The sequence below is a fragment of the Cryptomeria japonica genome, chromosome 5 (assembly GCF_030272615.1).
Source record: "Cryptomeria japonica chromosome 5, Sugi_1.0, whole genome shotgun sequence".
Lineage (NCBI taxonomy): Eukaryota > Viridiplantae > Streptophyta > Pinopsida > Cupressales > Cupressaceae > Cryptomeria > Cryptomeria japonica.
In genome coordinates, this window is record NC_081409.1 from 708,819,451 (window position 1) to 708,891,539 (window position 72,089).

Sequence of the window (72,089 nt, forward strand, 5' to 3'; positions counted from 1 at the left end):
TTCTCTATTTTTTGGTGATCTCTGGAGCAAAGGTTGCTTTGCATCGACCTGGGATACATTTAACTTGTGTTGTATCTGCAGAAATATGTATCCTAGGACGATGCAATGCAACCTCTGCTCCACCAATACCAGATAGAAGAGAAAGTACTTTAATTTAAAGCCATCACAATAAAATGCTTTCAAGACATATATTAGGTATAAAAGGAAGCCTACCCTGTCATTTGAAGGGGTTTACCTACAATTCAAGTGATCTCTTAATTATAAAATCAATTCAATTCCAAGTGAACATGCAATCAAGCATTCATCAAGAATTGAAGGAGAAATCAAGTTAATAAAGATATTTAATAAAGATATCATCTTTTAAATTAAGAAATGGGCAGGAGATTAAGAATACAAACCTTCCATATTGCACACTTCAAGGTATATTAAAATCAGTTTAAAGTGTATTCATTTAGGGACCTTTCATAAAATATTCTCAACTTACATATCATAAAAGGATCTGCTCCACCAATACCAGATAGAAGAGAAAGTACTTTAATTTAAAGCCATCAAGATAAAATGCTTTCAAGACATATATAAGGTATAAAAGGAAGCCTACTCTGTCATTTGAAGGGGTCTACCTACAATTCAAGTGATCTCTTGGTTATAAAATCAATTCAATTCCAAGTGAACAGGCAATCAAGTATTGAAGGAGAATTCAAGTTGGTGCAAGTGAATTTGGAAGACAAAAGGACTCAATGAAGCCATTAAAGACTTTTGAAGGTCTTAGGAGTGAAGAGCCAATCAATTATGATGTCTTAAGGGGGCAGCCTTAAACAACACACACTAAGCTATGATTGCTTAGGTGTGTTGTGGGCCCATTCCTTCCCTTGACGTCCCTTCCCGTCTGTTTCCATTAAAAAGACAATCACCATTAGCATTTGAATTCAAACAGTGTTCTCGTGTTTGACTACATAGAACAAAGCAAATGGCATAAGAAACTCTCATCTACCTTGCAGCTGTCATAGAATACCTCCCCAAGGAGATATTCTCATGTCCTTTCCTGCTTTATGCTGTCGATGAAATACATAAGCGTCCTCACAATGCAGTCAATGCAAAAAATAGATTTCCATTTCGATCAGTTTTATTTGCCAACGTACTCTCTACCTGTGCCAAAATGGGAGCTTTGGAACAGAGTATGGGCTTCCATCAAAGCAGAAGGTAAGGGCAATTAATATCAGATGCTTACGGTTGGAAATTCTCTGTTTGACATGTTTGGAAAATGTGGAAGTATAGACATGAAAGCGCATGAACTGTTTAGTGAGATGCATCAAAGAAACATGATCTAATGGAATGCTATGATTGTAGGATATGCACAAGATGTGTTTGAAATGGATTTAGAAACTTCCAACCAAATGTGATTAGTGAGTATAGATGTTGTAGTGCAACTGCCCAGGTACACATGCATGCAAAATATGTAAGCTTAGATAAGGCACATGAACTATTTGACATAATGCCTCAAAGATCACCCAATATCCAATGACGGTTGGGAGAAAGAAAACATCAATTTTTTGATAATCTTAAATATTTCTTTATTCATCACTATAAATCTATTATGAATATAGTCTCAATATTGCAGAAATTTATTTTATTATGAATGCAATATTTAGGGATGTAATCTTTATATATATTTTTAATTAGGAAAAGGTCCTAATAGAATCCCCAACTAATTAATCTACAGAAAGATACCACTAAAGAAAGAAATTCAATCCTCACCACTATGGTCTTGAAGGCTTTTAAGACACTTGGATTCCTATTTTGGTCCGCTTTTCCTTGACCCTATGTTAAGATAGTAAACTAGTTTGAGAGAATCTATTGGGTGGGAAATTGTGTATGGTTGCAATTATTTTCATGTATGGAAAGTGATTTAAAGTTTGGACCAATAGAGGATAAGTATTTCTTGAACCTTCAAGGACATGTGTAGAGCACCGCATGGATGTTTCTCCATTATTGAACTCTTTGAATATGTAAGTAAATTATTTTTGGTTGATGACACAGTAAGTGTGGTATTTGTCTTTTCGATATGTCGTGGATAATATTAATCAAATATGGAATTTTTTTGATGCTATATACACTATGTTTTGGATTGAATTTAGGTAAGCGAAGAGGTAATAGAAGAATAAAAGAGGTACACAAAGGAAGAAGAGTGAAATAGGTGGTTTGGGATGGAGGTTACAAGTATATATGATAATTCGTATGGATAATTTGTTGTCTATAAAGAGGCAAATAAGCTATCACAACTTCAACATGAATGAATGCCTCATCTACAGAAGTAAAAGGTACCTCTAATGGTTTCAAAAATTTTCAAAATAGTTATGATATACCAAATAATCAAGTGGAATATCCTTTAGGTAACTAATATTATCTTCAAACTATTTATTTTGATTTTCATCATATCCTTTCCATGTGCATTTCCCTTGGTTTTAGTCCCATTTTTTCTTTATTTTATTCAAAACAAAATTTATAGATGCCTCTACTTGTCTCACCACTCATTAATTGTTTGGGATTTTCATTCCATTCACCAAGGTTGGCATCTATTCTAAGACTTTGTGTCATGGCCAAGCTAAATGATTTGCCTCTAGTTTCTCTCCAATCTAGTCACCTAGTAGCATGTGAAATCTATCTCTTCCTAATTATTATTCTCTCCATCTTGTTAATGACCATTTCATTAATGAATCCTTCCTCATAATTTTGGATAAGTGAGACAATGTTAGCTCAAGGAATCTTTTCAATCCTCTTTCAAGATTCTTTCCCAAGTAATAATCTTGCATATTGGAAAATAAATTACGCTTCTATTTTTCCAAGCTACTCTTCCTTATAATGTTTAGATTTATTCTAAAGTGCTCATTGTGACTCATGTTTACTACTCTTCCTATTAGTCTCATTCCAATATCTCCTACAAAAATATGGAATGATTACATTTATATTTTATTTGTGTCTCCTAAATATCCACAAAATTTGGAACAATAATACAATTTTTTAATAATATTTAATTGTAAAAGAAAGGATTAAAATGGAACTAAACACTCTAAATAAATTAATCAGGGTTAAAGGGATAAACTAGGATCAATTCATGAAGGCAAGACCTGTTATCTCAAAATTAATAGATTCATGCAAGAAAAGAAATATTAAATCTAGAGATAAAATTCTTGAAAAATTTAGCTAGCTAAAAGCGAAAGAATGCTATCAAGCTCTCATTTTCGCATAGACTGGCAAAGGTTGTAGAGGAGAAATCACTATTGAACTTACCCCTATCTCATATAACCCTATGTTGAGACCTCGCTCAGTAGGATTCCATCTAATCATTCATCCATCTTCTTACAGTCTAGGCCTTAGAATAGATTTTATTAACACTTCACCTTTTGCCCTTTTTCAATTCAAGTTAGTTTAGGACAAAAAGCATCGCGAGATTGAAATATCAGATGATCAAGTTCCAGCTATTCAAGCATTCGACAATTCAGCGTAAGTCCCCTTGTGATACCAGCAATCACATCAACCAACTATGTTTATCCACACGTCGTGACCCGACATACTAGAACCTTGGAGTTGTCTCAAGTGATCCTTAAGCAAATCTCCAGCATTTGAGTAACTTTGTTCAAGAGAGGATAAGATACTTTTGGGTATTTTATTCTACGTTTGCATGTGCATAAAAAACACATCAACACCTCCCACTTGTCAATGGATAAGCTAAAGTTGCTCTATAATGAATGGTTTATAAGGCACACCACTTGATGAAGGTTTTGCAAATGGGGTGGCAAGTTGAATGGGTTTGATCTTGGGACAATCTACATGGTTAAACGTGCTTGATTTAGAGTAGTATTAGTATGGGTGACCTCTTAGGAATCCCTAATGCTTCACCGCTATGAGCATCACTTTGATGAAATGAGTACTAAGTGATCCATTCTTATGAGGGGTTCACGTAAACTACTCATGAGAATGGGTCAGCTTGACTCTTAAACTATGCAAGTGAATCTTGATATAAATATCATAATATGAAAGTCTTGTGAAAACACTCATTCTTCTAGCATTGAAAGTTGTGAGAGAGTTATTAAGGGGATTCTCGTGTGTATAGATTCAATGTATAAGTTCAAGACATATTTTGAGGTGATATTTCTTTCCTTTTGGTACATCTATCTTTAAATTGGATGTTCTTTTGCCTTCATGGTAGGGAGTAAGTAATTTTTATGTGGGTTCCTTTTTTTATTCTTGGATTATTAAGGAAAACATAGTTTGTGAAGAGGAGGTTTTGCTTGTTATCTTAAAAAAAATTGGGTATTAGCTATTATAATAAATGATAAACAAAACAATGTCCTCTAAGGCTGTTGAAAAGAAATATCTATATGATGGATTCTCTTCCCAATTTATCTTCAAAGTTATTTAGTAAATATTTGGGAAACCAAAATAGGGTATGTTGATTTGCAAAGGAAGAACTAAATCTCCCAAGCTTGTTCCAACAACCATAAAATTTTATGATTGGGATGCAAGGAAGATTAGTGGATTTGATGGGTTGGCTTTGGCTAGATTCACCTAAGACAATTGATGATTTATTAGGCATTGTTGTCGTCGATGCATTGTTAAGGTTATTATGGTTGATTATCAAAGCTAGTGGGATTCAAATATAGAGGCGTGTTTAAGATAATTCTTATCATTGGTTGGTTAATAAAAATATGGTTTCAAGATTGATGCACAAACATATTAGAAGGGCACTTTTATGATATATGTGAAATAATCACATTATTAAGCAAAATAATAGGTAATCTATAGGCAAGAATACTCCATATATAGATATTCTATATGAGGGACATGACTAATTCCACAAACTATAAGATTGACTAGGCTTTTCTCATTAGTGGAATCATATAATAGCTAGTGTGTATTGTTGCCTAGATGCATGAATTTGTAGTTTCCATACAACTAAGAAATGATAATGTTTCTAAGTACAAACCAAGTGGGAACTATGGACCCACTAATCTTATTTGTAACCACTCGCCACGACTATATTATGATAACTCTCTTATTGATAATAGAGAGTATCTAATACATTTATTAAGGCCCTAATTATGGTCATGGTAGACCACACAAAGAATGACTTCCATAGGAGGCTAAGAAGGTGATCCATGAACAAGAGTTTGTTTCATTCAATCCTTAACATTAACTATCATTAAGGTGGAAGAATTTAGTGAACAACCTCTTATGCTACCTAGGTACCCTAATGTCATATTCTATTAGAATTAAACAAGTAGTTAGAGTTCATTCTATTTTTAAATCCAAGCATAGAGGGGGGACTATAATGATCCATCATCATTGAGTGTTTTTAATTAGATAAGAAGGGATTTTGAAAGGGCCCTGATCCCTTGTGCAAAGAGAAAGATGAAGCATTAATCCCAACAAAACAACAAAACAAAACAACTCCAAAACAACAAAACAAAACAGCTCCAAAACAACAAAACAACAAGAGGCGGAATAACTAAAGCAAAAATGAACCATCCTAAAATCAGGGTAGTTTAAAAAATTGATCCAAAGCTCTTTGATTGAGCACAAAGGAAGGACCCTTCTCTCCAAATCCTATTTTCTTGAGACAATGAAGGGACATAATATCATTGGCACATCCATCATTAGAACCCAAAGCATTATATATCCTTCAACAATCCAAAGGGGAACTCCCTTGATTAGAATCAATATTTTGAATCTCCTGGGAAATAGGGAAAGTTTCATCCTTATTTTTCTCCTTACAAGCATGACAAATAACCGAAGAGTACTCATACTCAAACTTCTGCACCCATTTTCCAAATTTAGAGATAGGTTAATCTGGGTAGGGAGAGCTTGATCGCCATTGAGTGAGGATGCCAAGAATATCTTTGATATAGATTAAAAAATGGGATTAAACCAGGGCTCAAGGACCCATCTACACAATAACAATCATATGACAAGAGTAACCACTGCCATGAGATATGAAACTTAAAACAATGTGACAAAGATATTACTATGTATAACTTGAGAGCATTCAAAATTATACCCTTATTTGATCCAAGGGGTTATATGGAGGGGAAGATAGTGAGAAAGTATGTTTATGTGACTAATTTAGAGATTTTTTTGGAAAATTTTGCCAAAAAATCTCAATTTAGAGAAAGTGATTATTGTACTACCTTACTTTGTTTTGTCTTAGCTTGAAAAAAAAAGTCTAGTTTAGATTATTTTCCTATAAAGCAAAATGCTCTAACAATATTGTTATCAAATGCAAATATTTAGAAGCTATTCCATATGATATTCTTGATAAAACCATTTCTTTTATAGAATCTAGAAAGGTAAATATTTTAAGATTTGACTATGGAGATAGCCACCCAAGATCTAGAGGTCTAATGGAAAGCACAACAAAATGAGAAGATCAATATGACACGAATAAACTATATTCCTATCAATGAATGCAAGTTTACAATATGAATAAATGAGATTATAAATAGAACCCCTTGATTATATAGGTCAAGATGAGACATGTAGGATATCATAAGATTATGAAAGTATCTTAATCTTATGATATGAGACATAAAGTGATAAGTATCCTATGTATACCTTAAGTAAACTTAAATGATAAGGCATAAAAATGACCTAATAGTGGAAGTAGCTAGGTAATATCCCTATTACACCAACAATTATTGCTACTTGTTCTTTGATTCATCTCATTGATATGGCTCAAATTGAAATAATTCATTTCATCAATCAGAACAAATATATTCAAAATTTTACTAAGCAATAAAACAAGTCTCGTGATCCTTACTTTCCTTAAACTGGCCCCTTTGGTTGCTAGCCCTTTACTCACAAGCATTACTCTCACAAAAATTACAAACTCATTTTTTTGTAAGTGATCCTTTAATCATCATCATTTTCATGCGCCGAACACACTTACCTTTGCAAGTGCAAGTATCCCAAGCCTCGATCCAAAACTATAATCTACTATATTTGCAACAAGCTTTGCCACATCACTTCAAATTGCTCTTGTAAGAACACAATTGTTAAATTAGTCTACATGACTAATGAAATATCATGGAGGGGTGTAGTAGAAGAAGACATATATCTCTATAAACAATATGACTTTTTTGAATCTATTCTCAAAGATCAATGATGAAAATAATGAAGATGGGGTTTTTAGTATGATATATGAATTAATTGAACTACATACTATAAGAATGAATAGGTCTCACGAAGATCAAGGAAGTAGAGGACAGAGGATCTCCCTATACTAGTAACACATTTAGAGGAAGGTAAATCACAATCTTCTTTTAAAACTTTTATAGTGACTCTACAAGGTACTAGACCTTTCCTAATTTCTTTCAAATTAGTAAACTAATGAAGATATGATTGTTCTTTAGAGAACATCTAAGAACCAGTAGGAAACACCAACACATATATATCCATATAAATTGAGAAACAATAGCTCATCTAGGTTTTCGTAGTTATTTCTCAGTTATGGACATCAATAGTATATGTACAGGTTTAAAGTTTAAACCCTTGGCCGTGGAAGTATTCTGATTTAAAGTTTAAGCAGTGAGTTGTCCCATATGCATCCCATAGTTGTGGTCTAAAAGGTTACAGTGGAATGGTAATGGGAGACACTCATGACAGTATGACCCAATTGCCAAATCCGTCCAGCAAAATAAGGTCGTCTATTACTCCACTAGACATGTGATTAAGTTGTAGCATAACAATTATAGGTGACATTCAAGTGTGACTCGATTTATAAATATTCAAGAATGTGATCAAAGCATTGTTTTTACTGCATTAAAGTTGGCCTCACCAAGCAAAACCAAATAAGTGCATCACAATGACACACCATCCATGCCATGCCAATATTTTTCAGTTTATGATCACTATTTTCATACAAAACTCAAAAAAAGGGAACAATATGATTTGCGTGAATAAAATAATGGAAGGGATTGAAATGAGGGCAACCTTGTAATTTGACAGGGTGGTAAATCTCTAGAGCTTCCAACAATCTTAGTTCCAACTCTACGTGGGGCAGTTCCTTGGGAAGTGACCAATGATCTTCCTCGCCACGATTAAACCCACAGGTTCGCTACAGAGGCGGGATGAATGAGAGGCGGGATTTTGTAAAGAGGCAGGATTTATGAAATGACTTGGTCTTTTCTTTTTTTTTAAGTAATGCACGTAGTCGTCGGAATTTTGACGAACACGGGCACTTTTTCTAAAATATCCCTAATGTCATTGCCAATTCCTTCTACGTCGAAACCAAATGTTGAATTATCGTCGGAATTCCGACGAAATCGGGCATTTTTTCAAAAAAAAATCAAGGTTGATCACAATATATCTTCTCCGTCGGAATTTTAGGCTAAATGTATTAGTGAGTATTCAAATAGGGTTAGGGTTTAAGGATAAAGCATGGTGTGGAGGTTAGGATTAAATATAATAAATCTTGATTTTAAGGTCAAAGTTAAGGTTTAATTAGGTTAATCTATATAAGGATTATCGTTAGGGTTATGGTTCAATTAATGTTAGGATTAGGGTTAGGATTATGATTATTTTTATGATTAAGGTTTATGTTTTTGGTTAGGATTATGGTTAGGATTAGGACTATGGTTATGGCTAGGGTTAGGTTTACTTCATGTTTAGTATTAGTGTTAAGGTTAGGGCTAGGGCTAGGGTTTAGAGTTAGAATTTAAAGTTAGGGTTAGGATTATGTCTAGGGCTAGGGTATACATCATTGTTAGGGATAGAGTTAGGGTTATAAATATGTTTAGCATTATATTTAGGGTTAAGTTTTTAGGGTTATGGTTAGGTTTTATTGTCAAGGATAATGAATATTCAGAGCTATGGTTATGTTATAGTTGCTATTATAGGATAATGCATTCATAAAAATTATTATCATTTTATTATAAAATATTAAAAAAATCCTTCATTATTATGTATTTTTCTTATGAATTGGTTTTCATTATTTAAATATTTTTATGAGATTAATACCTTTAAATTTTGTTGTAATAAAATAAAGGCATTTTAAAATAGATTAAACATAGTTTTAATTAAAATAATCTTATTAATACAAATATTAAAATAGTTTAAACTTTCTTTTGATTAGGATTACTTGTTTTATTCTAACTCTACTCTTATAAAAATTAAATGCTAACCCAATACAACCTTAACGCTATCCCTAATACAACCCTAACCCTAACCGTAATTAAACCACAATATTATTTAAGGGTTTAACATTTGAGAAATAGTTATAAACATTTAATAATTAAAGAAAATTATTTGAATAATAATTTCAAAAATTTATTAAGTGTATATTATACATTATAATTATTTTAGATTTTTATATTTTAAAAACTATTTTAATGGATCTAATTTTTATGATTAAAATTTAAAAACATTTTTTTTTAAAATCTTTATAACACAATAAAGAGATAAATAGAAAAATCACATGTATGTATAAATTTGATTTTTTCAATATAGAAACATTATATTTTGATGACTAAAATTATTTGATTTAATATGTGATTTTGATTTTTTAAATTTAGAAAAATTAAATTTTATGTTTACAATTTAGAAACATACAAGTTTGTTTTTATCTTTCTAAATTGATATCTAAGATTCTTGCAATATTATCTTAACAAAAAAGAGAAAAATATTATGTTCAATCACTCTATGCAAATATAATTTAGAAACATTATATTTGTATTACTACAATTTAGAAACATAAAAATTCTTTTTAATCTACTAAAATTATTTGTTTAAATATGTGATTTTGATTTTTTAAATTTAGAAAAATTAAATTTTATTGTTTTTATCTTTCTAAATTGATAACTAAGATTCTTGCAACATTATCTTAACAAAAAAGAGAAAAACAGTATGTTCTATCACTCTATGCAAATATAATTTAGAAACATTATATTTTTATTACTACAATTTAGAAACTTAAAAAATATTTTTGATCTTGAAAAATCACATGTTTGTATAAATTTGATTTTTTCAATATAAAAACATTATATTTTGATGACTAAAATTATTTGTTTAAATATGTGATTTTGATTTTTTAAATTTAGAAAAAATAAATTTTATGTTTACAATTTAGAAACATACAAGTTTGTTTTTATCTTTCTAAATTGATAACTAAGATTCTTGCAACATTATCTTAACAAAAAAGAGAAAAACGGTATGTTCTATCACTCTATGCAAATATAATTTAGAAACATTATATTTTTATTACTACAATTTAGAAACATAAAAAAATATTTTTGATCTTTTTTAAAAATATATATAAAATTTGAAGTATTTGTTTAAGCATGATTTATATTTTTATATTTAAGATTTAAAAACATTCAAATTCTTTTTGATCTTTCTAAATTGATGATTAAGATTCTTTCTTTCATTTTTTATCAAAAATTCTTCTATATACTAATATACTATTAGGCAACAATATCTTAACAAAAAAAAATCATATGCAGATAAAAATTTATTGATACTAACCACTATAATGTACTAACTTTTACAATATTATATTTGAAATCATATAAAACGTGAATATTTTCTTTCAAATTATATTGTGAGGTGAAATCATATAAAGCAAACACTCTATTTAACAGATTGTTTCATTCCAACAGATTGTTTATCATGAAGATACTATTCGAGCCAAATTTTTGTGCAATCAATTGCACATGAAGTAAACAAGCCATCAGAAATGCAGAGGGCAAGGCTTCGATTATTCACCATCATATTCTCAATAATGTGGGTTTAGCTTTACCTTTGTATTGATGATCACCACAATTTAATGGCAACCCCTCAGCAATCGCAACCTTACCTAGTGAAAAGGATTTAGTGCTCAACTTTTTGCAAGTATACATATTCCAATAGTTCTTTACCTCATTACTTGTACTGCTTGGCACTCACTTGCAATCAACGACCATCTTGCACAAATTTAATTCAAATGTAGAGACTCCAATAGATAGCAAGAACCATATGAACTTTTCAAATTAGGAAAACAAAATGAAACATATTAAATTCTTTGTGCCCAAAATCAAATGTGGCAGGCGATACTAAAAATTGTTTTTTGATGCAAGATTTCAATAAAACAACAATGATAGCAGGCAACAACAATAGCAAAACTTAAAATGGAAATGGCTTACCACTTGCTTCTTCCATATGAATGTTTACGAGATAGGAGTCTTTGTTTTTGTTTCTCAAAATCTGCACAGCCATGCAAAAACCATAAGACTGGGATTACTACATCCATAGCATTGTCTGCCTTCCCAAATGTCACATTAAACATAAATCAAAACCATATGTCACTGGTTAATAAAAATAATGTTTACCTTAAGCAAACTAAAGAGTACGAAATATAGAATAAATAACAATGAAATCAAATTGGAGGAAGAACAAAATACAGAAAATAAAGATAGACGAATGCAATGGTCTCATTTAAAGAGATCTACAACTCGTCTTCTAATCTTCCACTACCGTTGCAGTTAAGGATGACTGCTCTTCCATTGTGGTGGCAATAATGTTAGACTCTTCAATTGCCATTTTCTTTGTAACTGTCTCCATATTTTCAGTTTTCTTTAGTGTTTACACGGATTATTCCTCTTTTATTCTATCCTTCACTCCCCCTAAAACAACTGTATAGGAACGCCTCTCGACATAATTAAAGCAAAGTCGTTGATAAAATCAACTTTGAATTTTGACTATTAGATCTACCCAGGTGTGCATAAAAATATTGGTCTTTATATGACCACGTCATATCCTTAATCCACATCATTGATCACAATGGATCGAACATCTTTTATGTCACATACTATTGAACATCAACCAAACCAAAAACTAGTCATAACTAAGTCTCTTGATACAACAGAGGACCATAATGTCAATCACTTTTCATCATCCTCTCATTGTTGGATCAACGAGACCCTTTCAAGGTTCCAACGATGTAGCAAAGTCTCATCAACACCCCATTTCGTTCTTTCCAATTCGGGCTCACTAGGCCACGTCAACATCCACATCATAAACTAGTCTTTTTATCATCTTATCATTGTTAGATCGGTGAGACCCTTTCAAGGTTTCAACGATGTGGCAAAGTCTCTTTGATATTATACCTTTCCTTTCTTAAACCCTTTCGAATGTGTAGGACCCATATGGCCACATGGCGGTTACACATGCCACACTTCAACATCCATGACATAATCCACATTGTCATCCATCTCAGCATAGTCCGCTGGGTGCGCTTGTCACTGAGTCGCCAAGACTCAAACGTCACATAGCTCCATTGACACAACTTTAACCTTTCTTTCTCATTGTGATTGCACACGTCATATGCCACGTTACTTTCCTTTCCATCGACGGATTGACAAGACCAAAATTGGGCCTCACCGATGAGGCATCGTCTCATCAATAGCATTCACCACATCTTCATATGCCATGTTTGTTCCCTTTCCATCGGCAGATCGACAAGACCGAAATTGGGCCTCACCGATAGCATTCACCGCATCGTTGTATCGACAAGACTGGAACCAGGTTTCATCAATGATATCGAGTCTCACTGATATGCATTTCCTTCTTCCTTTCTCAGCAGTTGCATGCGCCGATTGCCACAACATCCAAATTGTCTTAGACCAGGCGTGACAGGGAAACTCCGTCGGTTCACAATTGCCAAATCGACAAGATATGCAGATGCTCTTATGATGACACTGTCACAACAATGGTCACTTAGATTTGCCTTAGCTACTATAAGACGAGCCTTGAATCACATCCTCTGTCGAGCATGAGAATATATAGACACAAGAAAACTTATACAGGGCCGATGTGGGATAATTCTCCAGGCCAAAATCAAGACCGAAACCCTACAACTCTGGAACTGACTATAAAGCATCTGTGTTGACTGCATCTATGTCGATCACGTTGCGCAAGTTTCTCATTGTGCGCTACACCACCAACATATGCCTTTTGACATCAATAACAACACATCATACTTGAGATCAAGGGTGCATCATAAAGAATTGGAGAAGAGAGATTATTTGCAAGATAACTAAACCCCTTGTAAGGGTATCAAATAATGAGGTGGAACTACAAGCCCTTATAATGGGTTTAAGAAAATGTTGGAGCTGAAGCTAGATAAATAAATTGTTGAAGGTGATTCATAAATAGTTATTAATGTTGCTACAAGGGGATAAATGCAAAACTAGAAATTGAATGCATTGTTGGAAGGGGCTTTGGAAAACTATAAGAAATTCAACTTTGTCATATTGGATCAAGTTTATAATGGCCTTGCTAATTAGGCAACATATGGAAATTTTTTTGTTTGGTATCAATATAAGAGATCTTAAGAGATTGAAGCATTTGGACTGCAAGATCAATGATTCTTGTTGTTAGACTGATGCTCTTAGAGTTTGGTGGATATGTAAATTATTGATGAGAGCTTCTTGGAATCAATTGACATTATAGATAGTATAAGTTTTTCGTTTTAGTCTTTTGAGACTTTTAGGGGTAGTAATGTTAGTCTTTCAAGAGTTTTCTTTCTTAGGCATGTGGACTTTATCATAATGCAAAATTGATGGGGAGATTATTGTTACTTTTTATGAGATTGTTTGGTAAGAAATTTAATTAGTATGGAACAAGAATTAAATAAGTACAAGTAGATCTAGCATAAAAGCTCTTATTTTGCTTCAATTAGGCCTTTTAGGATTTTAGTTTGTGGCTTGTACAACCTTAAACATCAATATGGGAGAGGGCAAGAGTTCGGTGGAGTTATAGATTCAATGGCTATGATTGATGAAAGATGGAATAATAGAAATTACATGAGGGATTAGTGAAGTAGAAAAACAATGATTTGGAAGTATTAGCTAGTTTATATTTGATTGGTAACGATCTATACCTAATGCAAAACAGCTGGTCCTATTTGGTGGGAAGAGTAGATGTTCATCAACTCCATGTTTGACCCTCCATTGTCTAAGTAGAGCATTTAGGAGGATAGGAAGGGATTGGTTGAGTAGGGCTATCGCTCCCTCTTGCATGTCATAATCCTTAACTATAATACAAAACTATGGTTATGAATAAAATAATAATAATTTAAAAATAATAACAAATAATAAACTTATGAAATTAATAAATAATCAAATATTTTGACTCGACTGATTTTCGAGATTTAATTTTTCATCAGCAAAACACAATCCATGGAATATGTTCAAATGGTAAAGGCAATCATAATGGTGGGGTCTTATGGATGGGCTTAAAAAAATGCAAGGTACTTTTAAATAAGTAGTTTCATGAAGCAATTTAGCTTAAATTTTTAACTTTGAAATTTATGAAAGTTGGTAGTCTTATTCACATGTTCTATTGAGCAAGTAAATAAATATAAAAAAAAAATTGATAAAAAATGAGAAATTGTAGATGCTTGACAAGTGGCAAGAAAAAGGCTTAAGTTGTAGGGCAATTTCTAAGGCAAGGGTCTCATGGAGGGGGCTTAATCTTTATTTTTAAGGAAAAGGTGGTCCCACGAACAAATTAGTTTTTTGCTATGGGATTATTTAGGCTCATATTTGAGTGGGTGAAAATGAGGTGGGGCTAGAAATTGGTCCACTAGCTTAAGGATATTGTCTAAAACTTGTCATAACATCTAAGTTTAATTTCCATTAATAAAATAGTTTAAAGGGAAAATGTTTTTTTTTTAACTTATTTTTATCATTCATATAGAAAACAAAGTTATTATATTTATGAGACCACCACCTTTCTTAAATTTCGGAGCTTGAATTTTTAAACTGAATTAAACTACAAAATTCATGGGAGCAACAACAATATAAAATCTCAACAGCTTCCACTCGCTCTATTTTTAAGGAAGCCCCCCATGCTACTACTTAGCTTATTTTGGCTAGCAGCAACTGAAGCCACATGCCATTTTTTTCAATAAGCAGTTATTACTTATTTCTAACCCCCATTTTCAAAGCTTATTTTCAGTTTTTAACCAGGAGTTGCTCCACTAAAATAGGAAAAGATTTCATTTTCCCTTAATTAGAATTTTACATGGGAACACTCTAGCTACTTAAATTTAAGCAGAAAATGTTCATAAGCAGCCGCATGGACACAAGGAGTTAGAATTTTTTCAAAAAACAAGAACCCCTACTTTTTAGGCTTGTAATTTTAAGAAAGTAAAACAAGTGCCACATAGTGGCGAGTACTTGTCTCTTGATTTGTAGTTGAAATAGTAATTTTTGGTATAGTTATTGAATTTTTTGATTAATTATATAACTAATATAGTGTTGGACTATGATAAATTACAATTTTTTTGGTAGATAACCTTCTTGCTATGCGAGGATCAAATATTTGGTTGTTCAATGTCATTTTGTTAGGGAGTAGGTATATATTAGTGATTATTTTACAAATCGTAGAAGTCCTATAGCGTTTATATGGTGCAAGCATCCAATAGTTTTACTATTAGATGCATGAGTTGTATTTTTTATGTCTATTATAAACTCTATCATAGTACCTGCAAAGTTTGGGCCACTTTAGATCATTGTTGTGTGACATGAGGGCTTCTCTTAGTGCAACATTAATGTGGCTATAATTATAAAATATTTGGTGAATATCACATTAACAACTATATTTGAATTGTGCTATGTGGAGGTTGTACACTATAGTGTATAGATGAAGACTTTATGATCTTTGGTGTCCAAATGTCGTATACTAATTAACATTTCAGCAAATGCAACAAGAAAGTCACTTATATATATATATATATATATATATAGAGAGAGAGAGAGAGAGAGAGAGAGAGAGAAAGAGAGAGAGAGAGAGAGAGAGAGAGAGAGAGAGAGAGAGAGAGAGAGAGAGACACACACACACACACAAAATGTCATATTTGACTATTAATAATTTAATTGCTACATGAATCTCACTGAAACTAATTCCTCATAAGTTTGTTGCAGAGATATGATACCAAGTAATGGTAGGAGGGACAATCAAACTAAAGCATTTGATCCTCGTCCTCTTAGACAAATTGTGAAGTAAGGGAACCTTGATTATAGGATCATTGGTTCAATGGGTGAAAAGAGGAAGTTAAAGATCAAGTTAAAATTATATGGTAATTTCATTCTCAATTTATGAGGATTATGTTACATCTAACCCTTGGTTTCTATAGTGTACAGGGTTAATCCTTAGAAAATTGAAAGTTAGATATAATGAAAAGATTGAGAACATTCATGTGATCAATATAACATGGGTATGAAAAATAACTACTTACTTATCATTGAAAAAATAAGACAAGCTAATTATAATGTAAATGGAAAGTGGACGAGAAAAGGATCTACTAATCTATTTTGGATTTTATTATCATAGATAATAGACATATAAATATAAGAGGTTATAATAGTTATAACACTTGAGATATTTGAAGGGAAAAGTGTTTACAAAGATAATACTAGTATGAAGATATTAATCAAAAGGAAGTATAGATAGGTTGGGATGAAGGAGAAATTATATGTTTTAATGAGGCAATGTTGTGCGCTGTTTAGAAAGATTGTTTAATATCATATTAAATTTGATAAATTATTATGTTTAAATTAAATAAGAAATATAAATTAAAAATAATTATTTATTTTTATGTAATTAAATAATGAAAAGTTATAGATAAAAATATATTAATAATATTAAATTTGTTTTAAAATATTTAAAAAAAAAAAAAAAATTGTTAGAAAAGTCCATAATATTTATCCTTCTTCTATTTGTTTACTTTCATATTAAATTTAATAAATTATTATGTTTAAATTAAATAAAAGATTGAATTAATATGGATATTTATTTTTTTGTCAAAAAAATATTATTGAAATTTAGTTTATTTTGATTATAAATTAAAGAACATTTTAAATATAATACATATTTTTAAAATCTATATATTTTTTAATCTTGTTCATAGGTTAACTTAAAAGAACTACCTATTACAACAAAATAATGAAGTTAAAATATAAGCACTTATTTTAGAAACTCAAATTAAAGAAGGTAAATAATTTTAAGATGCGTGGTGATTTCGAAAAACCTAAGATTATGGGTTCCGAGAAACCCGCCTATAAGAGACAAAATGATATTAGCCAATCGTTTGCAACAAAAATAATTTTTGTAAATTATAATTTTAACAAATGTGCATCTATACTATAAAATAAATTAAAAAAATTTAAAGAAAGAAAAATAATTGCTTTTCATTGGTTTAAATAATTTTTTTTAATAACTATATAAGCACAACAAATGAATTTTTATTACAATAGTATTGCCTACGGCAAGTACTAATAAGGTGAGATTAAAATTGCCCCACAATATAGAAATATTTTATGCCATTTGTCAATCATTTAAATTTTGGAAAAAAATTAAATTTATTTACAACCAACTTATTTAAATTTAAGAATTTAACATACCTTAAGAAATTAATTTTTTTAACTGAAATGCAATTAAAAAAAAACAAAACTGTAAATCATCGAAATTAACTCTAAAAACTGGGGCCAAGCAGGCTGACTGTTCCACACTTTTAGGCTGTCTTTTGCTTTAAACATATCTATTTTGAACACCAGATATTCGAAGGTCGAAGATCATCATCATCATCGAACAGGTGAGAAAGTAGAAATGAGGGGAAAGGAACCTGTGACGCGGAAGGATGAACAATGTGAAGAGAGCTATTCGTCACCATCTTCATCATCATCTTCTGATTACGACGAGTTTTTTTCGTCTGCGAAATCTTCCATCGATAAACTTTATAAGCGACTTAATGATACGGAAGCGGACTTGGTTAGAGAGAAAAGAGATAATAAAGAATTGGCTGAAAGAAACAAAAAATTAGAGGAGCAGCTCAGGAGGGCTAAAGAACGAGAAGAATCTAGCAAAAACCTAAAGGAGGAGCTCAAGAGAGATAAAGAAGGAGAAGAATCTAGCAAAAAAAATCTCGAACAAACAAAAAATAAGCTGCGGAAGCTGTGTACAACATTTGCAGAAGAATGTGATCAAACATGTAATCAACAAGGAGCTTCACAATCTTCTAAGAGAAGAAAATATTGTCTTAAGGTTGGCGAGGTTAATGGCTTGTTCAATTGTCCAATTTGCTTCCAACCATGGAATCAATCAGAAGAACATAATTTCTGGTATGTTGTAGATGTAAATGGGTCTCAAATTCTAATAACTTCTATTTCTTTTTTGTTATACCATGTCAAATCATACAATTGTGCACTACTAAAACAAAAATCTTTTATTTTATTCAAAAGTATAGGGGTTATTTTTTGGGTTGCCCTAATGATCTATAAAAATGTCCTTTGATGTACATTCTGAAAGAGCTCCTATAATCGGATAAATTTGCTAGGATTTTATGCGTCTCGGATGTCTTACCCTCCTCTGCTCTGCTCTTGTGTTTACTTTAAAACTTCTTTCTTTTTGAAAGATTAACTGAAAGCCCCTTCATATACAATGGAAATCATTTGCTTTATTTGTCCGTCTATATAGGTGGAGACTAATGTTTTCGTCTCACTAAATCAAATACTTTCCTTCATGTCAGCAGAGAAATGAAAAGTTTATTCTATGGTCTGATTTCTCAAATGTTCACATGCTCAAATTTTTGCCAGGGTTTACTGATTTTTCAATTAATAAATTCTAGAAAAAATTCTCCTAACAAATGAGCGATGAGCAGGGGAAATTTTAAAACAATTCCCTAATTTTATGTTGAAACAGATTTTTCATTTTTCCTTTAATCTATTGACTCAGGCGGTAAAGAATTCTGTATTAGTTCTTCAAAATATTTCTTTGTTTCTAGGTGGCATAGGTGAAACAGCTTACGTGCCTTGTCTAGTTTTGCACATTTTGCATACATGCTTGCTTCCACACAATAACAGATGGCTTCAGGACTCTTCATGAACTAGGCTTTCTGTCTGTCTCCCTTTCTTTGAATCCGTTTAGTGACATTATCTGTAACAGACTATGCACAACAACGGAGTTACATTGTTTCAGTTGTTGTGCATAAATTTTTTACACTAAGCATTACAAACATGTTAACTCTAGCATTCCAAGAATGTGCCTTCTTAATTAAGAATTGCTCTCATTCTCAATTTTCATATGAAACAATTTTTTTCCATTTTTGTTGTTCTACTCATTATATTGTTTTGTTTAACATTAGCATTCTATTTATTTGGCTGTCCTACATTGTTTGCTTTCTTGTTCATGAATGTGTTGCAAAATGTATTGTGGAAAATGTCCTCTGCAAAATGAAAGATCAAAATTGGGAGTTAACAATGGTAGCATTGGTTGTTCCACATTCTTTTCAACTAATCTGAAGACAGTTCTTTTATAGCAATTACTAGGGCAGCTCATTTTTCTCCCAATAGATTTGTGAAATTGAAAGGACAGCCTTGGTGACATTATCTGTTAAAAATTGCAGCAGAAGTATTTGTGAAATGTAAAGGACAGCCTTGGTGACATTATCTGTTAAAGAGTGCAGCAGAAGCCAAAATAGTATCATACCTGAGCGAATGTTACACATGCTTTGGTATTTGTATATCAGTAAAATTTACCTTATTAGATATTCAAACTCATAGCTAATGACACGTAGAAGATCTCCATACTTTAGGGCACTTTATAGCTTTCCACATAGTCTGGGTTGCCTCCAACAAACCCTGAAAGACCAGGTCAAGAACTGAAGTAATCCTCAGTGCAAATGTAAGCATATTGACAACTCAATATCATGAAGGGAGTTCAATGACTTCCCTGCTTGTGTGCGTAGCTAGAAAAATGAGGTTCATATAGATTAAATCCAAGAAAAGGAGCATTATAGTTGGGATGCAGAGTAATTTTAATGCTCGCCATCAGAAAACATGCACAGGCCATATCAAGTATTAATGAACATGCATGCAATAAAATCATCTCCAACAGTATATTATTTTACTCCTAGGCCCTAGCCATCAATCAAACTCCAAAGCTGGTGGTATAGAATATCTTAGCATTTCCACATCATGCTATAGAATTCTTAAACAAAGATACTCATAACTTTGGGTAAATTTCTGGCACCAGGTTTCAGATTATCAAAGAAACAACACGCAAACTCTCTGTTAGGGGAGACAAATATATAAATCAGAACCTGAGCACCAAGGAGATGTACTGCCACACCACTTGTTCAGAAACCTGCAAGTGCTCCAATTGATGATATCCGATGCCAAGAGTGGGATAGTAAATACTTATTTTGGCTATACAAGCATCCATAATAACATCTGCAATGGCATCACTGCCATTTGCAGCCATAAGCAGCATCACTATAATGAAAATGGGCATCATACTATATAGGGAGATGCCCATGTTTATATCAGCTCCATAAAACCTGCTTGACACACAAAGGACAATTTGAGATCAAAAAGCTTGGCATGTTATATTCATCTCAGTGTCAGGGTTGCAAGAAGCTTCCAACAAAAGGCATGAAACTTTTGTATATACTCGAAACTTCTTTACTGTGAAGAACAGAAACATATATTTTGTACTTGTTCAAATGTATTTTGAACTTTCTGGAAAGGTGATAATGATTTCAATTGCAACAAAGCCATCTGAACATAACAGGCAGACTGTGCCCCCTCAAGAAGCAAGTTTTTGTGATTAACAGACCTCAAGATTTCTATTTTGTGGAAGGTTTTTTCTCAAACATTAATCTAGCCATGTATACCTTGTTGACAATATTTTACAATACATTGTTAAAAATATGTACCCTGGGTCATGTTAAGTTCTTTCAAAATTCTGTGATCAAAATAGAAGAGATGGAGATATGATCTGAAAGTTGTAGTTTATCTGCTATAGCGTGTTTTGAAGATGCACAACACTTATTAATTTCGGTGTGTCCATCCTTCTCAATGTAAGCATGCTATATAAGTGGATGAGGGGTTATGTAGTGAAGAGATATGTCTTCCCATGTGGGAAGACACATCTCTTCCCTACGTACCTCTCACCACAGTATATAAACTAGTCACCATTTGCTTACCTGATCGGAAGGAGTGCAACTTGTTTGAGAATCGCTTTACCACCCGATACCATGAACGGTGTAAAAATTAATATATATATATATATATCAGAAGCATGAAATAGTACAACCGATGTTACAAAATTTAACACTCCCTCTTAACTAGGGAGGACACATTTCATGTTAGAGAAAACATCACAATTCATCCACTGATTGTGAAAAGAGGAGATATCACACCATAGTGATATTCAGAGATATGGTTCAACAATGAATATCAAGTCTCATGATACTCACCATAACTCATAGTTATCAAGTAAGGTATGTGCACTGGCATCAAGTCACATGATGCCTACCATACTGATAATGATTTCATGGCATGTCCACGAATATTATGTTCATGATATTCACCATGAAGATCTCTATCATAATTATGGTTTATTTAATGATATCAACCAACAGATATCTACCACAATGTCTTAGAGATATATATACTATCATGACATGTCCATAGATATCAAGTCACATGATATCCATCAAGATAGTTAAATTGATAATCGTAAAATTGTCACCTTACAATATCAATTTGAAACAAGTGTTCATTATTGAAAAGTCATCACCCTTCAATAATGTTCACAGAAGGCCCATGCAGTCATGGAGTCACACACATGACAAATAAAAGAGTTTACACACTAAACATCTTTAAATATATTAATATATCAGAATAAATGAGACTCTATCTCAAAATTAAATAACATTTTCAACCATACCAAGTTTATCTCTAAAGTGTTCAATCTTGATCTTGGAGAGAGGCTTGGTAAGAATGTCTTATATCTGATCACCTGTACCAATATAATTTAGTCGGATCACATTCCTTTCCACCATATCTTGAACATAGTGATAAGGAATCTCAATGCGTTTAGACCTGTCATGAAATATTGGATTCATTGAAAGCTTGATGCAACTCTGATTGTCACAATAGATGACAGTAGGATTTAAGGGCTGACCAAACAATCCTACAAGCAGTTTTCGAAGCCATACTGCTTCTCTTGCTCCCATGGAGGCTGCAATGTATTCAGCTTCTGTAGAACTCTGAGCAACTGAAGACTGTTTTCTACATATCCATGAGATCATTCCTGATCCTAAACTGAAGCAACATCCTGATGTGCTTTTCCTGTCAACTATGCTTCCAGCCCAATCAGAATCAGTGAATCCATGTAGGTCAAGGTCTACAAGTTTATACTTCAGACCAAAACCAATAGTTCCTTGAAGATATCTCAGAATATGTTTTGCAGCAACAAGATGTATTTCCCTAGGTTCACACATGAACTGACTTAGTGCATTAACAATATAACATATATCAGGTCTTGTGTTTACCAAATACATCAGAGATCCAATAATCTGTCTGTAGAGGGTAGGATCTGCAAACTCTGATTCTGTAGCTACTTCCTTTAGTTTGTGTAGATTTGTCTCCATAGGTGTGGTCATGGATCTACAATCCATCATTCCAAATCTCTTGAGTATATCAATGGTGTATTTTCCTTGATTAAGGATTATACCATCTGCCTGCTGCCAAACTTCCAATCCAAGGAAGTAGTGAAGAATTCCTAAATCTTTCATATCAAACTCAGAGGCTAATTCTTTCTTGCATTGAGAAATACAATTATCCTCTCCTGTGATTAGTAGATCATCAACATAAATAATAAGAATTAATAATTCACCATTGATTACCTTGTAGTAGAGATTTGGATCTGCTTCATTCTTGGAAAACCCTAATTCCAAGAGATAGTGATCAATTCTTTCATACCATGCTCTAGGGGCCTGTTTCAATCCATATAGAGCTTTCTTTAATCTGCAGACATGTGATTCAGCCTTATGAATCACAAAACCTTCAGGTTGCTCCAAATAAACTTCTTCTTCAATCTTACCATTCAGAAAAGCAGTCTTAACATCCATTTGATGGACTTTCCATCCTTTAGATGTTGCAATAGACAAAACTGCTCTAACAGAAGTGTATCTGGCAATAGGAGCAAATGTCTCTTCATAGTCAATACCTTCTTTCTGTGAGAAACCTCTAGCAACAAACCTTGCTTTGTGCTTCTCAATGCTGCCATCTGCTGCATGTTTGATTTTGAAGAGCCATTTAGAAGATACCACAGATTTGCCTTTAGGCCCAGGCACAATATCCCAGACATCATTTTTCAGAATTGACTGACACTCTTCTGACATAGCATCTTTCCAAACTTGATGCTTGAGCGCATCTCCAACACAGGAAGGTTCTGCATCAATGATCTCACTCATCAAGGCAGTATAACTGGAAAATAGGTTAGGTCTCTTACTTTCTCTAAAGGTCCCCTTTGGAGCAACATAATTTTCAGCTTCTTGAAGCATCTTTTTAGCCCAAAGTGGTCTCTTCCTAGTTTCAAGATAATTTTCTTCTAAAGGTAAGCCTTGAACTTCATGCTCAGCATCTTCAAGGGTCTCCCTCTGAATCTCAGGGGTGGAATCCTCATCTGGAGGATCTTGGTGTTCTAATTCATTACAACTTTTGGACCTCCTGAATGCTATGTCTTCCTCAAAGATGACATCTTTGCTTAGTTCAATTTGTCTTTGACCAGGTATGTATATTCTGTAGGCTTTAGAGGTTTCACTGTACCCAACAAATACTCCTTTCCAGAAGGTTCTAACTTTGACCTCTTTTCTTTGGGGACATGAATATAGACTGGACGCCCAAAGATCCGAAAATGACTTATGTCAGGTTTCTTGCTAGTAAAGGCTTCTTCAGGGGTTTTATTGTCAAGAAGAGAATGAGGACATCTTTTTTGAATGTACACAACTGTCCTAGATGCTTCAGCCCAAAATGAGGTTTCTATATTTTGGTCAAACAACATAGCCCTAGCAGCTTCTACTATAGTCCTATTCTTTCTTTCAGCTACCCCATTTTGTTGTGGGTTATAAGGTACAGTTAACTCCCTCTTAATCCTAGCATTTATACAATAATCTTTAAACATATCAGAAGTGTATTCCCCCCCATTGTCTGTTCTTAAGGTTATGATTTTCTTACCTATCATATTTTCTGCAAGAGCTTTGAATTCCTTAAATTTAGAAAGGATTTCTTCAGACTCTTTGTACCTCATAAAATATATCCAGGTCTTCCTAGAATAATCATCTACAAATATTACATAATATAAAAATCCCCCTAATGAGGGTACAAACATGGGTCCACATAAATCAGAATGAACTGATTCTAATACATTTTTGGATTTGCTGTTGCTAGAATTAAAAGACCCTTTAGTATTCTTTCCCAAGGCACACCCTTTGCAAGCTCCTTCATATTTTTGACTTAGCTTGGGTAAGCCGATCACCATCTTCTCTATCTTAAGTAGGGCATGGAAATGAAGGTGCCCTAATCTTCTGTGCCAAAGTTCATTTGAATTTGGAGTCTCAAGAATCAAGGCTAGAGGTGGAGTGGTGCAAAGTCTGTAGAGGCTCCCTTGTCTTACTCCAATGGTGTGGGCTTTCTTGATGGTGGAGTTCTTTGGCCAAGCAAGTACCTTTCCTTCCATAAAGGTTAGTCTGTAACCCTTATCTTCAAGTGCAGAAACTGAGACAAGGTTTCTCTTTCTACCAGGTACAAATAGAACTCCAGTCAGCTGTAGGGATATGCCTGACTTTAGGTTGATATTGCAGGTTCCTATTCCCATAACTGGATAATTTGAGTCATCACCAATTGTCACTTCTTCATTTGAACTTTCCACAAGTGTATCTAGGTGCTCACGAAATCTAGTGATGTGTCGAGATGCTTCGCTGTCAATCACCCATGTGTTGAAACTAGAGGTGACTTGACTAGAGAGGGTTGAGTAGAAGACTAGCTTCTCAGAATTACTCCCTTTCTTAATTTCTGCCATTGAAGCTTGTTGTTTGATCCTGTCTGGACACTTCATTGCATAGTGCCCATATTGGTCACATCTGAAACATTGTACTTCAGAAATGTCTCTCTTCTTCTTTGAAGACCTCTTCCCATTTGAGTTGTTGTCCCTCTTTCTCTTAAAGTTCTTCTTCTTTCCTTTCTTGTGGGAATTAGAGTTTAGAACTTGAATGTCTTCATTACCATTGTTTTGTTTTATTCCTCTTGTGACAAGCCGAGATTCCTCTTGAATGCAATCGGTTTTCAATCTATCAAACTTGGGAAATTTAGAACGAGCACTAATTCCTTGAATGGACGATTCCCATGAGGTAGGAAGTCCATTTAGGGCCATCATAGCAAGTTCTTTGTTGTCTACTAGATGTCCAATAGTGGATAGTTGATCCCTAAGCTCAGTGATCCTCAAGAAATAGGATGTAACTGTTTCTCCTTTATTCATCTTTATATGGTGTAGTTGATTCTTTAGGGTGAAAGCCCTACTAGTGTTGTTGATTTCATGAATGTCCGCTAGTGCTTTGAACATCTGAAAGGCCGTCTCATATTTAGAAATAACTGGTACAATGTGGTCTCTTACTGAATCCACAATTATCTTAAGGGCCTTCTCACTGTCCTTGTTCCACTGAATTTTCTCTGTATCATCAGAGGGTTCAGGAATTTCACTTTTGACATGGGAGTCAATTTTATTTTCTTTCAAAACAAGCATGATCCTGAATTTCCAAGATACAAAATTTGATGCTCCATCTAATCTATCTTCAAACCTAACTCCGGTTGCCATTAGGATTATGGGAATGTGATCTTAGTAAGACCCTGGTGAAAGTTTATGAGATCGTTACAGAATTTTAATACGATCTTCCTTAACTTGGCTCTGATACCATGTTAAGTTCTTTCAAAATTCTGTGATCAAAATAGAAGAGATGGAGATATGATTTGAAAGTTGTATTTTATCTGCTATAGCGTGTTTTGAAGATGCACAACACTTATTAATTTCGGTGTGTCCATCCTCCTCAATGTAAGCATGCTATATAAGTGGATGAGGGGTTACGTAGTGAAGAGATATGTCTTCCCACGTGGGAAGACACATCTCTTCCCTACATACCTCTCACCACAGTATATAAACTAGTCACCATTTACTTACCCGATCGGAAGGAGTGCAACTTGTTTGAGAATCGCTTTACCACCCGATACCATGAACGGTGTAAAAATTTATATATATATATATATATATATATATATCGGAAGCATGAAATAGTACAACCGACGTTACAAAATTTAACAGGTCAAGGGTAGTTACATAATGAAAGATTGAATGGAATTTTGATCAACCTTGGGGTCCCCTAGTACTTCAAAGACAGTTTGTTCAATAGTTGTAGCCTGTTCCCAGTCACATGTGCTTCAGGGGAATAATGTTTTCAAGTTCCCAACTAATTTGATAGGTCAAAGTCAAACCCTCTTTCTGCGTAGTAGAGAACATTATTGGAATTTTATTTTTGCAAGGATAAGGTGATTCCTTTTTTAATTAGATCTAATTCCTATATCACCATCTCAAAAATCTATTTTTTCTGTGTTTCAACGGAGTTTCAAATCAGAAGGAAAAGATGCGGCAATGCTTGCTTAACAAAACTTATAGGTACAGATTTTTTATGAGCTTTCTCGGTCAAACAGGTCAATTTGAGAAGTTAATGTTTGCGAATGAGTAATATCTATTATCGACCACTATCTTAATCAATTTCTCAAAATCCAAATCAATTCAAAGAAAAAACAAAACCATACAAGTGCCGACTCTGTTAAAAACAAGTTGATCACTGGAGAACTTTCAAACAATGAAAAGAACAGAACCTGCAAGAATGAAATAAGGGCGGCGCTGATATTTTGCAACTGGGAGAACATCTTTGAGCAAATCCCAAACCGGTTTCACAATTCACGGAATGGATATGATCTCTTGATACAATTGTGCTGCAGATGGCTGGACGTTTTGCACATCTTTCCAATAGTAAGATGAACTATCCGGTAGAATGCCCCTCCAAGCTGTTCAATTGATGCTTGTTTCAGTTCATTGCAGGGTGGATGTAAAGACATAACCCTCCTTTTGAGCACCTTCTACTCCCATCATTTTTCAAGAAGCCTAAAATGCCCTTACAAATAGTGAAGGCCACTAGAGGTGCTCTAACGGCTCTTGATGCAAAGATTATTGTAAATGCTCAAAATTAGGGACACAAGAATAAACAAGCTCAGTAAGAGTCTATTTTGTGCAAATCTTATAGTATACACTAGGGTTGTGTCTTGCAATGAGAACTACATGACGGATGAAATTTTCATTACTGGTGAGTTGCAAGGTTAATTTGCTAGCTAGTTTGAGCCCCCATAGCCCATCTGTTTTGTTACTGTCCAATGTCAATACACTAGTTTTAAAATTTGTGGTAATATTTTCAGTAATGGTCTTTCTCATATCTCTCACAGTATTAATTTTCTTGTCCAAAACATATTGCACTTCTCTTCTTAAAGGTTGAACTTGTTTTTTGTCTTATTCATTTATAAATTTCTTTTACTACATATCTCTATTCAGATTTCTAGCTTCTGTTCTAGATGTATCTTTTTGTTTTGCAGACTATATCATCCCTATTGCACAATTTTATGTGCCTGAATGGCTCCTAGACATGGGCACAACTGAACAGATTCGTATTTGTCAAGGCATCCTCTATACTGATTTCGGATAGAACCTGCTAAAGCATATTTGGTATAACTGTACAGAAAACCCAGTAAGTTGTATAGGTTATTCAAGTCTTCATGCCTCAATGAGGCCTCAACCTATAGGTCTCTATTTTTGGCTCCCTCAAAATCAAGTACGAACATGTTTCTCAAATAGTTGTGCTGACTCCTTTCAGTTCACATGCCTTGCCTATGCTTGTAGATTTTGCATACATTTATGCAGTTAATGTGCATATAGAGAAAGAGAGAGATATGGATGCTGTCCAAAGTTACTCCAAACACAACCTTTGTTCAGAAAAACCATTGAATACATAATTCAAATGAAGCTTACACAAAGTTTAGGATTAGTATTATATCTGTGAATGACTTTTTGTTTCTTTTGCAAGGATTGTTTTAAGCAATCTCCATTGCTATGTTTCTTGGCTGGACCTTTCGGTGACATTGAACTATTCTGGTCATTCCTAGACATTAGTATTATTTTTTTCTCATTCTCTAGTTCCATAACATTTTCACGGTTTTTTTTCTGGCTATTTGTGTTAAAATTAGAACCAGAATAATGAACTCAGAAAACTGAAACAAAAAAAAATCACACAAGTACACAAAATATTATCCTGGGAAAACCCTCCACTTGAGGGTGAAAAACCAACCACACTAAAATGTACTTTATTGAATGCACAAAATTAATACAATGAGCCGAAGAGATCGCTCAATGAAGAATACTGATCAAAAACTCTGCTACCAAATAAACAGATGCATATAGAATATTTATATTTTGACTTCAGAACTTCACGTGCGAACCAGAAACTATTCGCAACATACTCATAGAATAAGACAAGGCATGGAAAATATTTTTTTTAGAGTCATGGAAGAGAAAAACCAATCACCCACACCGATAAACACACATATGCATATATAGAAAATGTCTTCCATAAGGACTTCATCAATGCTCGAAACAAACAGCTAGCTTCATAATGGAAATAGCAAGACAATGAATATTACTTGGCGGAGGAGACGGAAGCACAAAAGGCACCGAAACATATTGGCAGTTACGTAAAACATCGTTCCACACTCCGCCACCAATAGGAGCCAATAATGAAGACAGCATCATATCACAAACAGATGGAAAACGGTAGAGAAGGAAAACACTCCAGCAAGAACGAAGCTCTCAGAATACAACCACTGGAGATAGTAAACATAAGGGAATGATACATATACAGCTTCCTTTGAAGCAAAGAAGAAATCCATAGAATCAACCGCACGACCCAAAATGGTCGAACAGAAAATGCGAACTGGGATGAAAAACAATAAGAAGAATTACATCCAATGCAGGTAGAGAATGAAGTCTCCTGAAGCTACTATCATTAACAATTTGAAGCATTCAAATGTTATGAGAATGATAACAATGTATTGGAGAAGGGAAGTATATAACAAAGTGTAAAAGAGCCAAATTTTGATAAAGTGTAGATGTCTACTGACAAATCTAGACTTCTGTTTGTCATCTTTGGTGATGCGCATCCACAACCCCCCACTGGCATCTACTTTGAGCAGAGATTTGGCAAATAAGGAATAACTATGACGGAGAGCCACATTATTACTTCTTACTTGGGCATGCCTAGGAAACAGGTAAATTATTAGTAGATTGTTGAAATAACAAGCCTCAAATATAAGTTATGCAAGTACCATCCTTAGTACTTACAATATATCATATCTCAATGCATACTCTTACTGTACAACATTTAGCAAATTTAGGACTGTGAATCTTAAAATTGCCTTGAAATCTCCAAAATTTGGACTTCATCGATTTGAAATTTTGAAGAGCTGAAATGTTGTTTTTACAATTGCTATTATAGCACCTTATAGAGGTCAATTTGGCATTGTCAACTTCCCCCATCTCTACCAACAGCAAAAAGAAAATGGAAACACACTCTTATGGTTGTAGCTGGATTTAGAGCCTCTCATTCTAGGAGGCTAAATAAGAAAATTGATCTTGTGAGAGACTCGCTCTTGTAGATAAAACTATAGATTGGTTAAGCACTATATATTGGAAGAACAAGAAAAGTCTTTGTACTCTATTTTTAAAGGTAGCTCTTTATTTTTGACTACTTGTGTTTTAGTCACACATTATAGAATTGTTGTTATCAAAGATTACTACCAATCATTTTCTTAGATACATAGAATTGTTATGATCAAAATCCAAATCAACAATTTCTGCAATCCATGGCAAGGACTGAAACTGCATTGCAACATGTGTTAAACTTGTAAAGATACTTCAAACATTTTAAGATTAACAATTCCCTAGAATCCCATTGGAAATATAACCCGAGCGAAGCACACTAGAATATTGAGTTTGAACTAAACCATTATAGTATGGGATATTGTATTAGATGTGACTTTGTATAGGCCTCACATATTTTCAAATTATTCTAAATCGTTCAAATCTTATTTTCAAATTATTCTAAATTGGTCAAATCTTATTTCAGGTTTCTTATTAAACAATTGTTAATGGGATCATTTATTATCATATTTTAAAGAAGCACATACAAAACTGACCTGGATATTATACTAATATTTATTCTTATCGATGTGGAACTTTGAGGAGTAATAATTTCCCAACAAGTGAACAATTATATTTTAAAGAAGCACATACAAAATTGAACTGGACATTACACTAATATTTATTCTTATTGATGTGGAACTTTGAGGAGTAAATATTTTCCAACTGAACAATTTTCTAGATAGAAATAATGTGTAAGCTCACTACCAATAAAAAATCCTCTCAACAACAATAGAATTCTTCATTTAGTTTTGTAGAAAATCTTTGTATAGAATGATGAGCCAATGAGCAATGGAAACCATAAATCTAAAACACTTTGAAGATTAGAGTTCTGCAAACTTTGATCTTTTTGAATCAAAAGGATACATATTTCACCCATATAATCATATTTCATTGAATATAAAATTATAGCATTTTACATATTATTAACATCTCAGTGTTTGTTTACTAACAAAAGAAAATGATATCCGAAATGTTTCAGGTTCTTGTTTTCACATTTATGGACGAAATAGTTAAATTTAAAGAAATTACAAAGCTTTCTTTTCTTCATAGAAATATAGAAGCTTTCTATTGCAGGTAGATGCTTCCCAGTTCACCATGATTACAATGCTTTTAAGATCACTGAGCAAGACTGATAATTTTTTTATTGCAGCAAATCAGAGAAGTGCAGAAGTTAAATCATACAAAGATTTATTATCTGATAAGAGTCTTGATTTATGACAAATAATAAACAATACTAATGAGAAACGTGCCTTTAGTAAGGCAAATAGAGCAAGAAATAATACTAACCAGAAACATAAAGCTGTACACAAAACTGTATACTGATTTAATTTGAGAAGAAACATTCCGTCATTAAACTTTTTCTTTCAATATATTGTCGAAGGGATTTGAAAATTTGGTTCTACTTTTTTCTGGCAGCTTAAAATTGTTTTGATTAGTCAAAATTGGGAGAGGCCTGAAACATTACATAACTACTAAGGAGAAGAAAAAGTGAGAAAAGTCATGGGACTCACGAGGAGTGAGAACCCACCGACCCAAAGCCAGCTGTCAGAAAAGGACAAAACCCAGCAGGCACCTAACCAGACGCAACAAAAACCAAAGACAGACGAGACTAAAACCAAGCAGAACAAAATACATAGACTAACCCCACCGAAGGCACAAACCAATGGCCTATTTGGTGGGGGGCTTCTCAAAGTTCTAGTTTTGACTCATAGCCTTCACCCTATCGGGGAAGGAGAGTCATTTGTTGGATACATTGCCAGACGAGATAGTAGGTGACTTCGGAGTCGCAATCACCTTGGATACCGACGCCTCCAACCTTGTAGCAAGGGAAGAGTCCAAATGCCTCTTCTTTCGAGCCTTCTTTTCAATCTCCTCTTGGATACCTTGTAGAGTTTGACGAATTCCTTTTAAACATTTTGTTATTCAGCACAATCGCATCCTTCTTTTTTCTTTTGAGGGACACTTGGCTGCACTAAATCTCCTCCATAGCTTTCATTGTTTCCTTCTTGTCCTCTTTCTAGTCAATATTCTCATACAACCCTTTCAATTCTTCCTCAATTCCTTCCCATTTGTCTAACTTCTCGGCCAAATCGTTAGCCACTTCCCAAACTCTCTAGTCTTTGTCCTCCACAGCCCAACTAGAAGCTCTGGAATCAGCTGTAGTGAGGTCTTCTAGTCTATCAATTTTCTCCGTTGCCATGTAATGCTAACATAGAAGCTAGTGGATGTTAGCCTATTGCTTATTGTAACCATTACAAAGCTCATTAACTTTCTCCGCATAGACAGGGAAGTCCCATTTTCTTAGCGAATTCGCCAAAGAGTGGGGATGGGAACCAAAGGAAGGGGTTGAAGGGGTACCCTCTTTCTTAGTAGGATTATATGGGGTCCATTCTGACTTGATAGACCAAGAGGAGGCAAAATCCTTAGAGGCATTTTCTTCAACATCCGGCTTTTCAACAATTCTAACCATACTAGGAGGGATTTTTAGATTAGCCATTTTGCTAGGGTTGACACGGGTAGGGGTCCCCTTGGGTGTAGGATTGGGGTCGGGCTCTTTGCAGTTTAGGATCTTTGAAAGCTCAACTGATAGAGAAGGTCTAGAAGGATTAAAGGTCGGGTCACTAGAAGGGGTTAAAATCAGATGAAAATTGTAAAGCCTAAGGGTAAGCCCTTGGTGTAGGGGAAGGACATCTTTGGTTTTGGCCACAACAATAGACTGAGATACATACGAATAAATCCAATATGGGAAATTTATTTTCAGACCATACCTTAATTGATTAAGCAAGGGGAAAAGCTGAGAGTGGAACCTCTTGGACCTCCCTTCCAAGGTGAAGAATTTCATAAGGAGCAATGCCGCCTCTTTCCAAATACTAGGTAAGTGGTTTCCATTGAAACTACTCTGATAATGGGCCACATTTTCACTGGGCTTTGGGAACCTTTTAAAATATTCTTTGTAATAACCCTCTTGCTTCTTAGGGAAGGTTGTGCGCTCAACCACCAGACCTATAGCAGCCGCAATAGTCTCCATAGACACATTGAATTTCACTTCATCCACCTAAACTTCACCATCGTCCTAGGATTTGACAAATTGTTCAGACAGAGTAGGGTTGAACCCCTTCATTCCTTCCACACAGGTCATCAAATTTCCTTCCACCACCTTATTCCAAAGAACCATATTCTGTTTAAACTTGTCGCAACCGTTAGGTTCCATTTGGATGAGGTCCCCACCCATGGCATGCACAGTAAAACCAAGTATAGAACTCAGAGAGGGATAGCCAAAATCATCTTCGGGAAGGGAAGAGTGTAATGTCCCCTTTTCTAGGTGACATGAGATGAGTAGGGGTTGACCTACCATTCGAGTTCCAGTAGGTCAATGACATGGTTAGGGGACTCATTCTAAGGGTCATGGAGCTTTGCAGGGGCTCTCTGAGCCATTTTGGACCTTCAGACGACAGTTCCTATTTTTTAGGGAGAATTGGCAGTTGACTGAATGACCACCTGGGGGACCAAGGAGTAGAGCAGGATCCTTTTGAGCAGTTACAGGTGTTTGGAGAGAGGTTCCTACTTTTTAGGGCGATTCCCTACTTTTTAGGAGGTTGTGGCAGTTTCCATATTTGAGGTTCCACGAGACCATACCATGGTTTCAGTTTCAGGAAGATTGGGTGTGTTTCCTAGTTTCTAGGAGTATCCCTAGATTTTAGGGATGGGACTGCCAGTTGGCCCATCTTGTCCGGCATTAGTCACAGACAGGTGACAAAGTCAGATTCATGTTTGGTTGGTTATTTTGGGCTATTATTGGATCTATGGAAATATTTTAATATATTTAAATATTTCCTAAGTTAGCGATTAAATAAATTAAAATAAGGCTATGTATATAGCCATTTCGGAGTAATAAGGGGTTTTTGGCTTCATTTGGTTTGATATGCCTATGTGTTATAGCTCGTTGGAAAGGTCTTGAACTTTGCTACATGATTCTCACCTCCCGGAGTCTTTTTGGATGCTTGAAGCTATTTATTCGCAATAAAGTGATATTTTTCTATAGTTTGATGCCATAATTGGGAAAGTGTCACTTTAATTATAAAGTGCAAGCTTTATTATTCTTTAGGGTTCGACTTGCAAAGGGAAAGGAGTTATGAGGAGATGAAAACCTAATTGATAGCATCTTTGATCATTTTGAAACTTGCAAATTTGGGAATTGCTCTGGAAGAGTGATTTTGGTCTAGGACGCAAACCCCAGGTTTGAGCTTCCTGGGACATAGCCCTCAGTAGAAGTTGACAGTGGATTTATCCAGGATTGCACAAAGATTGTCAGAGGTAGAAGACACATCTTCTTGTCCTGAAGATTCAACGTGCATATTGGGGGTTTCAACAGGGCGGCTAGTCTATTTCAGCTGGCACGTGATTTGCAGCAGCTTCCACGCCTCCTTTGCAACCACACCTTGTTTGTATGTTGGCTTGAAGGGTTGTATTCAGCTTATTTGGTCTTCCTTGTTCGTTGCCAGTAATATTCCTCCATCTGACATAAATCCAGATTGAGAACAGCTCCAAATAAATGTATGGATTCTTGCTGAATACAAAACTAGGTTATTTGCCTGGTATGATTTGCAGTATTTTCAGATTGATTAAGTGTTCTTACATATGAACATTGTTTACTGTTTTATTTCATAGTTGTTGCTATTTATCAATTACTTTACATATAACATCAAAACCCAAAAAGAAACAATCCCTTTCTGCAACTTCTGTCTATTCTATAAGATCACCGGAAAATTACAAAAATATAGTATGTTTGATTAAGAATTTACAGAAGCAACAGCAAAAGGATCCATTTGGGATCTTTCAAAGAGACTAGAAAGGGCGGTATTGCTAAAAGCATAGTTATTACAAGATTTAACAAGCTAGTCCTTGTAATGATCACAACCATGGGAGCAAATTTTTTTTTTACTTGTTGGTTATGGACAAAGTGCTTGCAAGCTGAAACAACTTCTATATCAGAATAAGCAATTAAACTATACAAATGCACTAGTGTGCACATATCAAACTAGCAAGGAATGAAACCATAGGGCGGATACCTGTTTATGTTAGCTTGATACATGGCTGTCCCACTTCGGTGAACGGACTCTATCTCTCTCTCTTTGGTGTGGGTGGGGTGCAACAATCCCATCCATGTGAACTGCTGCCCTTTCCACCCCATCCAAGCGGACTTGGCAACCCTTCTTGAATACAGTTTGAAGTAGTCTAAGGAAAGGGGTTGTTGTTCTTTCTTCTTTTCTGGAGAGTTCATCAGCTGCAAGGTAGGGATAAGGTCTAGTTTAAGGGCTTGGTAGCTGGTAGGTGGAATACATGCTCCCACCTTTACCGGTACATCGCTCAGGAGATGGATCATGGATGCATTGCGCACTACACCATGGGTCCTATCCATATCCCCGTCTTTTGCACCACCAGCAATGAGCGCAAGTAGGACATAGTCTAGGGAGTTGGGGTGGACGACTAGGTGCATCCCATACTACACTGGGGTCCATCCTCCAACTCGAGGCTCAAGGGCTTTTAGAGAGTACCTAAGTCACAAACCTTCCAACCCGATGGATTCCTACCACCTACGTTTGTAGGCCACCAACGAGGGGTATGTCCACCGAGGGGGATGTAGTAACCAACCCATAGTGGTAGAGTCTCCTACCTTATTCCCTTAATCCGGTTGCACTTGGCAATGGCCACCCTCGTGCTATAGGTGGCTGCTAGAGTAACTTTCGATACTACGATTATCTCAGTTATTGTTGTTGCACGGAAAGACAATTACCCGGGTAATCGTTCCTGTATCATGCTTGAGATAGCTCTTATCATCTCCTCACCTCCATGTACCCAGTGAAGGCTACCATATCCCCACAGAGTTCTAAGCATCGATCATTGGCACGACCCAATGACTGCTTAGCCTTGCTCAATAACCTAGTGGTCCACACTTAAGTCATCTCTAGCCCAGCTGATTCTGGTTTACTATGGTAGATTAGACGAATATAGGGATAGGTTTATCTTTAAGTGCTTAAGGTAAGAACACCCACAACTCTACCAGTCAGATGGATATATTCACACACTCTCAGGCGGAAGCCGAGTACATCTATGTACATGTACGTTTACATACAGATAAATCTATATATAAATATAAAACCAGATTTTCATATGCACATACCGGGTTGTATCCAAGCATATACATGTGATAATCAGATTTTGCATCTAAATAAATATATACATTGATATATCCATATGTATTCTAGCTGAAGTCAATATCACAAGATTTTAAGCCATGTTTAGAGCATGTCCTCCCATTCCCAAGGGCTACGGATTATGGGTGTTGGGCAGCATATGGTATCTTAGATCAAGGGCAGAAATTGATGGATTTCAAGCCTTGAAGACCATGTAAACAAGATCACATTAGCTGTGAATGAGATTACTAGACATCATTTATAGAGGCCACTTATAAAATCATAATTGGAGGAGTTTGATTCCTGAGAAAGACATTTACACCAGTTTACTTTGACTGCAAAATAAGGATACTGGGCAGTTATATAAATGGCTGGAAATTAAAAGTACAGGGCAGCCTATATTGGCCCTATATAGAAGCCTGATTTTTGATGTATTTAAATCCCGTAGAAAGCATGATCTCAGTCCATATTGGCTGTAACCTAAAGAGTTGGGCAGCGTATAATGATCTCATGAAAAAAAAACGGATTTTAAAATGAACTTAAACCCCCATAGACATCAAGCTCTCAAGTTCCTATGGACGGTATAATAAAGAAATAGAGTAGCATCTAGTAGTCACGTATAAGAGCTTGGTTTCCATGATTTTCAGCCCTGTAAAGAGCATGCTCACCAGTTTATATTGGCTGGAGAATAATAGTATAGGACAGCTGTTGGTTTTAGGCAATTAGATGTTAATCTAGTTACTTAAAGTATAATCAGACTGAGAATAAGCAGAAATAACAAATAAAGTACACAACACAAGACACAAGTACCCTGGGAAAACCTCATTCAGATCAGTTCCTTTATTTATAAGCAGATTACTATTGTGACATATTCACACATCGCCCCATTGCAAATGGGGACCCCTACTTTTTGCTTTCTAGGGTTTGTTTTCTGGGTCTTTTAGAGTTTTGTCTGTTAGCCTTTGCATAATGAGTGCTGTCAGGGGGATCGCTAGATAGCAGGCTCTACTTGAGCTAGGGTGAGTCAGTGGATGCTCCAGGTTAGGGTTTCATTCAAGGTCTTCCTTTGGCTTAGTTGTGTCTTGTTTGAGTTCAAGTGAGTTAGTGAGTCAGTGTCATCTCTCAGGGTTAAGATTGATCCAATTGGTGAAAAATGAGATCCTAGGCATGATTTGATGAGAAGAAGATCAAAGGAGGCCAGACTGGGTGAGATGAGCGGAATAGGTCAAGAAGTTTGAGCAAAACTCAAATTTCGCTCCTGCCCCTTCCAAAGGGTCTAGGGCGAAATTTAATAAGGAACCTAAAATTGATCTAGGTCAGTGTATGGTTGAGAAATTTGGCGAAGGACATGGAAGGAAATTGATTTAGGATCAAGTCTAGGGCAAAGTCAAGATAGTTTGAGAAGGGATTTGAGCTTAGAATAGGAAATTCGCTCCTGACCCTTCCAAAGGGTCCAGAGCGAATTCCTCCTTTTGACCCTCAATTTTGGCCTTAGGCCTTGAAAATGAAGATTTTTTGGGCGAAGTAAGAGGCAAGTTGGCCTGGAGATGATAGGAGAAGTCTTGAAAAGTTATATCCAAGGCAAGGAAAGGAAGTTTGAGGTATGAAATGAGCTTAAGGATGAATTTCGCTCCTGACCCTTCCAAAGGGTCCAAGGCGAAATTCATATTTCCTCTGCTTTGCTCCTTGTCTTGACCAAGTTTGAAACCTCTATTGCATGGTATGAAGGACTTGGATGCATATTGGCCTTAGGAAGAAGGTTTGAAGTGACAAAATGATGGAAATTAGCCTGGAGGAGGAAATTCGCTCATGACCCTTCCAAAGGGTCTAGAACGAAATCCTCATTTGACTCCCTATTTTGCCTAAGGCATTGAAAGGTGAGGTTTTCAAGCTAATTTGGTGGTAAGTGGACTTGATTGTGGCGAGAAGAAATTGGTTAAATCAAGTTTGAAGTGAGTTGAGGAGGAAAGAGGTGTGAAATCAACCCAAAACTTGAATTTCCCTCCTGACCCTTCCAAAGGGTCCAGAGCGAAATTCTTAGAAGACACCCACTTCTCCCTTGACTAGACCAAGATCTTAGTTTCTAAGGCATATTGAGAAGGTTTTGACATGTTCTTGCCTTAGGAAGTGAATGAAAGCATCAAAATGTGAAGATTTTGTCCAAGATCAAGAATTTCGCTCCTCACCCTTCCAAAGGGTCCAAGGCGAAATTCTTGCAAGCACCTATTTTTCCCTTAGAGGAGGTCAAGTCCTTGGTCTTTATGGCGTGGATGGAAGTGAGATAACATGTCTTTGCCTTTTGAGGTGGTTTGGAGTTGGAGAAATGAAGAATCAAGCCTAGAGCATGATTTTCGCTCCTGACCCTTCCAAAGGGTCCAGAGCGAAAATTTCCATGGACCTCATTTTCTTCCTTGTTTGGCCAAGTTCTTAGTGTCCAAGTCATGTTGGAAGAAAGATGGACATGTTCTTGCCTTGGGGAATGATTGAAAGCAATAAAAGGTGGAGATTTTGTCCTAGAGGGGGAAATTCGCTCCTGGCCCTTCCAAAGGGTCCAGAGCGAAATTCCCCAAAACCTCCCTTTTCCCTCGATCTTATGCTAAGTCAAGTGTGGGATAGGGTAAATTAAGATGGGAGATGTCTTTAGGCATGACTTTGACTTGTTGGTGATCTTCAAACTTGAAGGAATTGAGCAAAAACATGAATTTCGCTCTTGACCCTTCCAAAGGGTCCAGAGCGAAATTCTTAAAATCACGTATTTTCCCTTCAAAGCAAGTCAAGTCTTTGGTTTTTATGGCTTGGATGGGTTTGAAGTGGCATGACCATGCCTTAGAAGATGAATTGAAGTGAGAGGAATAAGGAATAAGCTTAAAATATGGAATTCGCTCCTGACCCTTCCAAAGGGTCTAGAGCGAAATTTCTTAAAACACCCTTTTCCTTTCATTTTTATGCCAAGCTAAGCCTAGACCAAGGTGGGAGAAGTTGGGGGATGCCCCTAGGATTGCCCTTGAATGGATTGTTGCCTCCAAAAATGAAGATTCTAAGCTTGGACAAGGATTTCGCTCCTGACCCTTCCAAAGGGTCTAGGGCGAAATCCCTTATAGGTCCTGTCCCTGGCCATGTTTTTTAGCGAAATTCTCCTTTTAGCCATTTTTGAGGCCAAGTAAATGTTGCCAAGCAAGTTGAGAGATAGATCCAGAGGTGAGAAGCAAGTTAGAACAAAGTGAGAGGAATGGAGTTGAGTGAGGGAAAACAAGCAAAACATGAATTTCGCTCCTGACCCTTCCAAAGGGTCCAAAGCAAAACTCTTCAAATCCACCATTTTCTCCTTGGGTGAAGCCAAAACATTGATTCTTGTGGCATGGTTGAAGGTGGAGTAAGGTATTCTTGCCTTGCAAGATGAACTAAGGTAAAGGAAGTTTAAGATCAAGCCTAAAACTAGAAATTCTCTCCGGACCCTTCCAGAGGGTCCAGGGCGAAATTCATAAAATGTCCTTTTTCTTCCAAATTTGTGCTAGGCCAAGGCAGTGATCAAGGTAGATTGGGCTTAAAGATTGCCACTAGCATGCCCTAGAGGGGATTGTGAGTGAAAAAAGTGAGTATTTTGAGCTAAGGAAAGAAATTCGCTCCTGACCCTTCCTAAGGGTCCAGGGCTAAATTCTCAATTTTACCTAACTTGCTCATGATGAAGGTTGAGACATGGATTCCTAGGCTTTGGACAAGAGAAAGATAGCATATGATTGTCTTGGAGACATTTTGAACCAATAAAATGATGGAATTTGAGCTTAAACAAGAATTTCGCTCCTGACCCTTCTAGAGGGTCCAGGGCGAAAATCCCAAATAGGTCCTGTCCTTGGCCAGGGTCGAGGGCGAAAATTTTTGGGGCCTGTCCTTGGGAAGGATTTCAAGTGAACTTCATTTTGATAACTCTTATTGATGATTTAAGGTAGAAAATGCTATGTTAAATAAATTTATTATGTATCCTTAATCATCTTTTGGTTTATTTTGCAGATAGAAGAAGACCAGGTCAAGGCAAGGACGACCTCTTCCAGCCCATCATCATCAAGGACGTTCCACAGGCAAAAGGGAAGACTCAAGGTGCTTTGAAGCATTGGAAGACTAGGAGTGTTCAAGGAGTTCAAGTTAGCCTCAAGACTTCATTCTTTCACAAGATGACAAAGAAAGGGCTTTACCAGCACTTCCAGGCGGAGGTGTGCTATCGGAGAAGAAAGACTTGACAATAAGGAAGCCTGGTCAAACAAAGGAAGTACATCATTCATCATGTCAAAAGACAGAAGAGGATCAACCAAGTCACAAGCGTTAGACAAGGTGGCATCCTAGTCATCATTCTTCCCGTCGGATTGGTCCACCTCAGCATGATCAGATTCAATGTACCTAATTTACCGGAGGCGGCACAAACTTCGATGTACCTACCCCTGCTTCCTATTGGTCCTCACTTCTGAAATGTAATTTTCTAATTGGCTAAGGAAGTTTGTTGTAACAAACCCTAATTAGGGTTTCTATCTTGTAATCCTAGCCATTGATTCTAAGTTAATCAGAGCCGTCAGTTTGTAAAGGGTTCTCTATATAAAGCCCTGGCTCCTCATTTGTAATAGTTAATAGTTAGTTAATAGATAATAGTCAGAGATTGAATAATAGAGAATAGATAGTAGAATAGCAAATAGAATAGCAATTAGAATAGATTAGGAAGAGAAGGCAAGAAATTGTTGCCTTGATTGTAAATGAACCCCCTTTTCATTGAAGATATGGTGAAATGTGTCGTTTCTTTGCAATATGCATGGTCTCTTGTTGAATCTTCATTGTAGATGATAAATGATTAGATTGAATGAAAGAATTTATTGAATGCACTCGCATGGAATCCCCCTAGTCCAAACCACTAGCCTCTTGCTGACTGTAAGTGCGCCTTGCGTGGTCAACTGGCATAGAATGAGCTTAATCTCAAGTCGTTACACGTCTATTGTTCATGCATTAACTTGAATGATGATTAGTATCTGATGGTATCTGATTTGAATATATTTGAAGCATCCCTTAGAAGATCGCACTGAGTTGGTGTCGGATTGTTCAAGCTTGATGGTGAGACCCAACCCAGTAGGACTCCACCTAGTCGTTCATCCATCTTCTTGCATTCTAGGTCTTAGAGTAGACTCTCTAAACTCTGTACCTTTTGACATTTCTTTATCTTCCAACCAATAGATATGACTTGAGTTCCAATAAATCAGATGCTTAGGCAGTCAAATGTAAGTCCCCTTGTGATTCCAGCAAAATCACATCATACCGCAAGAGCTTATCCACATGTAGAGAACCTACATATCAGAACCTTGGAGTTACTCCGACTGATCCTTCGACGAGATCTTCAGCAGTCGGGAAATTGTGTTCAAGAGAGGATAAGGTACCTTTAGGTATTTTATTCTGTGTTTGGTCGTGTACAAAAGACACATCAACAATTACATGAATCAAACTACTTATCTGATTGTAGTGCCAATCTAGGGCAAACTAAACCAAGTATATGCAGTTGTGGTATATCTTCAGAGAGAGTAGAATATCGACACCACTTGGAGAAGGAGATCGCTGAAGTATAGGACACCACCTTGCCAAGCAAGCTGTCCAATGGATTCGCTCAATGATCAGATAGACTTACAGCAGTATGAAGACTTAGATCTCTTCTTTCCTTGGAGTTCGCTGACTGAATTTTGGATAAGGCTAACGGCACTTGATGGAGATGATGCGATGTGTATGAAGTGTAAAATGAATCTTGTTTATATGCAAGATTCATGTTCAAGTTTTCCAAGTTGGCTTTAACCAAATTGCCGCTATTTTAACATATTTTAGTTTTGCCCTTTTGGCACCCAATTTGGGGCCTACATAACTTGCAAGTTATAACACGTTTCATTTTGGGCCCAGCCCTATTAGACATGTAGACGCTTAACCTTATTACAATATGATAATATTTTAATTACCATAAGGCAACATTAAAATATGATCCGAACTAGCTATTCATTTCAACACTCCCTCTTAGCTAGAGAGGATTCTATCAAGTTACATAGTGGCAACCATCATGGCTACTCCCATGGATAAAACAAATGATACGTTCACCATAGCTACTCCCAGAGGGTGAATGAACTCATCATGGAATTTCTTCCATGATACCCACCATACCTACTCGCAGAGGGTGGGACCACCATGCCTACTCGCAGAGGGTGGGACCACCATGCCTACTCGCAGAGGGTGGAATTTCTTCAATGATACCCACCATACCTACTCGTAGAGGGTGGGTCCACCATGCCTACTCGCAGAGGGTGGAATGAAAACTTCTCCCAGAGAAGAATGCGTTACCCAAAAATGAGGCTTCCTCTGAAGCTGAAAGAAACTGGTTCCCTCTGAGCTTGACAAGCTCCCTCTGAAGCTAAAGATGTCAAGCTCCCTCTAACATTTCCTCCTTTTAGAAAAGGAAGTCTTCATTTGACCTTTGTTCCTCCTGAGATGTCCCTATGCCAACTTCTGTAGAAGAAGCAAGAGGAGTGGACCTTAATTTGCAATCCCGAGCAAAATGACTATACTTGTCACACTTAAAGCACTGGATGTGAGATAAGTCCTTCCTTTTTGATTTAGGGGCAAGATCCGAATCTCTGTCTCTATTCCACTTCCTTCCTTTGCCTTTAACCATATGCGAAGCAAGGACTTGATTGTCTACGTCACAATGATCACGCTCAATTCCTCTTGCTATCAACCATGACTCTTCTTGTATGCAATCTACTCTCAAACGGTCGAACTTGGGAAGTTCTGATCTTGCACTAATTCCTTGAATGTAAGACTCCCAAGATGCCAGAAGACCATTGAGAGCAAGCATGGTCAAGTCACTGTCATCAACAACCTTCCCAATGGATGAGAGCTGATCTCTCAAATCAGAAATCCTCATGAAGTATGCTATGACGGATTTACCTTTCATCATCTTGATGTGATGAAGTTGCTGCTTCAAAGCTAGGGCACGACTGGTGTTGTTGATTTCGTACATCTCTTCTAATGTCTTGAACATTTCGCTGGCAGTCTTCAACTTAGAGATGATAGGTACAATATGATCCTTCACAGAGTCAACCAGCATTCTCTGAGCTTGAAAATCTTTCTTCCTCCATGAAGTCTTTTCCTCTTCTGCCTCAGGTTCAATGGATGATCTCTCCACAAAGTCTGCAAGATCACTTCCATTTAATGCAAGCATGATTTGGAATCTCCATGACGTGAAGTTGGATGCACCATCCAATCTATCTTCAACCCTAAGACAGTTCAACATTTCGAATGAAGTGATAAGAGCAAAACGAAAGAGGAGGAATGACTACAATCAATCTGATTACCCCTAATTCGAGCTTGGCTCTGATACCATGTTGAGACATGGACCAGCTAGGACTTGAACCTAGGACCTTCCATACGCTGCTGGAGTGCTCTACCACTGAGCTACTAGCCCCTCTTGGACTAGTCCATCGTCAGTCCGGGCGTGGCTTATTTCCAACACCAACACCCCCCCTTAAGCCACACCTCTCGTGTGCTTGGGGCTCCTAGCTTGGACTTGGCTCTGATACCATCTTGGTTTTAGGCAATCAGATGTTAATCTAGTTACTTAAATTATAATCAGATTGAGAATAAGCAGAAATAACAAATAAAGTACACAAGACACAAGCACCCTGGGAAAACCTCCCTCTTGGAGGGAAAACCCAGCATCAAAGATTCAAATCAGTTCCTTTATTTATAAGCGGATTACATGAATCAGATTACTTATCTGATTGTAGTGCCAATCTAGGGCAGACTAAACCAAGTATATGCAGCTGTGGTATATCTTCAGAGAGAGCAGAATATCGACACCACTTGGAGAAGGAGATTGCTGAAGTATAGGACACCACCTTGCCCAGCAAGCTGTCCAATGGATTCGCTCAATGATCGGATAGACTTGCCTCTTCTTTCCTTGGAGTTCGCTGACTGAATTTTGCATAAGGCTAACGGCACTTGATGAAGATGATGCGATGTGTATGAAGTGTAAAATGAATCTTTTTTATATACAAGATTCATGTTCAAGTTTTCCAAGTCAGCTTTAACCAAATTGCTGCTATTTTAACATATTTTAGTTTTGCCCTTTTGGCGCCCAATTTGGGGCCTACATAATTTGCAAGTTATAACACGTTTCATTTTGGGCCCAGCCCTATTAGACATGTAGACGCTTAACCTTATTACAATATGATAATATTTTAATTGCCATAAGGCAACATTAAAATATGATCCGAACTAGCTATTCATTTCAACAGCAGCATCAAAATTCAAGACTGATCATGCACAAAATGCAGTTGTTTAAGAGGCTTAGAAGCTTTCCAGCAAATGCATTTGGTAGCTATTAAGCCATCTCACTGTTTATTACTTTATTTATAAATATATAGCTATGTGTGTGTGTATGTATGTATGGTTGTGGCATGGACTTATATACACACATACTTAGGGTAATAATAGTTATAGCAGCAGTCAACCTGGAAGACATTTATGCAAATATTAGAGCGTGGGGAAGGTATGAAATTTGCTCAACAAGATATTATCTCTTGGAATGCAGTGTTAGTAGGATATTTACAAATTCAAGGTTCTATAATGGCTTTTCTAGGCTTACATTTAGGAGAGATCGGCAGAGTATTACCGAGATACAAAATATACAAGTGTTTGGAAGCGGAATATTTGCTGATAAAAATGCCTTGGCAGGTACGTATGCAGCAAATTGACAGCATAAGGAAGGCAAATAGACTTTTAACTGAGAGCCTTAGAGAATGGCATGACCAAACCCAAAAAACGAATATTAATGTAAGAGAAAAGGGTTCTTTTACCCTGTAATATGCAGACTATTTATCCTTAGACTAATTCCCTACTGCTGGAATTGAATGGAAAGAAAAGTCCTTTCATTTTTGATAGCAAAGAATGAAGGAACTGACCCCTTTTCAGGATGAAGTTGTAGATGACTGGTTTCCTTCGGAGTCCTCCTCCTCTCTACTCACTGCAAATCGATGTCTCTTGTATCAATTAGTGGCCACCCCCAGTCTCCACGCTCAGCCCAGAAAAATATGTATCCCAGAAGCCCTCTTTTTGCTGATTTAAAACCCACGGTTCCCTTCCCAACACGTGGTTGGTGCAAGTTTTAAGGAAGAGGTTGGGGGAGACTATGTTTAGAGACTGGCACGGCTAGTCCTCTACCTACGACTCCTCTCTCTTCTTCATTTCTTCTTGTTGGGCGCAACGACCTTGGCCGTGGAAGGAGAAATTAGCCCTCCAAAACATAGAACCAAAATAATTTATCTTGTACTTGAAGCTTGGATAATATAATACATATGCTGCAAATTCATTTTCTCCAAGGTGCATTTGTTTTATTTTATTCTTTTTTTCAATCTCATGTCCTTATGCTTCATGTGGGGTGGGGAATTTATTTCATCCCCTTATAGTCCATTCCCTAGATTATATCGTTGGCCATGATTGGGAATTTAGATCTAAAGAAGTTTCGTCCTTAATGGTCCAACTGGGTCTCTAGGTTTTCAGACTGTTCCTGGTGTAGGCAGACAGGTGCGCCCTTGTTGCACCCTGAGCACCTGCATAACATGTCAATTCTCATACAAACACCATCACAAATGTCAGTAACAGGTTAGCCCAAATAAACATATAGCATAATATCATTAAAACCATTTCATTCCATATAATGAAATCATTAAATTTCACATTCATAAGTAACTAAGCAAATGATATTAATGAACCATTAAGAGTTATATTCATGTTATTTATCATGCATACACACTTTTGATGCTATTCAAAATTGAAGAGTCATAAAGGTCTTGAAGTCTGAGGGTTGGCCTTCGTCCAAAATACATTGGGACAACCGGTGGCTAACAAAATATAAGGTAGTCTATAGGAATGTGAGAGTGCTTTCCAATAAATGATTATAGTACAACATGGCCAAGGAAGAGATTGAAAAGGCAATAATAAAATCTTTAAATCTCATTGGGATGACTTTCTTCAGTGATCGTGGCACGAACAACATCACAGGTATTTCGTGTAGCGTCATCCAAGTTTTAAGGCCCTCAATAAAAGGGTCTAAGTTAGCCACTCTATCCATAGTTTTATTTCCTTCTCTGAAGCTGTGTTGGTATTTGACGTGGCCAAGCATAGCAATTATGTCTTGGCACTTTGTGATTATATCCATCACCCACCATCCCGGCTTCACTTTCCCTTGCAGCATCATTATGACATTTTTCAAATCACCCTCAATAATGACCACGTTGGACGTTTGAGAGCCCAGATTTGCCACGTAGGCCACCATGACCTTATCCTTTGGATCTCTAATGATCTCACCCCCACCCAGCCGACCCAGGTTACCTTTAGAAGACCCATCAAAAAATTGTCTCGACTAAGTATATCTATGATAAAAAGTGATTTTAACTTGGATTGTAGGTAAGATACTTGAATGTGATTCCTATTCGCAGTATTTTATGTTTTCTTCATCATTCTCAACAGAGTGGTTAGCTTAGCATGTATTTGTTTCCAGTTTTGGATATTAGGCCTCCATGCTTCTCCTTATGCTGAAATAGCCATTGATCCATCCATAGAAGTTTCCATCCGGAGTATGATTTAAACAAATATGGATAGGAAGCAGCCAATTATCAGATGCTATGTCATGTACCCTGCAGTAAAGGAAATTGATCAAGAACGAAAGCAACCAACTATCAGATACTATGTCAACATACCCTGCAGTAAATGAAATTGGTCAAGAAAGAAGCCTAAGGGATACTGATGAAATTGTTAAGAAATCAGCTTTTCAACTGTCTAATGCAGAAATGCCAAATTGGCAGTGTTCCTTTGGCTTCCTCCCTCGTGGTTCAGAGATGTCTCTTTTTTAGGCATGAATTCTGCTAGTTTAGGTATGTTCCGTTTTATTTTGCATTGAGAAGAAATGCCTTAATTTAAATTTTCCTCCATAAAATTTGGAATATAGCCACAAAGTATTGTAGTAAACATTCAAAGCCCAGTCATATTTGTGGTGCAGGCATTCTTTCTATGGCATTAGGCTTATGCATTTTCTAAGAAATAGACTTACAGTTACAGGTGAAATCATTTGTCCACACCTTAATATTATACTCAACGGGCTTTCATTTTCATCTGAAGCTTCACGTGTTTATAAATCTTCAGTGGGGGAAGGTATGCTGTTTTAGCTGCTGTAGAAATGGGGAAGTAGGATAAAAAGTATGCTAGGAACTTTAGGAAATACTAAAATGTAGAACTCTATTGTTAATTTTTAAGGATTCCATCCTCTTTAGTTGTTGGAATGCCTGCGCTTAGGCCCTGGATGTCAATCAGCTTCAAGGATTTTTGGTGGATAACGTATGAAGCAGTGCTTGCTTGTCTTTAAACTTCTTGCCGTAAATTGTGGTTTGATGTGCCAACTCAGTTGGATCATCATAGGTGATGTGGTGTGCTCGATCTTAACATGTTTTGGACACATTTTGTTTTGCTATTTTTCATTTTCTCTTATCTTTGAAGACGAGAATGCCTTCATGAGCTGGATGCCTATCAACTCCAGGATGTTTGAGTCATACGTGTATAGATCAGATGTTTTCTATTGCAACATGACAAACCTTCCATGCTGTAATCAAACTGTGTCGCATGCATTCTATTACAGTTTGATGTACTCCAATATTCCAAGCAGCCACCATATTTTTGTCAATGTAATGCCCAGTTGGGATGTATTACTATCTTTCATGTTGTAATGCTCCTCTTTATACAAAGAAGACAACAATGCAACATTCACCATTCAACAAGGAATTCAGAATGATGATAAAGAGGAGCATTACAACATGAAAGATAGTTTATGCACTCCAATATTCCAATCTGCCACGATATGTTTGTCAATGTAATGCTCAGCTGGGATGCATTATTTGTAGCTAGTAATGTTCAGTTGGGGTGGATTATCTGTAGCTAGTATTACTGGCTCTTGAGTTTGGTGGAATATTTCGTTTATTGTTAACAGCTTATAAGAAGAATTCTAACATTTCTAATTGTGGAATTCCAGTTCTCTTTCCTGTGGCCATTTCTTTGGAAGATCATGCATAACAAAATGGATTTCAAGAGATGGAAGTCGTGGTTCCTCCACTGTAAGTGAAATTTGATTCTTATTTAATATATTTTCTGAATGTCTTGTTTGATTCAATTACACATTACATACGTGTTTTAATGTACTTAAACTATTATATAAATGATTGCAGTGTCCAGTATGCTCTAGTAGAGTTTCTTTAAGTGATATAAGACATCACTATGTATCCCAGATTTATGATGGGGCGATGAAGTTTGCACAGGCAGAGTAGTCAATTCTATTGATATACTTTACCAAAACATTTGTAATATTATCTATATTAAGGGAGATCGGTGCTTTTATATCTGACTATATTTAGCTTAAATTTTGAAAATCTTGTAAATGGGTCACTGGGGACTACGAAAGATATAATTTTGAATTATTCAGGAAATCGTTCTAATTTAGATGGTAAACTTAACACATTTCCTCTATTATTAAAATTGACATGCACATGTGAAATTGCATTATATTGCTTTTTTAAATACAATAATAGAGATTTTTTATTTTATTTCTAATTTTATTTTAATGATATATAGTTTGCATTACTCTTGAGATTTCAGCTGGCATCTTAGAAAAACACCCTTGGTGAATGCATAATGAAATGTCCAGCTTCTTGTCATAAGCTCAGTTTGTTGTTGAACTATCCTAGTAAACTGTTAATAACTCATAGCTAATTTCCAGTTTGTTGTCAAATGCAATTTGTTGTCAATTATTTTAGTGTGTTGTCAAATGAGTTAGGTATTTTACAGAAAGATCTTTGAATATTCAGTAGCTATAAATTTGTAATCTCTTCATAATAAATCATTAAAATAATTAATTGTTCCATGTTCTTTGATTTAACTGTTCTAATATTGATTGCTACAAATATTGATGTTTCTAATGATCTTAGATTAAATAATTGAATCCATAGAAGGGTATGCATGGAATTCAAAATTATTTTTCATATGATTGAGCTATGAGAGTATTGTATACTGATCATCCCCTTAAAATTCAAATATTAAAAACATTAGTTAAGTGTCTAAGATGTATATTCTTTACTCACTTCAGTAGAGTAAAGTTGGCATCCACATGTAAAATTGCAATGTATTGCTTTTTAAAATATAATAATGGAGAGATTTATTATTTTTTTTCTTATTTTATTTTAATGGCATGTAGTTTGCATTATTCTTGAGATTCAGAATTTTAGCTGGCATCTTAGAAAAATATCCTTAGTGTATAATGAAATGTCCAGTTTGTTGCCATAAGTTTAGTTTGTTATTGAACAATTCCAGTAATCTATCAATGGCTCTTACTTAGTTTTCAGTTGTCAATTATTTTAGTGTGTTGTAAGCTCTTCTACAGAAACATCTTTGAATTTTCAGCAGCTATACATTTGTAATCTCTTGATGAATAATTAATAAAATAATTTGTTGTTCTATGTTCTTTGTTTTAATTCTTCCAATGTTGAGTGCTGCAAAATTTTATGTTTTCAAAGATCTGAGATTAAATAGTTGAATCCATGGAATTTAAAATTAATTTTTTAATTAACAATCAGTGGGAGCTTAGAAGTTGAATTTAGAAAAAAAGATCAATAAACTTCAATCCAAAAGGAGCCTTTTTAAATTTATTGTAACAAGTAACATAGTATATTTGAGAAGGAAAATAATTTCTTTTACTATGGAATTTAGTATTAATTAACTTGGTATATGTAAATGTGAATAGTCATAATTAGGTTTGGGAATTCGGTTAAGTTGGGAATAGAATTTGAAAATTAAATGAAATAATAGATGATATTTAGTTTGATAATTGAACAACGATTTTTAATCATTCTTCAATTATCAACAAGATTATGTAATTTATCTAAGTTACCGTTTCGAGTTCGGGGTCAAAGAACCCGGTACGCCAGTACGACATATACGTAATTGGGGAATGGCAGGTGCGGAGAAAGTGAGGATTTCATTTACTCTATAGACTCTTGTACTCACTTCAACATATGCCACCTTATTGGGAGCTCCATAATCTGTGACCAACTTCTTCAACTTGGGTTTACTATCAATTCGGATCTGATTACTCACTCCCTTCCATGGAAGCCATAAGTATGTAAAACAGACTGAGAAGTAGCCTCCTAAAGTTTTTGACCAATCCCTACTGAGAAGCATCCCATATACCTCTGGAATATCCACCACTTGAATGTTGATGTAACGGGATATACAGGGATCAACACCCAATTGGATGTATACAACTTTTAATTCTCCAATTACATTGACCTCAGTCTTGTCCAATTGTACCACCTTACTATTTGCACGCACTGGGTTGAGACCGAGCTTCTGACATATAGAGTATGGCATTACATTTTCGGAAGCATCTGAGTCTACCAAACAGTTGTGCAGATTCTTTCCACATATCCTCAAACTAAGTAAAAATGGTGGGTTCTCAATTGCATCGCTACTGACATTGGCATTGACTTCATTCAGGTCGGTCATCTTAACCTCGTTGCTTTGAGACTCCAGTAGTTCCAACTTCTTAAGGAGAGTCTTCTTTTGTTCAGGGCAATATCTCAGTACCTCCATTAGGGACATAGTGGTGGCAATCCTCTCCATCTCCTTGGTAACATCAAAAGATCATTTCAAAACATATTCTTGCCCTTGAGTTTGTCTAGGACGTGCTCCTTGAAAAGCCTGAGGAGGGGGAGGATTGTTGCTTGCGTTCCCATCGGAAGGTACAAATCCACCCTATGGGGGAGGTGGTTATGTTAATGGAGCCTTGCCTTGACTCCTAAGATTGTAATTATATCTGGCCTGAAAGGCTTGAGCATCGTAGACATACGGTTCACCTTTAGCTTTAGCTTGAAACTCTTTGCATAAGAACATATCAACCAACATTGCGGTATTAACTTTCTCAAGTTCTTCATTAGAGCAATCATTTGGTTGAGAATATATTGATATTTGTGAAGCCTATAAGCATGAATTAAAATTTGCATGTCACATAGCATCATATATACAACAAAACAAACATAAGATTGTAATCATAGTATTATGATGATACCATAATAGCATCATATACATAAAGTTTAATATCAAAATGACAAAATATTCAAGTATCATTGTTTCAACTTTCAACAATATAAAGTTTAATCATTAAATGAATCATCTAATTCATCCTCCTCCTCCTCATTGACATTGACATTAGATGAGCAATACCACTTGCACTTGCACTATAAGTTGGCTCAATATCCGAGTCATCAAGTGTCAATGCAAGAAGCTGAGAAGCGGGAGCATCCAAATCAGTATGTTTTGGCTCTATATCCCACATCTTTGTTTCCCCTTGTGTGTAGTCACGTTGTTTGTGTGAAAGAAGATGTAGGTTGGAATGCACATATACTAAATTCTCCGCTCTTTTTGATAGCAGCCTATTGCGTTTGATTGAGTGGATGAAAAAGTATGTGCTCCAATTTCTTTCTGAAGTAGATGAACTAGCAACCTATGAAGACAAAGTAAACAATTAAAGTTATACATTAATAAAAAGAAAATTACTAGCAACCTATGAAGACAAAGTAAACTATAAATAAACTAAAACTTGAAAATATAAAATTTTAATTAATTAAAATTACTTGGGATAAAACTTTTATAGCGAGGGGTTGTAGGTGTTGGAAGCATGTGCCATGGAAGTACCACCAGCTATGAGCATCCTTCTTGGATCTATGACGAAGTGCATCAACACTTAGACCATTCCCATTTGCGAATTCTATGAACTCATTTGTAAAAACATCTCTCAAATCATCATTAGGATATAGTCTAATAAATGCTGTCTTGTACCCATCAGATACTTCTATATCTCTCCATGGTGGAATCCTTCCTGGTTTATCAAGAAATTGATTGCTATAGTACTTAGGTGTCAAGGCATAGGCAAGAAGATGCAAATGAGTGGTCATCTTATTCCACCTTTCTACAATAATTGCTTCCCGTTCTTTGAAGAATTTCGCCTGGGGGTCATTCTCTTTTTCATTTATAGTGACCTTTATTTATTCAAGCATTGAGTCAATGCCATCATAAATCTCACCTATGCAAGGCCTATCCATGTTTGTATAGCGAATCACGCTCATGATGGGCTCAGTGATACTTAGGAGATATGTAACAAGATCCCACCATTTCTAATTCAATATTCTCTCTCTATTTTTTTTTGCCCTCTCAGTGCTACTCTGCTTCCATACAACCCAATTGGTGTTGATCACCATATTGCATAGTGCGACTCTAACTTTCACAAGTCGTCTTAAGACGATTGTGTTTGATGCAAAACGGGTCTCAACAACCTATAACACAAATTATTAATTCATGCCAAATGATTAAAAAATAAAGCCAAACTTTAAAGAAGAATACACAATATAGCTTACACAATGATATTATGAACATTGAAAATTAAAAAAAATCAGAAAATGTAAAATTAAATTATTATTTCACTTACCTTCAATAGCTCCAAATTCGAATAGGTTCTAAAAATCCCATGATACATGTGGTGGTTTGTGATGAACATCTGGATGTCCTCAGCCTCTGCATACACATCTGTAATACATTTAATTTTTTGTCCAACCCTTTGTAGCATAAGATTGAGTGAATGTACCGCACAAGGTGTCCAAAAGATGTGATCATAGTGTTGCTCAACCAACAAACTAGCAACTCTACAATTTTTTGCATTGTCCGTTACGACGTGGACAACATTGCGGGGTCCCACTAACTCAATGGCGGAGATGAGAATTTCTGCAATAAATTGGCCCTTTTATTTGGCCCTCACAATCCACAACTTTCAAAAACATTGCCCCTTTTGGGGACACCGCTATGACATTGATCAAGGGACGGTTCTTAGCATCTTTCCACCCTTCCGAAACAATTGTTACACCTGTCTCAACCCATGAATCCCTTATGGGTTTCAATACATCTTCAACCATCTTCACCTCTTTCTCCAATAATGTTCCATGTACCTTCTCATAACTGGGGCCCTTATACCCTCTTGGAGCCTCATTAACACTTTTTATCATTTGCTTCCAATATGGAGAGCAAACAACATTGAAAGACAACCCATTTGCATAAATGCTCTTTACTATATCTTCATCAGCAATGTCTCTACTCTCATTTTGGAATGCGGTTTCTAAAGGCCCTTTTGTTCTTTTGCGTGTCAAGGGTGGTTCACTTTGAGGTTCATTGTAGCAAAGAAGGGGTGGTCTTCTACTACAATATTGGGATTAGAAGGGGCTTGCATTCCCCTTATTTTCTTTGATGTGGTTTGGTTCAATCTACGGGCTTCTCTCTTTTCTGCCGCCTCATGCTCTCTAATATATTTCATCACTGTCTCATCTCGTATAGGTTTACATCTTTTCCAGGGCATTTTTTTATGTCTCTTCCTTTTATTCCACACAAATGGCATCTCCAACGGAATCCCCCACCTCCTAGAAGTTGTTTTATAATGTCAACATACTTCCATAAAAGAGAATTTGGATAATTTCTTTGTTTTGCAGTTGTTTGTTCATTGCCAATGGAGGAAGATGTAGATGTCATTCTAGTTCCTATGGCAAGAAATAATATAAACATATTCAAAAACAAAAACTAAATAATGAAAAAAAAATCAAGTTTCATGTTTGACAATTTGTGAAACAAAAATAGTTGGAAAAAATTGTTAAAAAACCTACCTCTTGCAGCCAATGGAAGCTTGAAAATGTATGGAAATGATGTTGCAACACTTGTTGAAGCTTCAAAAATCAGTCTTCAACTCCTCTTTGATCTTGGAAGCCAAATTTTGTTCACCCTATCTTCAACTTGCTCTCATAAAACTTTTGTTTGCAACACAAATGAGGTGAAATGAGTGAATATAATGTTTTAGAAGTCACTTTTAGGGTTTAAGTTTCACTTTTTAGCAGGCGAAATTCAAATTCAAATTAAATTTTGCATATAATTTGCTTTTTTGGGCCACCCAGCTGCCCAGGTTCGACCTCGATCCGCCCGGGTTCGACCCGAGTTCGACTAGGTTCAACAAGAGGCGAACTACCTCTGGGTTTTTTGAACCCTGGTCGAACCCAATCCGAACCAGACCCGAACCAGGAACCCGTTCGAATCAAGAGGGGGTCCAAGGACGAACCGGGTAACTTCGTAATTTATCTATTGTTAAGCTCACTTTTTTGGTGAAACTAATTGAATTTTACATTCCATTTCTTTCATGTTAGAGAGGACAAGTTAATAAGCTTGCACTAATTAATGTAAGGTGAATCTATATTTATATTTTGAATGTCATGGAACTATCTAGAACTACTACACAACTTTGGATAATACGTAGACTTCTAGTTTACCTATTATGAAGATTTTAGGATTGATGGTATTGATAAATACCTTATTAGGTAGTCATATGATTAAGCAATGAGACTATTGTACATCGATCGTCCCTTCAATCTCTTTACAAATTGTTCTTGGTCCCTTAATCTTTAGCAAAGGCCTAAAGATTGATCGATGTTGTCTTCCACGTAGCTTATAGCTCTGTTATGTTCAGATCTTGCACTGAAAACTCCCATTCACTCTTCCACGTACTCATCCTCCTCAACACTTTCTCTTTTAACTAGCGAGCAAGGTTTTTAAATCAAAACACACCTCTAGACTGATCTTGAATTAACATAAATAACGGATCACAGGTTAATCAACCTATCTCAAGTAGGTTAAAAAAATAAACTATCTTTCAAGATGCATGATTGTATTCATACTTAAATAAAAACTTTCAAACATGTATGTAATTACTAGTGAATAATATTGGAGTTAATCTAAGCAGGTAAAACTATTGCAAAAACCCTTTTTTCTCATCTTTAATTTTGTAAGATATTGTTGATACAATTGACTTAACACACAAGTTTGCTTGAAATTATTGTGACATGTGCGTCTCTACTACTATTGTCATCATAATCATTCTTCTTGAGTAATACAAACTCAAAATACAATTCCAAATCCATTTTGTTGATGGAATGTGTAATGTGTAATGTATGCTTTTAGGTGCCCTCACATTAAATGCATACATTTCAATTTTGATGGGTTTTCTTGCTGGTAGACCAGTCAATTGATGCCATTGATGACTTCAAATAAATCCCCGCTACATACGAAGATTCCCTATCCCTTAGGTATATGTGGATGTGATGCTTGTAGTTTTATGTTGCAGTTTTGAATTTAATTTTCATTGTCTTATTTTTTATTCCTTTGTCCACGTGTCTTCACCTGTCATTGGTGGGTAGATCTAATGTCAATGGCGATCTATTTTGAAACATTTGTTTCTCTATCTTTGTTGTGTTATCAAATTGTAAAAAAAAATCTAATATGAACCGACATGCCATGCATGATGTAGTACCCCTCCCTCGATTAGACTTTTTAGATACTTGTTTTGACTATAGTTGACTTTTTCAGTGGATATTAGTGGATACATTGTATGGTGATGTTTTACTATCTTTTGTTGTGTTTGTCTATTTTGAAACATTTGTTTCTCTATCTTTGTTGTGTTATCAAATTGTAAAAAAAATATCTAATATGAACCGACATGCCATGCATGATGTAGTACCCCTCCCTCGATTAGACTTTTTAGATACTTGTTTTGACTATAGTTGAATTTTTCAGTGGATATTAGTGGATACATTGTATGGTGATGTTTTACTATCTTTTGTTGTGTTTGTCTATTTTGAAACATTTGTTTCTCTATCTTTGTTGTGTTATCAAATTGTAAAAAAAATTCTAATATGAACCGACATGCCATGCATGATGTAGTACCCCTCCCTCGATTAGACTTTTTAGATACTTGTTTTGACTATAGTTGACTTTTTCAGTGGATATTAATGGATACATTGTATGGTGATGTTTTACTAAGATATTATGCTATGTTATGTTATACATTGATTTGAGTTTCAGTGTATGTTGTTTACACATTATTTCCTCATTGATGGTTAGATGTTATTTTATCGAATTACTGACCATGGACTAACACATTTATTTTATGTGTGAGATGCGTTATGTATATGTTATCATGTTTGTGTGTAAGTGTATTGGGTGCGAGGAGATGATTTTCCTTCACTCACTTCAGTGAGATAGGAAACGTCACGATTCTCCTTCACCGATGTGTCTACCGTGTTTGAATATATATATATATATATATGTATTCGTGAATTGGTGATGCGGGATTTGCAGGTACAAGGTACTGACTTCACCTGGTTCCACAGGTCTGAGCGTATCTAAATAATCCAATGGAAGTGGAAGAGATAGTCTTAAGGTCCTAAGTTTCACCCATAGCCTTGCTCGTCACTGAGCAGTGTCAGTCGTCGGTCAATTGTCCCTTTCTGTTGGTATGCCGGTCGTGTTTCTGTTTTGCATTGTTGTTGCGTGTTATGCGTTTTTAAAATTAATTTTGAAATAAAGGATTAAGTGTATTTTAATATTTTAATAGATTAATCAATTACTTTATTTGAATAGTTAAAAATTGAATTGTTGAGTTAAATAGTGAATTGTTATATTATGTGTTTTTTATTGATTTAAAAAATAAATAAAAGAAATAAAGTTGTTTTATTTTTATGTATATTTAATGGTTAATTGATTTTCATGTTTGAGGAAAAAGGGAAATAATTTTAATTTGAAAATTTAAATAAAATTCATTCTTTTGAAAAGCAAATATAGATTTCAATTTTTATTTTAAAAGTTTAAAATTGTGACCTAAAAGATATTTTTTTTGAGGAGGAAATTTTTTATGTAATGTAAAATTTTCCCAAAAACATTTAATTATGCAATTTGGGAAAAGCATTCTAGAAACCTCTGTGTATGGTTTTGGGTTTTGGACTGGAAATTGTTGGTTGAAAAATTTGTTTGGTGTTTTGAGGCTTGCTCTTCTTCAACTCTGTCTTCCTAGAAAGCTTACTAGGTTGGTGTATTGTTTTTTTTATTTGGATCAAATTTTGGTTTAAAATCATCTCTCTTTGAGTTGTGGGTTGAATTTGCAAGAAATTTAAATTAGAGTATTTTTAATTTCCCCTTTTGGTTGTTAATTTTTATTTCTCCATTGTTGATTTAATAGGGGGTTATGCTACCAAATTTTTTAATTTTGGGCAAACTTGGGAAATTTGGAGAAATAGAAAATTGTTGTTTGTTGAAAAGAAATGGAAAACAAAAAAAAACCATATACCCTGTTTTGATGTTACAAAATCTTGTTGTTTACTAAAAATGGATTTGAAATTTTGCTAGGGTTTTCTTTTTAAAATTTATTGGTAAAATAAAATAAAATATGTTGGGTTTTATATTTTGCTAGTAAAAAAACATTGAAAAAAAAAGATTAAAAAACCATGGGGAGGGCCACATCGTGGCCCACAACCACCGCCCCACCCCTTTGTAATAGGGGTTGCGTGGTAATAAAATGCCATGCGGGTTTTTAAAAAATTTTAATTTTTTTTTTATATTTATATTTAGTTTATTTTTTTTTAATATGGCGAAAAATATATTTTGAGAGAATGAGAAAATTTTTAAAAAAGGGTTATTGTATTTTGGAAAAAAAAGAAAATATTAGATTTAGTATATAAATGTTTATTGTGTGTGTGTGTGTGAGAGAGAGAGAGAGAGAGAGAGAGAGAGAGAGAGAGAGAGAGAGAGAGAGAGAGATTATATAAATATAATTGCGTTATGATTTAATGTGATTAAGATGTGTTGCGTAAATTTTCAAATGGATATAGTATTATTGTTTGAACATTGTTAACTGAATTAGCTATAGGATTATTAAGGAATAGTGAACTTTGGAACTTTGAAATTTGGAAACTTGGTCATGTGTGTTTTAAATGAAAGAGAAATTAGTTGTTTATTTTAAATTTGTGAAGGTGCTTGTTTTAATTTGACCGTTTTCGCATTTAATTTGGAAATTGCAAGTCCTTGGTTTAATAGAATTAGGTGTTTTCATGTGGTCTTTTTCATGGGTTGGTCATGTGACTTGACTGAGTTTTCTCAGTTGGTTATTAACTTACGTGCAAGGGCTTGTATGGCTAAGCGTTTTCTATTGTCTTGAACTCCATTGTGTAACTTCGTTTCGGTACTTTGGTTTTGGAGTTCGTTGGGATATTTTTGTTTAGTGTCATAAGGGAGAGTGGCTTTCTAGTGGGGGTTGTGCCCAAAGAGGTTAGCTGGATAACCCCTCGAAAGTTGTATAAGTAAGTGATAACCTAATAATATATTAGGGGGTAGGGTAGCTAAAAACATTAAGTAAGATAATTGTACCTCACTCATGGTTGAGTGCTAGTACAGACTCAGGATGCAGTGAGAAGGCTTGGAATGGCAAACCAACAACCTTGTCCTCATGAAAAGATTGTTTGGGTCCACATGACACTTGGATAGGGTCGGGGGTTTGGTAGAGGTTACCAGGATAATCCAGGATGGGGGTCGGGACCTATGGATGCCTGCCAGGATAACCATACCAAGCTATGTGACAACACTCTTCCCTTATGGTCACTAGTGTGTAGCCTTGTTGGTATCACCTGAGTTTTGTTGTGGAGTCATATTTTGCTAGTTTATGCTTCATGTGAGTTTTTTTGATGTTGTGTTTCGACCATGTGTATGCATACCTTGTAGGTTGCTAGTGGGTCTTATTTCTATCTCCCAACGTGGTGGAGTGGTTCTTTTTGAGCCACATGGTCGGGTGGTAGTGCCACTTTCCATCGGGTGTGTTTATTCCTTCTTGCGGGACTTGGCTTCATAGGTGTTCCAGTTGTGCTTGGATTCGAGCGTCTTGTTATTCAGTTGGATCCCATTTGTTATTTTGGATCATTCCTTGTTTATCATGGACCTTATATGGTCAGTTGTAATTATTTGATATGTATGCCTTCATGGAAAGATGTAAATTGTAATGTAAACATTATCTGACCTTTTGAGACTTAGTGAATTAGTGAAATGTGATGTTATTTCTATCTTATGATGCAAAACAAATGTATGAATGGAAATTAAATGTTAAATGCATATGCTTTATTAGAATATCAGATGTAATGTAATGGAAAGAATCCTCATGAATGAAACCTAGACATGTTAATAATATTTCATACTATTGGATAAATTAACCATTGGTTAAATGTAATTACGTGTTTATGGTTAATCATCTTAATTAGATTAATTAGTGCTAAGCAATGTTTAGTTTAAACCATGTTAACCAAGTTGGGAAACCCTTTAGGTGTTAAGTTAAGTCTTTTGTTGTATAGTCTAAACGTTATGTCAACTCAATGTATCATTAAACTTATTTAAGTTTTAAAAAAAAAAAAATTTACACTCTTTTCCAGTGTTTTAGTTTAATCCCTTCGGGGTTTCTTGGCGGGGCGTTACAATTGATATCAGAGCCCAAGTTTCAACATTGGGTACTCTGGTTTTAAATTGAGCCCATTCAACTAGACCTATTGCTAAGTCTTAGTGTTTGTGTTTCCCTCGTTAGTATCCTTGTTGTAGATCTAAACTTTTTCTCTTATATTGTTAGGATTATGGGTGGGAAAGGTAAAGGTCGTTGTCGTGGTCATGATCGTGGTAGAGGTAGGGGTCATGGCCATAGTGTAGGCCGTCAGAGTCCTTCATCGTAGCCTACTCATGAGAGTGTTGTGCAGGTTCAATCTGTTCACCAGAGTGAGCACGGGGAGGTTAGCCAGCATAGTGAGCATCTACTATACAGCAGGTCCCCGAAAGGGAGGAGTTGCGACAGATGTTCCAGGAGGTATTAGCTCGACTTGGTCCTAGAGCTAAGGCTGAGTAGCAGGTTAATGTTTAGTTTGAGGAGTCTCACTTCGGGATCATGTGGAGAGAGAGAGGTCTTCAGGAGGAGAGAGGTTGTAGTGGACCAGGAGGCAGTCGCCATGGGTCATATGAGGGATTTGCTGAGATCCCGTCTTCCTAATTTTGATGGTTGGGCACTAGACTCGAGGCTGAGACTTGGCTCATTTACTTGGATAGGTGTTTCACCATGCATCTGTATGGTAGTAACACCAAGACAAGGTGTGCTATTATGCATCTCAGGGATTTCGCTTCTACTTGGTGGAGGTTGGAGGAGAAGAGGATCAATGTGGACATTGGTACAATGTCTTGGGAGTTGTTCCTAGAGAGGTTTAGAGCTCGATTTCTCTCAGTACAATGGGGACAGCGTCGCGCATATGAGTTTCGTGAGTTATGCCAATTGGGCATGATTGTTGACTAGTATGAGCACAGATTCTATGAGCTCAAACAATATGCTGATATTGAGGTGATGTTGGTATAACATTTCATGAGAGGTCTTAATGACCACATCACTGGGGGAGTACGAGTATTTGAGCCTTCATCAATTGAGTTAGTTGGGGTGAAAACCAGGCTAGTAGAGCAGAATCTTTCGTGTGCACATGGTGGTGAGGTAGGGGTACAAATTGGCAATGCACCTTTCAGTGGGTCCGAGACTAGGAGTAATCAGTCCCAGGTTGTTGCACCATATAGGAGTTTTCAGACACCTGCTAAGGGTGATCAACAACAGCAGCAAAAATTTCAGTCTAGATCAAAACAGTTTTAGGGTCAGTGTGGGGGCAACCCTTAGTTTAGGAAGGATAAGAACTGGCAGAGGGATAGATAGAGTTTCCCGGGATATTCCTCATAGAGTTCTTCTCATTCCCCTAGTAGGGGAAGTTTCCAGCAGTCTAGTGGGTCGACTGGAGGTAGAGGACCTGATAGAGGATCAAGTTTCTCCTGTGGTCAGTATGGCCATATAGCTGCACATTGTCTGTGACGTTCACAATAGACTAGTAGTCAGAGACTGATAGCATTAGAGCCTACAGTTGGGGATGCAGGTTGATCCCATAGAGTTTTCGTGACGGTTGATAACCGTCAGGCAGAGCACCAAAGCACCGTGATCGAGACTACATGTGTGCTGGGTGGTATATCTATCTCAGTACTGTTTGATTCGGGTGCTTTTGATTCCTTTATATCTTCCTCCATTTTGGAGCAGTGTGGGCTAATGTCTTCTAGATAGGCGGATAGGTGGCAAGTAGAGTTAGCTACTAGTTTTTGTGTGGCCGTAGATTCCTTCATTCCCAGATGTGAGTTGGACCTAGGACCCTTTACTACCATAGTTGATTTTTGAGTCATTCCTTTGGGGTCTTATGGAGTTGTGTTGGGGATGGATTGTTAGCATCACACAGTGCTAGTGTGGATTGTCGTCAAAAGACAATGGGGTGTTTAGATGAGCATGGCAGGAAAGTTGAGATAGTTGGGATCCTAGACCTATATCACTTCGTATGATCTCCGCTATGTAGCTTAAGTGGTGTATGCGTCAGGGCCCCCGGCTTTTTGCAGTTTGTCTTGAGGACATAGATGAGGAGAGAAGTAGGGAAGTTGCTCTTCATAGTCACCCTCTTGTTCGGGAGTATGCCGATGTGTTCCCTATTGACATTCCTGGTATGCCTCCAAAGCGAGATATACACTTTCGCATTGATTTAGTTCTTGGAGTAGAACCTATTTCAAGAGCACCATATACGATGACCACTTAGGAGTTAAGTGAGTTGAAGTTGCATATTGAGGAATTGTTGGCCAAGGGGTTCATTTGTCCTAGTGTTTCTCCTTGGGGTGCGCCTGTTATCTTCATGAAGAAGGATGGTTCTCTTTGGTTATGCATTGACTACCGACAGTTGAATAAGGTAAACATCAGGAATCGATATCCACTGCCTCGTATAGATGATCTCTTTGATCAGGTAAAGTGAGTCAAGGTGTTATCTAAGATTAATCTGAAATCTGGGTATCATCAACTACGTATTCATGATGCAGATATTCATAGGATGAATTTTCGTACCCATTATGGTTACTATGAGTTCACAGTGGTGCCATTTGGGTTGACTAACATGCCTTTAGTTTTCATGAGCCTCATGAATGGGGTTTTCCGCACCTACCTTGATCATTTCATCCTTGTGTTCTTGGATGATATTTTGATTTATTCTAGAACTATGGAAGAGCATGAGGGCCACTTGCGACAGGTATTGCAGTTCTAGAGGGAGAATCAACTTTATGCCAACTTGGCTAAGTGTGATTTCTTCCTATCTGAGGTGAACTATCTTGGCCATGTGGTTTTAGGAGAAGGTGTATATGTGGATCCTTCTAAGATCCAAGTCATTGTAGCTTGGCCAACGCCGACTAATGTTTCTGAGGTTTGGAGTTTTGTGGGTTTGGCCGGATATTACCATCGCTTTGTTTAGAGTTTTTCATAGATAGGTCACCCAATCACTTCTCTTCAGAGGAAAGGGAAGAAGTTTGTTTGGTTAGAACAATGTGAGGCAACTTTTTGTACTTTGAAGGAGCTTCTTGTTAGTGCACCGATTTTGGCAGTTCATGATCCATCCAGAGATTTTATGGTTTGTACAGATGCCTCTTTAAAAGGCATAGGAGCAGTGCTTATGCAGGTTGGTCGTGTTGAACTATCCAGTTCATGACTTAGAGTTGGTAGTTGTAGGTCATGCTTTAGTCGGGTGGCGACATTTTCTGTTAGGGCGTCAGTTTGAGCTACACAGTGATCATCGTAGTTTACAGTATATTTTCACGTAGCCGAACTTGAATGTTCAACAACAAAGATGGATGGAATTCCTCAGCGAGTATGAATTTGAGGTTTGATATATTCAGGGGAAAGAGAATATAGTGGCATATGCTTTGAGTCGTAGATGACATGAGGTTGCAACATTGTCCCTTGGGGTGGATTTGAGAGAGAGAATCCTTGGGATCCTTCCTCAGGACACCTGGTATCAGGAGGTTAGAGCCTTGAATGAGATTGGAAGACCATTAGAGGGCAAATATTCTGGATATAATCTTGAGGCATATGGTCTTCTTCGACATCTTGGGCAGATCTATGTACCTCCATTGGATGGACTTCATACTTTGATCATGACTGAGGCCCATCGTGCACCTTATTCAGCACATCCTGGTGTCAAGAAGATGCACACAAATATTAGATAGATATATCATTGGGTTGGAATGAAATGTGACATTTCTGATTTTGTGTCGAAGTGTTTAGAATGTTAGCGGGTAAAGGCGGAGCATCAACACCTTGCAGGGATTTTACAACCTAATTTGGTACCGGATTGGAAATGGGACATCATTTCTATGGATTTCATAGTCGGGCTACCTATTTCTTCGCGTCGTCATGATGCCATCATGGTCATTGTTGACAGATTGACCAAAGTTGCTCATTTTGTTCCTATTCGATCTTCTTATACAACAACAATGGTGGCACAAATTTTTATGGAATATGTGGTGAGGCTTCATGGGATTCTTAGGTGGATCATTTCAAATAGAGATCCTTTCTTTATTTAATCATTGTGGACCTCACTTCAACATGCTTTAGGGACCCAGTTAAACTTTAATTTAGCTTATCACCTAGAGACTGATGGTGAAACTGAGCGCGTGAATCAGGTTTTAGAGGACATGCTTCGCATGTATGTTATGGACCAACAGTCGTGTTGGGAGGAATATCTTTATCTTTAAACCCTAAGAACTTAAAAACCCAAAAAAGAATTGATATGGTATCACTTTAACAACACCCTTAATCTGAATTTTACACCTTTCCTTTCCCCTCAACTCAACCCTTTCAATTTCACCTCCACGAGATAAATATAAAAAACACATACTATTTTCGCTCCTGCATTGCTTGCTAATCCGTTGTGTTTTCCGCACTGTAGCATAGTGTTTGTGTTTTCTTTTCCGATCGTGTGTTTTATGTTTTTTCAGCATCTGTCACTTTTTTCTTGTGCGATCATTCACGCTTTGGGTATCCGCAGCCATTACAATATACAATTTTATTTAATTTCTATTTTAAATGTAATATGAAATATAAATATAATAAAATATTTAATTTGATATCAAATATTAAATATAATGTACTTTAAAATTTAAGTTAATAATAAATATAAAAGGTAATATTATTTTAACAAAATTAATTTTTATAATTAATGATTATTTCAATTAAAAAAGATAAAATTTATATCAAATGAAATATAAAATATAAATTTTAATATAAAAGAGAAACCATAAAGCTCCATGTGAGATTTTAAATCTAAAATCTAAAAAATAGATCTAACAAAACTATATATATATAAAGTATATAGAAAATAAAATTTAATTTAAAATATATAACTAAATATATTACCCATGAAACATATAATGTAATTTGTAAAATTAAATATAGAGATATGTGCAAATTTTAAAATTATTAAATAGGCTGAGATTTTTTTATTTATTTATTATCAAGGTAATAGAATCAAATATAATATGGCTTAATATTGTATTTGTATTGTAACAAATACAGATTTAATTTGATAACATAAATTTGATTATATGATTATCAAATATCAAATGATTTAAATTATAAACTAATTTAGAAAAATATTATCCTTTTCCAAACAATATATTTCAATGTAAACACAAGTATAATACTATCAATTGCACCTTGGTGTGCAATGGGTATGTCGAAGAGGTGTGGAAGGTCAATTAGGGAAAATTTTGGTCTATTTTTTACATAAATTTGTGTAGTACTTGAGGTCAATTGGTAGACCATTTAGAAAAATGATTATTTTTGTGCAACAAAGTTCTCAATGGAGAAATGATAGCTTCAAATCAAATATGCATCCACTTACAAGAATCCAATCATAACCAAAACAAATTCTCTAAATGAAGAAGACAACCATGTTCCATTGCCAACATGATAATGTTATTTTAGCAATAGGTGAGGGGGAGAGAGCTATAAATAGGTATAGAAATATGGAGGGGTAGAGGGGGGAGAGTGAGAGATAAAGGGGTAAAGAGATAAAGATATAGATGGAGATAGACATGGACATGGACAGAGAGAACAAGAAGATGAAGAGGAGAGGGATATGGAGAGATAGAGTGAGGAAAGATGAGAGAGGAATAAATAGAGATGGAAGAGTTCAAAAAAATAGAGAGGGGGCGATAAAGCGATAAAGATAGAGATAAGAAGTGATATATGGAAATAGGGAGATATATAGAGGAGAAGAAATATAAAGAGAGGAAAAGATATATATATATATATATATATATATATATATATATATATATATATATATATATATATATAGAGAGAGAGAGAGAGAGAGAGAGAGAGAGAGAGAGAGGTATATAAATATAAAGAGAGAGATGGAAAGAAAAAGAGAGATAAATCTCTTTATATCCTTGTCTTCATCTTTATCTCTACATTTCTTATCATCTCTCAATCTCTCTTTCTCCGTTATTTTTCTTCCCTTATATATTCCTCTGGATCTATCATACTCTATTTTACTCTCTCTTTCCCTCTCCCTAACTCTCTCTCCCACTCTCTTCTTTCATTACTCTCTTTGTCTTTTCCCTCCATTTCTATCAGTGGTTCTCTCTCTTTGTCAATGTATGCGGGAAAAGCGGGGCTATGAAACTCAAAATGTGAAAAATGAAGCTCCAAGAGGCTTGTCCACACACCCACAGGACTTCTTGGTGCAAGTTATGGAGTCATGAAGAATGAATCAACTTCCCAAGGATGGTTCCATGGTTCTCTATCTCACAAGGTCCCTCAAGCCAATGCCTTTGCTCTCAGATCACTGAGCAAAGTGGCTTAGGGATGACGAATGCAACAACGAGGGATGCTTTTGATTGATTTTAACATGAGAATGCATCCTATCTATGCATGATCCTACAAATGCAATAAACTAGATTATGAGATGACAAGATTAGTAGTAATACTATCCTAACATGATATACTAGTTATACGATTTAAGCTAATGATAAAAGGAAGTAGTCTAAAATGTTTAAAAGAGAGACTAGATGTGCTAAAATTGAGCATAAATGAGATACTAAAGCTTGCATGGATTTTAGATAATAGATTTATTAGATTCATGGATCCTCAAAATGGAGGAAGGAGAGCTTTATTTATAGCAAAAATAGGGCAATGGATGGTCAGGATTGAAAGAGTTAATCAAGGGCCAAGATTGAAAGTTGTCAATCCATGTTTACCATTCTCACCAATGAAATGGTGACAATTGTCAACATAAGGCTGGTTGAGAAGAGATGTAAGAAGCATTAAATCCTTGAGAATACCTCATGGTTACCCTAGGGGGTAAGGGTTAAGGTTAGGTTAAGGTTATCCATTGGATAAAGCTTTTACCCAAAGGATAAACTCTTGTGCAAGGGTTAAAGGAATAACCATGGTCAAAGCAATAAATGCTTGATGAGACCCTTGGGTTAGATAGAGGTTAAGTTAGGCAAAAAGTCTCTAACCATGCCACTAAGGGTTAGTTAACCATTAATGGTTTGAAGACTTTGGGGACAAATTTGTAAGAGTCCTTCCAAATTTGGGGGCATTCAACAAGTTATCTTGTTGAATGGATAAAGGCTTTAATGCATTTTGAAGACTTTACTCTAAATTTGAGAAGTGACCTCCTCAAATTTAGGGAAAGGGGATAATTGATGGGTTAGGGTAAATTGATTAGGATTAGATGGATTCTAGAAGAATTTAGGAATAGGGTTTAGGATGCAAGTGGGAGATGTAGGAAAATGCAAGTGGGTGAGGGAAAATAGAATTAATTAAAATAAATTGTTTTATTTCAATTTGGTTGCAAGTTGGGGATTTTAAATAAATTCGATTTATTTAATTGGGGTAAACTATTTAATTAAATGTGAATTTAATTAAATAGTAGACATAAGGGTTTTAATTAAATAAAATGATTTATTCAATTAATGATGCAAAAGGGGCTTAAGTGAATTTAACTAAATAAATTGAATAATTTACTTAATTAAATAGAGGAATGTGGGCGATTTAATTAAATTGGATTTAATTAAATAGAGGAATGAACATAAAATATTCATTTAGGAATATGGTCATTTTTATACGTCTACAGTCTCTATAAGTATCTCTATCTCTCTTTTTCTACTTGCATCTCATTCTCCTCCTTTGTTTCATTTTGCCCCCTCCATTTATCTCTATTCCTTTCTCTCTCTTTTTATCTCTATTTGTACCTTTATCTCTTCTCTCTTCCTCTCTCTTTTCTCTTTGTCTCTCTAATATATTTTCCTACTTAAGTGTGCGATGGTTATACTAAAGAGGTCTTAAAGGTGAATTATCATATCCTTAAATAAGTGAAATTCTACACTAAGAATAACTCCTCAAGGACACATGCTATCCTCAAATCACTATTCTAATATTGGAAAGTGTGTATATAGAATTAGTAATGGTGTCCTACATATGATGCTTGCAATGAATAGTTGAAATAAAAAATCCCTAGGAGATTGATCTAAGGCAACATAGTGTGTGATTATGATGGAGAACAAAGGGAGTTGTAGAAGGTGATAAAAAGGATAAATTTAAGGAAGATGGTAAGCTCAATATTTAGAAAAGGGTTTCATGGACAAATATTTTCCGTTTGGGCATGAAATTAAGGGTTTCTATTAGTTCAAAATAATGATAATATGAAGAATATGATATGACAATTGTATTGGGAAAAGAAAACTAAAAGGACAACCTAACTCAAGGGCCCAAGGGAGACTATATAGCTCTAATATTCACTCCTAAGAATCTTTCCATTTCCTCAACAATGTGCCCCCATAATTTTCATTTTTGAAGTGGATGGAGGAAAATAAGTTTTTACAATTATGTGTAATTAATAAAATGTTAGAAAAAGAAGCTTAAATTTGGACCTATACCAAGTTTTTTTAAAATGACTTAAAAAACATAGTGAGGTTTAGGAAAATTATAGTAATGTTTTGTTTGAAGAAACCATAGATCAAGGTCTTCCTTAGGCCATAGATGACCTTGTATGTTATAGAATGTACTCCCCAAAGGTGGTTAGAGGTGTTTGGCTAAGGGTTAAGCAATTTACATTGTTAATTTATAATTACTAAGATGACTAACAATAGGTATTTGTCGACCTAAAACATATTAAAGATACTAACCAAAATGAGGATAAAAATATAATAGAAGTTATAAAGATGTGATTCCAATCACTATGTGTATTACAGAGAAATTCATCATAGCTTAACTATAATTAAAAAAGGAAATCATGAATCCCTATTCTAATTAAAGAATTCTAAATAAATCAATGAAATATTGCATGCATGACATTAAGAGTATAAAATATTCAATCAAAACTCCCTATTCCATTATCGCAAATGATTTCCATTGTTCTTCTCTTCTTTGAGTAATGTTGGCTCTCAAATATTGCACTGTTAACCTGCAAGATGACACAAAGATTCAAAGTTGGTGATTGTTGAAATTGAAGAATTAATGTCGAATTTATAGATTTTCAAAGAAGATTGATTAAGATGTGGAACTCAAGTGAGCTCACATGCTGATTGAGAGTTAAAATGTTGATTTGGAGGTGGAACTGATGATTGAGAGGTGGAACTCAATTGATTGAATTGATAAATGAGTTAACTGATTGATGAGTGGTTGAGAAAAAGCTAATTGAAAGATAGAAAAAAAATGATTGGAAGAGAATTAAAGAAAATGATTTAATTATTCAATTAATTGAATTGATCAATTAATTATTAATTTATCATGTGCAGTAGGATTTTTAATTGAAATTCAATTCCTTATTTGCATGCTTCTGAACTTGTTTTAGAATTTCAATTTAATCTTTGCATGATAATTAAATATTGAATTTATTTTAAATTCAATTTGATCTTTGAATTCATGCAAAATTGATTTAGATATTCAATTTGATTTTTGCATGTCTTTGAATTTGATTTTCAAAATCATGAAATTGAAATGCACGTGTAACTGAAATTAACCGAAATTGAAATTAGACAAAATTAGAATTTGGGGAAATTAGAAGAATAAATTAGCTAATTAAATAATTAAAAGAAACTATTTATTTATTTAGAAATTGAATTTAATTAAAAAATAAAGATTATTCAATTAAAGGTATTAAATCATAATTAATTAAATAATCAATATTTAATTAATATTTGAAAAGGGAACCTAAGTGATTAATTGATTAGGAATGGGATATAAATAGGAATAATTAATAATGTGAAGAATGATGAAGAAAGGTGATCATTAAGTTAATTTAGAAGAATTTAATTAGATTAATTAAACAACTAAAGAATTATTTAACTAATAGGACGAATAATTAGTGTGTTATCAATGAGACATTTTTAGGTGTCTACATTTTCCCCTCTTTGAGACAATGTCGAAACGACGACGTTTCAAATAAAATGAAAAAAATTTGCCCCAGTATGTCTCGACGATGTTTAAGGCGTAAATTTGCCCCCTTGAAAAATTGGTCGAAAAAATTATGGAACTGAGACCAATTTAACTATACCATGCTAGTGAGTAATAGTTTCCAATTTTGTATGATTTTGAGTCTGTTTGACTAACTTACAAGTGCGTTGACTTTAAAGGGGACCACAGCCATCGGAGTGAGAAAACTCCTAATTTTGAGCTATAAATAGAAAATTGACCCCTTCATTTGCTCATTTGCTTTCTTGCGAGTATTTGAGCATCATGGTTAGCTAAAGAGTACGACAAGACTTGTCAGAGTGAGTATGTTCATATCAGAGACCACCTAGCATGAGAGGCATGGTAAGTGTTCAAGAATTTTGTCCATTTTTGCCTAATTTTATGCAATTTTTCCAATTTTTTCTCAGAGCTCAAGATTTTAACTATTGCGCATATGTATTTTGATTATGTCACATTCATTTTAAATATTGTGCATATGTGCCAAATTTGTTGCATTAGTATAAGAGTTACACATGCATGATAAATGTGTGACATACGACTGTTATTTTTTGCATTAGTAATTATTGTGTCGCAAAAGATTTATTGTCTTTCATAAGTCAAAATTGTCTCGCATAAGTCATAATTGCATCACATAAGTCCTTTTTATCTCGCATTCATTGGAAAATTTGTTTTTTTAATATGCATGCTATGAGATTTTGTCGAGCGCAATATTATGATATTTTCATCATTTTTTATGTGTAGGAGAATCTTGGTGTACTCAATTGTAGACAAACCAAACCCAATGGTCTTGATTTTCGGGATCAGTTACTCCCTGAGGATGTTGCTCTTATTCGACATCGTGTGCTATACCATGTTCTGCATTTGCCTAAGATTACGGGCAATGAGGCCTTGTGTTGGCAACAATGCAACAAACTGAAAGGGGGGTGAATTAGTTTGCACAAAAAATTATGCAACTTAAACCTCAATTTAGATCTAATAATGAACAGTTAAAGCATAAAAAAATACCACATCAATAATACACAAAACACCAAGATTTTTCACATGGAAAACCCAGTTAAGGGAAAAATCACAATGGGAACCTACCCACAATGAGATGATACCCTGTTAAGAGTAAGTGAAATAATACAATGGGGAATGCACATGCATTCAAGCACACTACCTAGAGCTCACTGCTCAAATTAAAAAACCCAGAAAGGCCACAACATTTAGGGAAGGTTCACTACGTTACAAGAAGTCTCATAACTTACAAAAACATTCGGATTACATCCGAAGAATCATGAATTGATGAAATAGCATCCCAACATGGCTAAGTACAGTTCCAGTTAAGCACACTGTCTGATCTTCTCTGAAACACTTCTCTTTCTCAAATTCGGACAAGTCGCCCACTTATCACTGCTACTGTATGATTGATACAATATTTTCATGTAACCATAATACATCTTAATGATTCTTACATTAATTTATACAATACATCAACCTTATTTCAAGGTCAACTCAACACGTAATATATTTTACAGAAATACAATCACACGTGCTTCAATAATGTATGTGGACCAAAAAAATGTTGGCTAAGACATAGTTTGTACCTAAAAAATGACCACAAATATTAAACACCTCCAAGAATTATGCCTTGATCATCCGCAACATGCTACAACACCGAAAACATCGCATAACAAGAAGAATATCACCGGATCAAGAAAATCTTCAATAACACGCACAACAATTAATGCGGACCACCAATACGCATAGCACATGATCTAGAAACATCCATACGGAACTTGAATCACACCTCAACAAACACAACAACTTGCATTACTAGAAACATCATCATCTTTTCACTGGAGTGCAAGAACATCAACATAACTAACTGATAAACGAAAAGATTTTCTTATGGATCTCCAAATCAAGAACCAATCAAATTGAGGACACACATAAACATCCATAATACATCTCACACATCGACGACCAAAGATATTACAATTTCGGAGCACAACAAACAGATTCATAGAAACAACCAATACTGAACAACTAAATAACCATCCATAATACCGGATCTCATAACTCGATCAAATCATTATGCAGACCTCTGCAAATTCAGCTGAATCAACTAGAGATAAGCATCTCAAAACCCATTAAACCGCATCATCTCATCTACATCACACAAGCTCAACCAACTCAACCAATCTGACTACAATACTGAAATACATATTGACTTCACATTTGTTGGCATCAATGACAACATATTAGCCGATATCCAACAATCTCCCAACACCTTGATTATCGCTTTGGTTGAGCGATGGCACTTGGAGACGTGCTCTTTTCATCTTCCCACTGGTGAGGCATCCATCACTTTAGAGGATGTCTGGCGTATTCTTCACATTCCTATTCATGGCACAAGGGTACGTAGTGTATGATCATCAGACACGTGTTGTAGGATTGTGTGAGATCTTTGAGTGTGATGAGAAGGAATTACATATGAGTAGTCGATATGAGATAGCATGGGGACATATAGATTATGATTATATGATGATACTTCTTTGCAGTATTATAGTAGGTCCTCTCATTCCAGATAGGAGATGCCATGGATTCCTGATTGAATGGGGAAGGGTGATTCATGATATGATCATTTTGTTACCCTTTAAAAATTTAATCACAATTGAGTCAGTCCCTTCCATGTCCGTCCTTCAAGATTCTCCTTATTTGTCTCATAACTTAAGTGTTTAGTCATGACCTTTGTGTAATTTCGAAGCTGGTCACACTTTATCCACTTTTTCTAACTTTTGTTGCAGAGTTGTAGATTTTTAAAATTCCTTGATCACCCGATCCCCTTTGTTGTGTGTTTTAGTCGCTCG

At 35.5% G+C, this 72,089-nt stretch overlaps 1 protein-coding gene across 1 annotated transcript; it reads left to right on the forward strand.

Annotated features, from left to right (window-relative positions):
- The first annotated feature begins 17,540 nt into the window (after positions 1-17,540).
- Positions 17,541-48,539, forward strand: LOC131075059 (uncharacterized). Its single transcript, XM_058011851.2, has 3 exons — positions 17,541-18,152; positions 47,965-48,046; positions 48,158-48,539. The coding sequence occupies exons 1-3, from the start codon at positions 17,641-17,643 to the stop codon at positions 48,254-48,256; spliced, it is 693 nt and encodes a 230-aa protein (XP_057867834.1). The 5' UTR covers positions 17,541-17,640; the 3' UTR covers positions 48,257-48,539.
- Positions 48,540-72,089: the final 23,550 nt, after the last annotated feature.

Coding starts and splice junctions, on each gene's coding strand:
- LOC131075059 (XM_058011851.2), top strand. CDS start 17,641: ATGAGGGGAAAGGAACCTGTGACGCGGAAGGATGAACAATGTGAAGAG. Junction 18,153..47,964: donor TCAGAAGAACATAATTTCTG/GTATGTTGTAGA, acceptor GTGGAATTCCAG/TTCTCTTTCCTGTGGCCATT. Junction 48,047..48,157: donor GAAGTCGTGGTTCCTCCACT/GTAAGTGAAATT, acceptor AAATGATTGCAG/TGTCCAGTATGCTCTAGTAG.